A 69563-nucleotide genomic window follows, 5' to 3' on the forward strand; every position below is an offset into this window, starting at 1 on the left:
AAAGAAAAAAAAAAAAGCCTAACACTTTGGCTTCTCGCCCAGGGGCTAGAGCGGGGTGGCTGTTTCCTACACTTTGGCCCTCACAGTTTTTCAACAAGAAGCCCCAGCACACATACACACAAACACACACACTAAGAGAGACACACAGGAATACACACTCACAAAGAGACTAATTCATGTCCATATGCAAACCACAGACATACACAGACATACACAGTGTGTGTCTACTGCATGTCCCCAATATACAGACTCATCCACACAGTGACATCCACTCCCCCACCACCACCAAACCACAGCACACACTCCGCTGCACACACAAACACCAGCACAGCCAGACAGGAGGAAGGGGCTGCGCTTTTTTTCTTGTTGGAAGAGAAGTTAGAAATTTCCCACTTTGAGTGAGATCTAGTTTCTCACCCTTGCCCCGCTTAAAAAAGAAAGAAAGAAAAAAAAAAGGGAAAAAAAACCCTTTCTGGCCTCATCTTTTCTTGGGTCCTACCCAGATAGTGCTGTGACTTTAAGGAAGTTGGAACTTTAGAGAGGAGAGAGAGAGAGAGAGAGAGAGAAACACATGAACAACCCCAAATTTGGCCTCTTTCCCTGTCCAGTTTCTAGTGTCAGCCGTGAAGCAGAGTCCCTGTTGCTGAAACTCAGTTTTGTTTTGTTGAAAGGAGTCTAGCAGCACAGAGCCTTCCCTGCAGCCCTGCTCAGTACTGTCCCAACACTCTGTTCAGCAGGGTCTGTAAACCGGCCAGACCCCTCCTCCAACATCCTGATCCTGCCCCACTAGTCCTGATCCTGTGGACGAAGCAATACAGTCCTTAGGTGCTTTGGTTCCATCTTAAAAGCTGTTCAGCTTGACTTCAGAAGAACAGTTTGGAGGTAAGTCAGGAAAGAGCCCCCCCCACCCCCCAACCCCCCCCCCTGTGGCTGGGGGTGAGGAAGTTAGGGGTGTGTTCTTAGCACATCCCTGTGGGCTTGAGGGACTTGGAACAGACTCCTGCTCAGAGCCGCTCTGAGAGCATCTGCTTGGACAATCTCAACCCCAGAACTCCCAGCTGCATTTGGGCTGAGCCTCTGTATCCCCCCTCCTCCCGCCCGGGCCTTAGCTGAGAGGTCCTAGCTAGTTTATTTAGGCAGCTGCCTGGGGTAGTTTGAACAGAACAGGCCACAGAGTGGGAGGGGTAGAGGGTGTGTGTGTGTGTGTGTGTGTGTGTGTGTGTGTGTGTGCATTGCACAAGGGGCCTTGTCTGGACCAGGGCAGCAAAACATACCTATGGGGGGCTCTAGTGGGAGGGGCTGTAGTCAGGATGTGGGAGGGCAGAAGGGAGGTTCTGTGAAGTGCTGGAGGAGGGGGGTGGCTAGAAAACAGATTTCAAGTCATAAAGTCAGCTAGGAACAGGCCGAGGCAGAAAGAGCTGTGTGTGAAGGAGAAGCTGGGGACCCCTTCCATCCTGTCTTCGCCCTGCCTGCCTGCAAGACCTTGGCAAGTCCCAGCCCTCCTCTGGGCCTCGGTTTCTTCTCCTGTGGGGGCGAGGGTGGTGGGTTAGGCGGTATTGGATTCCGGCTGGGTTATGTGGAACAGGGCCTTCTAATGGGGAGAGTCTGGGCAGGGATCTGAGGAGGGATGAGCCCTTTCTATGAATCCTTAGGCTCACCTGGGTGGCATGGCCTTCCCCATAGGACGTACCATGCGGGCACTGTGCCTGCTTTGCTGGGCTGTCCTCCTGAACCTGGTGCGAGCTTGTCCGGAGCCCTGTGACTGTGGGGAGAAGTATGGCTTCCAGATAGCAGACTGTGCCTATCGTGACCTAGAGGGTGTGCCACCGGGCTTCCCAGCCAATGTGACCACACTGAGCCTGTCGGCCAACAAGCTGCCAGGCCTGCCGGAGGGAGCCTTCAGGGAAGTGCCCCTATTGCAGTCGCTGTGGCTGGCACACAATGAGATTCGCTCAGTGGCTGTTGGCGCTCTGGCTGCGCTGGGCCATCTCAAGAGTCTGGACCTCAGCCACAACCTCATCTCTGAGTTTGCCTGGAGCGACTTGCACAACCTCAGCGCTCTGCAGCTGCTCAAGATGGACAGCAACGAGTTAGCCTTCATCCCCCGGGATGCCTTCCGCAGCCTCCGCGCCCTGCGTTCTCTGCAGCTCAATCACAACCGCCTGCACACGTTGGCCGAGGGCACCTTTGCGCCGCTCACCGCGCTGTCCCACTTGCAGATCAATGACAACCCTTTTGACTGCACCTGTGGCATCGTGTGGTTCAAGACGTGGGCCTTGGCCACAGCGGTGTCCATTCCAGAACAGGACAACATTGCCTGTACTTCACCCCACGTGCTGAAGGGTACCCCGCTCAGCCGCCTGCCACCCCTGCCCTGCTCAGCCCCCTCGGTGCAACTAAGCTACCAGCCCAGCCAAGATGGAGCAGAGCTAAGGCCTGGCTTCGTGCTGGCACTCCACTGCGATGTGGATGGACAGCCAGTCCCCCAGCGTCACTGGCATATTCATACCCCAGGTGGTACAGTGGAGATCACCAGTCCTAATGTAGGTACTGACGGACGTGCCCTGCCTGGTGTCCTTGCAGCCAGTGGGCAGCCACGCTTCCAGGCCTTTGCCAATGGTAGCCTGCTTATCCCTGACTTCGGGAAGCAGGAGGAGGGCACCTACAGCTGCTTGGCCACCAACGAGCTAGGCAGTGCTGAAAGCTCTGTAAATGTGGCCTTGGCCACCCCAGGGGAGGGGGGAGAGGATGCAGTGGGGCGCAAGTTCCACGGCAAAGCAGTGGAGGGCAAGGGCTGCTATACGGTTGACAATGAGGTACAGCCATCCGGACCGGAAGACAACGTGGTTATCATTTATCTTAGCCGTGCTGGGCCCCCAGAGGCAGCAATAGCAGCAGAAGGGAGGCCTGCACAGCAGCTCCCAGGCCTACTCCTGCTAGGGCCAAGCCTGCTTGTTCTCGTCCTTGCCTGCTTCTAACTACACCCTGCCCTGGTTGGCTAGAGCAGCCCCAGAACCTTCCTAACCCCCCTTCCCCACCACGTTCCTGCCAATGTTTCTTCTTAGCACCACAAGGTGAGGTCTGGACTTGGTGAGGCCTGAGGTTAGCCTGGGGACTTCACATGTTCCTACCACCTTTTCTAAGCGCTTCCAGGCCACTCATTACTCCAACTTCCAGATCTGTTCAGAACTAGCAACTAGGATAGAACTATATTCCCAAACGTATCGTCTCTAGTGCTAATTGCTGCTAATGGCCATCGCCTATGCTCCTTGCAGGGGCAGCGTGCTAACAGGACAACAATGATGCCCTAACCTGACCCACTTTCAGAGTTCTAGATCATGGAGATAAGGAGCGGGTGGGCACTGGGGCTGGGCTGGAAGGGGCTCTGGAGTGGCCAGTACAGGATCTGGAAAGGAGGTGCCACAGGCCATGGCTGGGGAGGCTGAAAGCTCTCCCTGTCCTCCTGGTGCTCTCTGATGAGATGTGGAAATCATCCCTCACTGGGCCTTTCTCTCATCTCACCCCAAGTCCCACAGCATGTGCCTGCCTCTTGAGACACTTGCTCCTCCGGTCTTCCCAAGTATGCCCCAGTAGCCTGACCCTCCGAAGAGGCTAGCTGGTCTGGATAGCGGGGGGGGGGGAAAATAAACAGCATTCCTGATGCCCCGCTTTTGTCTGCTTGGAATTCTGTTAGGATCAAAGAGTCTTTATGAGAGGATGGAATGGCCATAGGTAAGAGTCGGGCCAACCCAAAACAAGGACCTGAAGACCTATGTGGAGTATTTCAGGTGGCATGGGAGGGGAGCCCAGACTCATTACTAAGCCTTAACATGAGCCAAGCTGAAGATTTTGTCTTCAAATTAAGCCCATGGGACGGGGAGATGGAAACCTGAGCACTGCTTTCTGCATTCTGGAAAGGTTTTGTAAGGTGACAGGAAGGCCTGGGCTGTAGCCCTAAGAAGAATGTCAGGAATAGAGGAGGTTATGGTGGGGACAGATCGGGCAAGAGGAAGGAAGGAGACTGAAGGAAGGGCGGGAAGTAGGGTAGGGAACTCAAGGAAGAAACTGAAGATAGGAGGAAGGAGGCAGAGAACAACACAGTGCACCTGGGCTCTCTCTTCAGACAGATGCTCCAACAGAGCCCACCCTTCCCCAATATAACCTTTTCTTCATGTAGAATCAGTTTTCTATATTCTCCTCCAGGAAGTTTTCTTGGATCTTTTCCCACCTTCAGAGTGATCCAGGCCATTTCTCTGACACACACTTTCCTAGGGGCCCTAGACAGATTATATTCTAGTTGAAGTCTCTGACCTGAGGTAGGACTGGGAGTTGGGGGTTAGCCATAGTTAGATAGTTTGACCAGCAGAGGTGCTGCGGACTCCAGGCCTGTGCAGGGTCAGAGGTGCCTCCCTACTCCCCACCTTTAAGACTGGATGTGTGCTCACAGGGGTGATGACCTTCAGGGGAAGGCCTGGCCTCTTTCCAGAGCTCTAGGACTGCTGAGCTCAGCAGAATGAAGGCGGGAGCAGCTGCGAGTTTGGCAGCTGGCCAGCCCCTCCCCCATACCGGGGCCCACATGTGGGGCCTCCTTCCTCCCTCATCCTCCTCCGACTTCTAGCTCATGATCGAGTCCTCGTGAGCATCAACCAGCCAGGGCCAAGAATGTCTTCACATCTGAGAGAGAGCACCAGGATGGAGCCAGATTCCACATGCTGTGTTTCTGGGGTAAGTCACTGCCCATCTCTGGGTTTCAGGTGTATCAGAACTCAAATGGCAAAGGGCCAGCCAGGACCGTAACTGTGTTGGCAGAGGACTAGCCTGGCATGCACGAGGCCCTGAAGTAGTGAGTGGTGCATGCCTCAGGGGGTGGGCACTCAAGACACAGTCAGGAAGATGGGATTCTTTCCACACAGCAAATTTGAGGCCAGCCCGGGTTACGTGAGAGCCTATTCCCCCCAAAGCACAAAGATGAGGTACTGTTTAAAGGTCTAATTGAGTGACTATTTAGACTTGACAGTTCTGACTTGGAGTCCAGTATCCATACCCACTCCTCTCACCACTGAGCAGGCTGGAGATCCCATCTAGCATTCAATTCTAGCACCTGGCATCTACCACTTGCGGCAGAGCAGCATGGGGACTGTTGTGTCCCAAGTGAACTAGCTACTCCTTTGCTTGTCTTTTGGGGCTCCCACTGTCCGTGGAGTGTATAGTGTGAAGTTCCCATCCAGCGATGAATCCTCTGACCAGCTCCCTCCCGTGGCCCACTCCTACCTGTGCCTTCTTGCATAGCCTGTGAAGCCGCATCATCTTCGTCCTTACCTACCCTATGCCCACCCTTCTCCCAATATAACCTTTTCTTCATGTAGAATCAGTTTTCTACATACTTCTCCAAGAAGTTCTCTTGGATCTTTTCCCACCCTCAGAGTGACCCAGGCCCTTTTCTCTGACACACACTTTCCTAGGGGCCCTAGACAGATTATATTCTCTTGTAACTGTCTTCTTGTTAAGGGCAGAGGCAGAATCAGAGTGGTCCTCCTGTGACTATGTGAATTACTGATATCCTACATAGAGGGAATTTTGCAGCAACATAAGGGAGACTTAGAACATGCTTTCTCTGGCCCCTGGGCAGCTGAGTTCGTGGCTAGAAGGCACCTCTGGTGACCCGTGCATGTGTTTGACCTATGGTTGGGAATAAACAGGCATGATTTTGAGGCTCCCTGATCCTAACAGGGTGAACCCCATCAACTGCATCCCTCTGATTCATGCACCTTCTGTCTCTCCAAGACCCCAATGTGTCTGTATCCCTGCTGCCCCCGAATGCTTGTTCCACTGACATTAGCCTCCTCTGCCCCGAGCCTCCCCGCCAAGCCTTTCTTTATTCCAGTCTCTGCCATCCCCACAGACTCTTCTCCCCAGATCCTGCCTGTTCTTTAAAACCTGAGTCCAACATCTACACTCTCCAGGAATGGCATTGTGGGGTCCCTAGTCATATCACCCCAAGCCAGGGATTCTCTCTACACTTACCCAGTGTTCAGCCCAGTACTTTGTTGGAATACCCCAAGTGCCCCGAACTATCCTAAATGGAGCTCAGATTAGTTTCACAGTGTAGGTGGTTCCCCTGAGAGCCCTCCTCCAGTGAGGAGGAATGCTCCTCAGAGGCACATTTATTACAGTGAGCACACTAACTTCTTTCAGGACAACTAACGGTATTAAAACTACAAAAAAAAATGTCTGGTTTTTGGAGTGGGCAGCTCAGTGGGGCCTCTTGGAGTCTGATTTGGCTGCACAAGAAGAAGCAGGAGTGGTAGGAAGGAGAGAGCTGGGGCAGAGAGGAAGCCACACAGGCTCCACCTTCACGGTGGGAGGGCTGGGGCTGAGGTGGGGCCAGCTGGGATGGGAGATATTCGGGCCTTTCATCACCAACAGGGAGCAAGAGGGGCCTCGCTGAGGCCCAGCAGGCTGATGGCAGAGCCAGTGTGAGGAGAAGAGGCCTAAACATGCCCACTGTCGCCCTGCCCGGTCCAAGACCGAGAGCCCGCTAGCTGTTTTCTCTAGAGTCCTAGCTGGTAGCCTGGTGGACAGGCGCAGACCCAAGTCCTCTGGAAGCTGGTGGTGTAGACACAGTGACTCCAGTTCCCTGATCCCGCAGGGATCGGCTGGCTGGCAGAGCTGCTGCTGGGGGAGGGGGTTGCAGACATGAATGGGAGGGAGGATGGCAGACAGGAATGTGCCTCAGCACATAAAAGCAGGGTGGTGTGGTTTTCTTCACCCTCAGGGCTGGGTGCCATTGGCCTTGGCACTAGTAAGGGCTGCCTTCCGGAAGGCCTGCAGACTTGGGTTGTGGAGCAATGTGTAGGCCAGACCCCAGCGGGCCCTGCTCTGGCTGCCTTTGGGTCCTGCTCCTTTGGCCATCAGGTCTTTGGTCTGTAGCAACTGCATCCCTGAGGGAGAGAGAAGGGGAGGGAGAGCTTCTATGAGCCCCAATGAAACTTCCACAGGTCACAGACCTGAGAGGGATCTAAAACCTCCAGGCACAGCCAAGGTTCTAGCCACCAGCTGGGGCAGAAAGCTGGGCTGCAGAGGCTTGTCACCCTGCAGTAGAAGAGCAGAGAGGGGATGAGGGCAAGGAGCTAGAGGCTGTCAGGCAGAAGGTGGGAACCAGCCTAGTATCCCCTACATAGACCTGGGCAGAAGGAGGTGGTACCTCACTCCTGGAGGAAGCCAGGGAGGAGTATCAAGATAGCCATTCCATTCTCTGTGCACACATAAGATAGTGTGTGTGTGCAAGTCCACGGTAAAGGCAAAAGTACCCTGAGACCTGATCAGGAGGTTGTCAACAGGAAGCTGAAGGACAGCAGACAGAGATGTTTCCTGGCTCACTATTTTGGAAGGGGCCCCCTGTGACTCTTTCCTGAGAAACTGGGAATCTATTCATATGCGCAGCCGGGGTAAAGCAGTACCTTCTTCTTCTTCTTCTGGCGGTCTGAGGCTGTCCTGGGGGCCCAGTGGGGGCCGGGGCTGTGGACTGGGCGCACGAAGGAGCAGGGCACAGAAGGCTATGACTCCTGGATGTGACTGGCTGGCCTCAATCCTCAGGAAGTTTCGGTATGTGTGATAGCCTAGGATGGTTTGGGGACAGAAGGCTGAAGCATAAGGGACCCTCGGCAGACTAGAGGTACACAGAAACAGAAAGAGGCATTCAGGGGTGTGTGTATACTCACCGACCTCAAACAAAGCATGGAACACATAGGCACTGGCACCCTTTTTAGAACACACCACAGCCACCCTGCCGCACAAGTTCGTCCTGCACCAAGAAGCTCTGGCACAGCTCAGTGCACACATACCACACACACACACACACACACACACACACCTCTGTGCGTGTACGCACACATTGCACACATATGCTTTGCACCACAGAGCCTTGACAATGCTCACACACCTGCTGCACACGAACACAGAAGCCTGCTCACACAGATCGGCTCGGAGGTCCGGGTGCAGCAGCTACTTGGACAGCTCAGTCCCCTAGTCCCTGCCTAGTGACCTTACCTGGATCCAGGGAGGCGGCTCTCTGCGGCAGCAGGCTGAGGTCCATCTGGCCCAGGTGAACAGTGTTGTAGAGAGAAGAGAGCAGCACCCGCCAGACAGCCATTACAGCTCCCACCAGCATGTTGATGGGGAAGAGGAGAAACGCGGCTACACAGAGCATGTGCCTGGGGGTAGGGAGGAGAAAGACTGAGGTGGGCCTCCCGGACAGGCCTGTGCCAGGCCAGGGTCACAGCTCCATGCCCTCAGGCTCTGTTGTTATCCACTGACACTTACCGGGCTTGCTTTTGTACAGCCCAGGGAGACCACAGTTTAGTTTCAAGAGTCCGCCTCTATTACTTGGTTTTTGAGACAGGATCTCTCACTCAACCTGGAGCTCACTGATTCAGCAAGACCAAGCTGGCCAGCAAGCCCCAGGGACCCCCAGGCATGTGCCACCATGCCCAATGTTTTATGTGGGGGCTGAGGAGCAACTGAACTCAGGTTCTCATACTTGGGTGGCAAACACTTTACCAACTGAGTCATCCTCTCAATCCCCCACCTGTATCTGTGTGACCCCAACATTCCCACCTTCCTCCTCTGGGTCCCCTGTCTCCACAAACTCCAAACTCTTTTTGGAAGCCAAGATCTTCCCCACACTCTTGCTCCACAGTGAGACATCTGATGGAGTAGGATGTCAGTGATCCTCAAAGCATGAATGACTCTTGGCAGAGCCGGGTTAACAGCTCAGGAGTAGTGTATGTGTCTACCATACACTAAGCCCTGGGTTCTCAGCATCCCAAAACCTCCTGAACAAAGACTAGCTCTGTGACAGGTAAGAAGGAGGCGTTTTTAGAAGGCAACACCTACAGAGAGAAGAGTCTGGGGTCTGAGAGAACCACAGACTCAGGGACCATCTTACCGGTTGGTCAGCTCTGGGTATCCATGGTGAGTCTTCAGGAAGATCCAGTTGGCTGCTATGTTCTGCAGGATTGCAGCCAAGACCAAAGTCAGCCAGAAGGGCCTGTATGTGGGTGGGATGTGGAGAGGGCTACTGTTAGTGGGCTCTTCAGAAAGTACCAAAGCCCCTGTCCTTTGCCTCACTCACCATGTGGACTCCAGGGATCGGAGGAGCAGGAGGTTCCTGCCATGGAATAAAGGCACAAACACCAGGAAGGCCAGGGCTGTGGTCCCCAAGAAGAAGATGACCTGCTGCACCAGGAGCCCTGCAGGGGGCAGAAGGGACAAGGGGACAGACAAAAGATTCTGTAAGAGCCAGTTAACTCAAGGAAGCCAAGGGCTTCTGTGCTACGTCCAGTCCATGTCACTGCCTGAGCCTTGGTTGCTCCATCTATAAAATAAGGAGTAGTCCCCACCTCGGAGGACTCTTAAAAGATTCAGAATCCATGCTATCATCCCCAGGTTGATCCTGAGTTCTTGGGCATAATTACTGTTTAAATAAGCATGTGTATGACTGCGAATCAGAGCTTAGCACCTATAGGTGCTGAGTGTGACAATGGAAGCCATTGGGCTACTCAGTCACCTGAGATGGTGTACACAGAAGGGCTTGGGAGGTCTAAGGTTGACCAAGAGGAGGAATAAACCCTTTAGTTTTACTATTTCCTCCAACCCCCACCACACCTTTCCTCCTCCCTTGGGTGAGAATGGGAGATCTGAGGACCAGGTATGGCCTTTGGACTTCTAGGAGGAGCAAGGCCACTTCACAGTTCAAGTATGTCGTATACCATGGTGTCTAAGGGGAGAACTTAAGGCATACTCTAGAAGAGTCCTTGAGGGTCATCTGAACAGATTGTCTTAGGGCAACCTTATGCAACCCTCACATGTCCATAGAACCTTGCTGGCATCTCCCAGGAACAAGGAACCCTTCACCTTGAGGCAGCCCACTAGGGCCGGCCAGCCTTCTCCCACAGAAGCATCCACATGCTACCTTAAATGTGCTTACAGTCAGACTCATGTCTATCCTGTCCACCCAGATGTACCTTCCTCTGAAGGATCCCCCTTTCTGGGGGCTCCTAACCACCATCCAGAGCAAGCTTACTGAGAGCAAAGAGGATGGGTGGGCTCCTCCTACTGCCAAGTCCAGGAAAATCTTGGTCAAGTACCCATACCTCCCACCAGGGCCCAGCTCTGGGAACACAGCAGGTGGGCTCACCAAGGCAGCTGAAGGCCGTCTGGTAGGCGCTGAAGCTCATCCAGCCAACTATGGCTTGGCGAGAGGGCTGAATCCTCTGAAGAGGGGGGCCCAGGTCCAGGGCAGCCCCTCGGTGTAGTGCTTGAAGATTGGCCCTGGATTGAGAACAAATAGTGACCTTGGGGAACAACAGCACAGTACCCCTAAAAGGTAACCTAGGTGAGCATCTAGCCATCAGCAGGGAAACTCAGGGCTTCAGGAACCAGTGGTTAACTCAATCTGGGGGTGGTCTTCCTGAGGTAGCAAGGTTAGTGGAATCTTGGAAGACCCCAGAGGGCACAACCTGAACTACCACTGGGAGCGGAACTGGCACCCAGCTGGGTCACCAGAGAGTAAGGCAAGCCAGAGAGCCTCAAATGTCAAGGCAAGTACGACCAGCTCTGTGCTCTAAAGTCCTTGAGTAGGAACACTGAGGGCTGGCAAATGCCCAGGTAGACCAGTTCTCTGCACCAATCATTTCTCAGAACAACTTCTCGAATGGCTCTCTGCCCTCCATGGTACCTGCTCAGCCTCCATCTTCCACGAACTGTTTATCTACTTCTCTGACCTAATTCACACAGTCACACCTGTCTTTTACCCTCCATTCCTCAGTCCCAGCCTCTTCAACCACGGGAACTGGATTCTTCTTTACCAGCCCTCCCAGGACCCCTTCTCACAGGCAGACTCTCCAGCAATGTATTGTTCCCTGTACCACTCACAGAACTTGAGGACAACCAGATGTGTCCCCACCTTCTCCTCCCAACGTACACAGCCAACTTGGGGGCAGCCATGCACTCTGTGGCAGCCTGGCCTACAGTGGCTTCTCCCTCCCTCCTGGATTGGGGTCCCTCAAGTCCTCAGGACTTAGATCCTTGCCCTATCTCAGTACCTGAGTGTCAGGGTCTGCAACTGACCTGTGTGTCCTCAGGGAGCGGATCAGGAGCAGGAAGGTTAATGAGCAGGACAAGACCAGAGCTGAGATGTAACATGCTGGATGGGAGAGAGCAGGGAGGGCAGGGGCTAGAGCACCTTCCAGAGCCTCAGACCCCTGTACCTTATTCTAAGAGGGGTCCAGCTCCAGTTCTTAGGCCCAACACTGACCTGACATCATCTATGGCTCCATCCTGCCAGTAACATATGATAGCCAAGAAAGGGAAAGGATAGCTTTGAGTCACAGATGTGTCCTTCACCTTGGTTTTGTTGCTTACATTTGCTATGACTGCTGTAATGAGAGATCTGCCAGCAGCTCCTCTCTTCCTGCCCATGTAGCTGACTTCAAGGGGGCCTTGTGACAAGCACAGGCTTCACTCTGATAGCCATGCTACTGTGGCCCACTTCCCAGAATGACTCTGGCCATAAACCCATCTGCACTTGTATCAGTGGCCTTGGTTGGGCCACTTGGGTATGGTAGGTTGTGTCTCACTACCTACCATAATGAAGGAGGTGTTCACTGCTACCTATCTCCTCTGGGTGGGGCCCTTCTTCTCAGCTCTCTCCCTCACAACCCTGACCATATACAGAGACAGACAGTCAGGCCACAGTCCCTGTAACGGTGAATAGAGAGCTCTGAATATATGTATAAGAATGTTGTGGGTGCAGCTGACATGCTCCAAACCCCATGCTAGCCAGCCTCACTCTAGACCCTCACAGCAAGCCTACAGGGTCTCTCACAGGAACTGTTCCGGGAGGGCTTGACAGCTCATGCCTCTGTACACCCCCTCCCCTACTCTGCCTCATACTGCCAGTATGCCTGGCCTGCGGATGAAGGATGGTATCAGGAAAACTATTTAAACCTGTCACACCTCCATCTGCAATGTCAGCAGCCGAAGCTGCAACCATCGCATGCTAGTCCCCAGAATGTCCATTTCAGCAAGGGAACCTAAATGGGCCAATGGAACATGTCCTCATGAGTCATGACTCTCAGTCTTTGTGGAAGAAATCCCTAACTTGGACTTCAGGGTCTATATTCTATCTACCGTGCCCTGTTGTACAACCTGTGGTCAGCCCCGCCCCATGTGTCCCCCACAAGCTTCTGAGAGAGGCTAGAGAGCTGGATAGGATGGTAGCTATAAGGCACATCAGACCCTGAAGGGGCAGAATGTGGTGTTTACAGGCTTGAGGCCCATTTCATCGGAAGCAGGACGGAGGAGATGATTCAGACAGACAAGGATTGGGAAGAGAAAACAGGTGTCCTACCAGGCTGCAGCCTGTGCCAAGAGGGACTTATTACCCATAAATCCCAGTCCCCATCCCACCTACTAGTCTTCTTCTCCTCCTTCTCCACCCTGAGATCACACAGCCATGGGCTTCTCTGTCACTACAGCTAGAGAGTTAGTCAAATATACTAGGACTGGAAGAGAGGAAGATGTCACAAAGGTTAATTAAGACCATAGGCTGCACAGACATGGAAGCTCCGACTGTCTCCATTTTGAGATGAGGAGTGGAGACCCAGAACAGGAGTGGACATCCCTGTGTTCAGGGCAGGCTAAAACCACGTCTAGTAGCCTGTCTCCCACCCCCCCACCCCCGCTGTGGCTTTTAAGGGACGCCGAGCAATCTCACCTTCCACAGCCCATAGGTGGTGTTTCACCAGCTCTACCACCTCCTGCCTGTCTTCAGAGAGCACGATCCCAAAGCCAGCCAGCAGGTAGGAGACATCCGTGTTGATCCCTGCCCTCACCTTCTGCATAGTGGGCACCACACTCACCAGCAGCAGCAGGGCCACCTGAAAAAGCCCCACTGTGAGGACGGAGGGGACCAGGTGCGTGTACCACCCTGGAAAAGTATTTCCTAGTCTGCTAGGAGAGACTCTAACCAGCTGCAGCCACATGTCCCTAAACTGCCCTGAGAGCAGGTCCTTCTGCCTTCAAACAGAATGTGACATGAATGTATGACTTCAGCCTAACAGGTCAAAGATAGGCTATACCTATTTATTCACCTCTACTTGTCTATATAAGCTTCAGAATATAAGCACTTCCAACTTTGGGCTGGGCTGATAGTTCAGTCAGTAAAGTGCTTGGTGAACCTGAATTCGGTTTCCCAGAATAAAAAGCTGGGCATGGTGGCTCCTGCTTATAATCCTAGCACTGGGGAAGCAGAGACAGGCAGATCCCTGGTGCTCACCAACCGGGCAGCCTAGCCTGCCTAGCAAGATCCAGGCCATTAAATATTCTCTTATAATACAAGGTGTATGGCAACTAAGGAATGATCCTGGGAGTTATTCTTAGGCGTGCGCGCACGTGCGCACACACACACACAGACACACAGACACACACACGGGGGGGGGGGGAGTGTGTGTGTGAGAGCCCAACTTTTCTATGGTAAAGAAAGCAAATGAGTATTAAAGCTAGAGATTCTTGGGTTCAAATTTGGGCTACTATAAGACATTAGCTACAGGAACTTGGCTGTGTCAGGTTCTCTATGCCTCAGTTTCCCTGATTGTAAAGTAAAGATAAACCAGACCTACATCACCCCAGGAGTTTGGGTTGTTGTTGTTGCTTTGTTTCTTACTTGTTTGTTTGTTTGTTTGTTTTTCTCTTCAGACAAGGTCCTCTAGCCCAGGCCAGCTTCAAACTCACTTTGTCACTAGGGACAATTTTGAACTTCTGAGCCTCCTGTCTCTACCTCCTAAGTGCTGGGATTACAGGCTTATGTTTAAGTGAGGATGGGGATTAACCCAGGGTTCCACATATCCTAGGCAGACACTCTACCAACTAAGCTGCAGCCCCTATGCTAAAGGTGGTGGTGATTTATCAAACATGGCAACTCACAAAATCCTCCCCTGGCTGTCCTGGAACTCACTCTGTAGACCAGGCTGGCCTCAAACTCAGAAATCCACCTGCCTCTGCCTCCCAAGTGCTGGGATTAAAGGAGTGTGCCACCACTGCCTGGCGATTTTCTTTCTTTTATTTTACAGATGAGTTAATAGGCTCACAAAGGTGGAAAAATCTGTCCAAGGTCATCCAGGAAGTACACAATGGAAGTACAATGTAAATGTCACATGTTTATATGACTTTGAACCTTATGAATCATTATATAAACCTGCTAAGGACTGGCATCCCTCCTACTGGGTAAGCTAGTGTTTCCAAGATGCAGAAAAGCTGACTGGATAAGGGGGTACACCTGGGGATCTGATTGGGGCCTGAGATGTCCCATATTTGGAGGGCTGAGGACAGGGGTTCAGGGACAACGGGTACTGCAAACTGCAGGACACACCTGGTAAGTGGCTGTTCCCGTGAGGGTGGCCGAGATCACCAGCTTCAAGGGCAGGCGGAATCCTATAGTCACCAGAAGAAGGCATGTGGAGAAAAATGTGACCCAGCCTCTGGCCCCATCCCTTCCAAGCCAGGCCAGGGTGTCCGCTGCCCAAGACTAGCAGCTGTCCTTATGAGGGTTCTGAGGAATAAGCTGATTCTTCCCACCAGCTTCTCTGGGCAAAGGCTCTTCCTAACCCTGGACCTCCACTGCAACACATACCTGGCTGTGGTGTGTAGACGCACTGCTGGGAGAAGGCCCAGGCCCGAGATAGGAGGCTACGCTTGGAGGCAGGTTGGGAGCTGTGGACAGATCCAGGTAGGCTGAGCCTCAGGAGAGAGGCCTCTGCTCAAGGCCACATTCAAGTTGGGCGCCAGCACCATGGCACTAACAGGACCCTCCTCCCCAGCACGCATCCAGCCCTATCCTCCCACACGTTGCTTCCTAAGCCCCATCTCCCTACCTGCTGAGGCAGGCCCAGACCTTACCAGCTGTCCAGCTTCTTTGGGCAGAGGAGGGTTCTCAGATACTTCTCAGAGTAGCTGGTCTGCGGCCCCTGTATGGACAAGTGTTGCAGTCTGAGGTCTGCCACCAGCAGTTCTTGGGGCCCTGGCCAAGGACACTGAATGGATGATCAAGTGAACGAATGAGTGAATGGACACCAAGTAGTTTCTGAAATGCCTCCTGATTAGGACAGTAGTAGTGGAGTGTGGGGAGGCTGACCTATGTGGGGGACAAGGGTCACACCCTGGAAAGCTACATCCTCCACAAATAAAGAGAGTCAAACTCCTATCACAGACCCTGAAATGCTGGGAAGTTCTTCCTAAGATCTCCTCTTAGTCAGATCTCTCTGTCCTCTTCTAGCTAAGACTGGGGCCAAGGGAAAGCCTGGGCCCCGTGGCTCGCTGCTGCTCAGGACACAAGATGGTGCCAGTCTAGGGTATATCCCTTAGGCTCCCCCTCCTGCTATGGCTTACTCTAGGAAGATCACAGGGTAATGGCATTTACCCAAGCCACATTCCAGGCCTTAAGCTGCCCGCAGTGTCAGAGGCCCATGAGAAGGTGGGATGAACTTCTGTTTGGATCAGTGGGAGACTATAGGCCAGGGTCACATGTTGCCAGGGCAACCTGGGGACCCAGGGTAGGAGTGGGTCACCTCAAAGCTTAACTGAGTCCCTTGTGGCTTAACTCTTTCTGACTAATATCCATAAGGATTTAATTCTCTTAGAAGTGTGAAGGACAGGAGGTGGGGCAGAAGGAACCCTGGGAGGTGAAGGAAGTCTCTGGGGAGCTGCACTTGGCCTACTGTGTCCTCTGGGGGTGGGCCCTAGGCTTTGCAGAGAGAATGTAAATCTCAGGAGAGCAAGTGATGAGCATTTAGGACCCTGCTACATGGAGATAGCAGCTCTGGAGCCAAAGCCTGAGGCAGGGCTCTCCTGGGACCGACAAGCCTCCCGAGTCCACAGGCTCTCCCTCTCCAGGCCCTTCATCTCTCCTTAGCTCCTGCTCAGAGCCCACCCAGGCCCTGCCTATCTGTGACCCGAGTAGCATGCACCCCAGACAACAACACCTTGGGTGGCCCTGCTCCTCAGCTCCCTGCCCTAGGTCATCTGGGGGAGGGGAGCTGTGCTGTTCAAGTCCATGCTTGTGCCCAGAGACATTCAGCCAGGCCGGGTTTGCACTGGTAACTCACTTATCTCTCTGCCCTTGCTTCCCCGCTCCGGCCCGGGTCTTACTCGCCCCACCTGGGCCCTCTCCTAGGCCTCCCCCTCCCTAGGAGGCCTCATGACCTCTGCACCTACAATCCTATACCTATAGCCTCGATGGGTCACTAGGTCTCTGGGGGTGCCCATCTCCAGGCCAGTACAAGGCATTACCCGCAGGAGGTCCAAGTCAGTGGGTTCTGAAGTCCCAGCATCCAGCCAGCACCTGACATGTGGGAAGCTTTGAAACCTTCTTGATAAGTTCTTAGTATTTTTTAAGAATGCTCTCTTGTCATGAGGCATCCATTTATAGCATCCATGCCTCCAAACAATTCACAATACTTTCTTTTTAAAAAGCCATTATCTTTTATATCCTACACTGGCCTTGAAATTCTGGTTCTCCTGCCTCTGCCTCCCATGTTCTGGAAGTCACAATGCCCAATTTATACTCGGTGCGTAGGACCAAAATCCCAGGGTCTTATGCATGCTAGGCAAGTGCTCTTCCAACAGATAAAACCTCTGCCTTGTAGAGCATCTCTTATGAGCTTCATTCTGCCCGGGGCACAAGTATGGGAATAAAGAGCACAGCCTGCCCTGGGATCAGCTCTTTCCTTCACCTGCTCTTCTCCCACTCCCGCCGCTCTCTGTCCTTCCGACTCACTGAGTTCTGCCTCCAGGAAGCCCCTTCCACCAGTCAACACGCCCTTGCATCTGACATCATTTCAGACCAGTTCAGAATGAGCTTCCTGGACCAGCCCGACATCTGCAGAACCCTGCAGATTCACAGGACTCTCGGATAGCTTATTGCTGTGACCCTCAGGGGTTTCAAAGAATGAATCCCTGAATTTTAGTTCTGCTTTGCTGAGTCTCCACTCTGTATACAGCCTGGTACCCTGGAGACCTTCAAGAACCCGGCTCAGCTCTGTCTGCCTAGGGAGGACAATTCAAAGCAGTTACTCTGATTTTTTTCCTGAGGCTTTCGGTGAGTAAAAGTTCTTGCCAAGCCTGACAACCTGAGTTTGATCCCCAGGACCCAGATGGTGGAAGAAGAGAGCTCACTGAAGCTGTCCTATGACCCAGGGCTCGCTCTCTCTCTCTCTCTCTCTCTCTCTCTCTCTCTCTCTCTCTCACACACACACACACACACACACACACACATACACACACACACACACACACACACAGAGAGAGAGAGAGAGAGAGAGAGAGAAAATTTTAAACCACAGGAGGCATAGCCTTGAGAGAACAGGCCCTGCCCACGCCTTTACCTGGGAGCCTGCTCCTGCTCCTGCTCCTGTCTGGTAACGGATACTCTGCACCAGTTGTACTGGATACCAAAGGCTCAGGAATCCAAGACTCAGAATCAGAGGCAGGGAGGCCAGCAATGAGTAGTGCTTGTAGATCTGGACAGACAGACAGACACTCAATCAGCCCTGCCTTCTGCCTTCTTTCCAGGATCCAGTCCCATCCCACAGGGCACTGGGGATGACCCAGGAACCATGGTAAGCCTCTGATTCTAGGGCCTCCAGACTAGGTCGCCTCCCTATCTTATGCCGCAGTGGCCTAAGCAGACCCCAAAGAATGTGTCACAAGCTCTTCCATGGGCTTCAGTGAACCTGTGACCTGCCACGCACTTTCTCAGCTTCTGTGCTCCCACCATGTTAGGGCACATACTATTAAAAACTAGACAAAAGGAGTGTGTGTGTGTGAAGAGATAGCTCGGTGGTTAAGACTGTGGCTGTTCTTCCAGGGGTCTTGGGTTTGATGTCTGCCACTACAGTTACAAGGACCTGGTGCCCACTTCTAGCCTCCACAGTGCTACATGCATGTGATGTACATGTATGTATATGTGTATGTATATATGCATACATACAGACACCCACACACATTTTAAAAAAATAAAAGTTAAATCTAAAAATAAACTAGACAAAAGCCTAATTTTGTGTAGTACAGTTTATCTAGTACGTGCTCCAGCGTCCATGTGAGACCTCCCTGCGTCAGCTCCTTCCATATTCATTCATTCAATTTTCAGTTCAGTATGGGTTTTTGTTTTTTTGTATTTGTTTTAGAGAGAGAGAGAGAGAGAGATTTGTGTATACCAAATTCTAAGTGATAAACTATCCAAGTCCCTTGGCAAAAAAAAAAAAAAAAAAAAAAAAACAACTTTATAGCTTTTTGTGTTGGGGGTGTGGTCTTTGTTTTCTATTTTGAGGCAAGGTCTATCTATGTAGCTCAAATTGGCCTCAAATTAGTGATCCTCCTGTTTCAGCGTCCCAAGAACTGGGATTACAGGTGGGATCCATGATGCTTGGCTTTAAAAACAATTCCTAATCTTCATCTTCCGGGAGAGATTCTTGTTACCAACTCCATTGACAGGTGGGGAAACTGAGTCTCAAACAAGTGCCACTTCTCTCAGAGCACTTAGCTCTAGGTAGTGCCACCTTGCTGGGTGTCGTGCCTCTACTGGAAGGTCAGCTCCTAGAAAGCCAGGGACTTACTTAATTTTGTCCACAGGTGTATTTCAAGACCTGGAAATGTTTGTTGACTGAATGAATGAAGTGGCAAAGCTATGAAATTAGATTGTCTGGCTAGAAAACTGAGACGCCATTGTAGATCTGGACAGACAGACAGACAGTCAATCAGCCCTGCCTTCTGGACTGGGGGGGCTTCATAGTTCCTTGTCAGTGCCAGTGAAACTAGTTCTGTGGTTCTAGAACTCTCCTTTTCCCCACTCAGCACTGTCTCTCTCTATCCTTCCTGCCCCTCTCCAGAAGACTCAGACATCAGGGGAGGGGTGCTGTAGGCATCTTCTTCCCCCACTCTGCCCTCTGAGGCTGAAAGCTGCTGGGGACAGAGCCCAGATCCCCGCCCCGGGTCTCAGCCTCAGAGCGGCCAAGTTTGGTGCAGACATGGGTTGGTGGGCCTGAGATCCCGACAATGACTGAGGAAAGCGAGGGAGCCCGGAGTGTGGACAGAGGTAAGAGTGGCAGGGGCACCCTTCTGCTCTAGGCCACAGGGAGTAAGGGTTACCTTGGGGTCCTGAGGACACTCTGCTCTCTGCCAGACCTGAACGCCAAAGTGGGCCCAAGATAACACAGTACCCAACAAGTGCGCAGCTCGGTGCCCTGCCGTAGCACAAGCAGCCAGAGGGTAGTAGAGGGCCGGATAGTAGAGCAGACCCAGTAGCTTCCAGGGCCCTAGAAAGAGAAACAAATGGGAGACACTAAGAGAGAGACAGAGTCAGGGCCTAGACCACACACCCATGAGAACCACTTTTCTGTCTCCATCTTCCAAACCCCTCAGTGTTCCTGTGCGAGAGAGCTCACTTTGCTTGGGTTTGAGTAAAGGCTCTGTGATCCTAGCCAAGTTACCTCTTGATGTCTCCGTCTCCCCATCTGTAAAAAGGCAAAGGCAAACCAAGAAGAGCTTAGTGGGGTGCCTGAGTAAGTACTCAATAAACTAAGTACGGCTTTATCGCAGCTTTCTTCTCTGACCCTTAGTTCTCTCTATTGTAAACTAGAGCTATTGATATATCCCGCCCTTTGTGGAGACTGTTGATCTAAAGAGGTCATTCTGCGGCCAGCGGTAACCCCTACTGACAGCTGTTCCTGTTGCTGTCACCTCCCCCAGCCAACCTTAATAAACCAGGGACCCCACCCTGCCCCGTCCCATCAGCCAGCCCCAGGATCTCCTGCTGGATACCTGGACGGGATGCTGTGGTGATGTTCAGGAAAGGCAGTGGGTTCTCATCAGGGAGCAACAGGCACAGATTGCTGAAGAGGGCCACAAAGATAGCAGCGGGCACTGTCCAGGATAGGTTCCCAGCCAAGAAATCCACAGGGCTGAGGTAGACAGGGACAGGATAGCAGGAAGGCAGTCAGTCCCTGAGCCTTCACTCCCCAACAGTGTGCTCCCCAAGCTGTCAAGTCTATAGTCCAGAGGGGAGAAGGGAGATGTCTTCACCATCCGTCGTTCATTCACTGCCAGCAGCTTGCGGAGAGCCTAGAACCCATCCTGAGCTGGGCCCTAAGGCACAAGGCTCTGAGAACAAGTTCTAGATGCTCCGCCCACCAGGGGAGCTCCAGGAAACAGCCACCTCCTCCTGAACAGATCTGTCAGTCTGGGGCTGGCAGATCTTCAGAGAACACAGAAAGTCATAACATCCTGGTGTAAAGACAGCCTCCCCGGGCTGGGTGTGGACCACAGCAGAGGGCAGATAGCGGGCACCGCAGTCCCAGGCTTGGCTTCTCTGCTTCTCTCTGGCTCGTCCTGGTGCTCTGAGAGCCCCATCCTGCTTCATCTGCTCCCCCAGCAAAGCAGACATCTCCCTGCACCAGGCAGAATCTCTGGCTGCTTCCACAACAGCCCCCAATTCCCACAGGACTTGTGGCTGGCACCTTTTCCAGTGTTTGCTGTCTCCCTCTCCAGCCAGCCCAGTCCTGTGCCCTCAGGATGACACCTAGCTCATTCCCTGGCGTTGCAAAGCCATAGGAAAAAAGGAAAGGAAAGTCGCAGTCATGGAGACTGCAGGGAGGTTGCTCACTACCCACAATCCCAAGATGTTCTCGGGAGGAACAGCCGAGACAGCATTAGGGGGTAGCTCTGAGAGCTACATACCAGAACCTACATTTCTCTAGAATCCTTTCCTCCACATCCTGAACTCTCAATCAGGTAGATGGAGTAGCCTCGTCACCTCCTTCTGTTATACCTGCCTGCCTAAGCCAAGAAAGCTGGGTAGGGAGGGCTCCACACTGAGAAAGACAAGGCTGCTCCTAAGTCTTTAAAGCATCTAAGAAGTCGCTCAACTTTCTAAAGGGTCTCAAATGGGGCTTTCCAGAGATTAGCACAAACCTGGGCAGTCCAGGTCTGCGATGACCACAGCGTGGCCAAAGCCTGCGACGTCTCACCAGCAAGGCCAGCAACACCAGAGCCAGGAGCTGGAGGAAGAGAGAAGCCCAGGGCTTGGATGTCAGGCTTCCCAGAGATCTGAGTCCCAAGATTTGACCCTGTTAGTCTCAGAAAACACTCCCCATCCAGCCAATTGCATACTCGGGTGATATCTTAGAGGCTGGCTAAAAGATGACAGAGTTGTTCGGCACTTCTGGCTTGGGAACGCTGTAGGGAGAACTCCTAAATAGCCTTCTCTGGGAGCACTAGGTCTCTAGTACCACCCCAAATGGGAACACAGATCCGTCTGTCTGGACTAGTAACAGGTAGTAAGGCAGGCTGGACTTACCGACAGTGAAGCCAGGCAGGCGTGGAGCAGGGCAGGGGGAGCAGTGGGCTGGCAAGGGGGAATCACCCTGTGGAACAAATGATCCACAGGTTTAGCTAGGGTTTAAGGCATTGCACACAGAGGAGGCCTCACCAGCATTCCCTCAGCTACCACCCCAGCCTTTTCAGTTCTGTTTTTCAGGGTGAGTCTGGACTACCCCCCTGCCACACACTCACACCTTGTGTTGTGCTGGCCCTGTGTCATGCTATAGGGCTAGAGAAAGGAGACTCTTGGTAGACACAGAGTATGCAAGCTTGGTCTAAATATCTTTTCTTGCTCACCCAAATAATTCCTATCCTCCAAGGATCCCCCTCCTCGTCCATTCGCCTTCAGGGCACCCCCAGCTGCTCTTAGCCTCAGACTCCTTCACAGGGCAGAGACTGAGCACACTACCGGAATCAAGCAATCTAGCATTTAGTCTTGTCTTACTTGTTTCTGGTGCCTGATTGATCCAGGACTGGAAGGATCCTCTCTCTTCTCCCATTCCATCTCAATAAAAGTGTTAATGTACAGCAAAAACCATTTGCACACTGTACAAGGATGCTTAGCCAAGGAAATAAATATGGTTAGAAATCCAGGCCATACAGTTCTCCATGTCCTGTGCCTGCTGAGCTGAACACACTAAATGAAGTATTCTTGCTCCTGATCACCACAGAGGCTCCCTGGGGGCTGGCAGATGCCCTGCTCTGAAGGTAGCTTAAGCACAGAAGAAGGAAGGAAAGAAAGAGCTCAAGGAGGACCACAAAAGCAACGTCCATGACTGGGTCACAGGGCAGAGAAAGCTTGGGACTACAGATGGATAAGTGAGGAGGCTGGGTACCAGGGCTGATAGTTTTCTAGCCTGCAAGGCTTGGGTCTGAGAGCCAGGGGGAGGTTTCCAATATGAATGAGGCCTGGGAAGATGGACTGTGGCATGTGGGATGGGGAGGAGGGAGAGGAGGGAGGAGTTGGGAGGAGGGAGGAGAGAAAGGCTGAAGCTGAAAGGAGTCTATGCTGTGGCTTGGTTTGCCTTGTCAAGAGGCTAGGCCGCCCCATCTTAGGCACCTGCCTGCTATATAGCAAAGAGATAATAATATTTATAGAAATAAAGATGTGTGCTGAGTCCTGAGACCACCTGCGCTGCCAGCTTTCTCCATCCGTCTATCTTGCGGGACTTCCTGAGCTCATCACTGAGATGGAGGAGGTTGAAGGGGTCTTCCCCATACCAATTCTAGCCCCAGCAAAGCTGCTCCCACGGGCAAGGTGCCAGCCAAGCAGGAGTGTGGGGGATGGATATCTTGTCTGAGCTTAGGTCTTGTACCCACCCACACCTAAGTGCAGTGTGTTGGAGGGGGAATGGGTGGAGCTCTGACCAGCCCCAGGGCCTCAGGAGCATAACTCAAGTCCCTAAACCCTTCCCAGTGTCTAGTTCCTGCTCAGCCCAGTGTTTCTAGCCTTGCCAGGACAGAGTCGCAGACCACTGACCCTTAAGTCGCTTGGCCACTTTCTCACAAACCCACATCAAACTAGAAGCCACTCCAAGCCTGGAAACCTTATTTAGGGCCCTGTCCTCAGAACCTCTGGTCCTTACTGAACATAAGGTTTCTAGCTGACACCTCGTTTAGTGTGTTCTCTGTTGATGGGTGGGGACTCAGCCTTTGTATGATTGGCCAGAGGATAATATAGATATTACTAGGAGGAGCACAGAGAATTCCCTCTCGGGATACAAACAGGTACTAAAGAACTCAGGAGAGAGAGTTCTATGTTGCTTCTGAGAAGTAGTTGAGAGGGTCAGTCTTCACTGTCAGCTTGACCGCATTAAGCAATGCCCAGGAATCAGTGAGGCAGCTCTTGCTATGTCTTCGAGGATGTTCCAGAGGAAAAGAATGGAGAGGAAGAGACCCTTCCTGAACGTGGACAGTACCACCGCTTGGGCAGAGTGCTAGCGTTCGTCTGGCTGTTTCCTTGCTGCCCAGATGCTCGCAAGTGCCTTTTGCCATGCCAGTGCCACCACGATGCACTGGGCCCTCGGACCACAAGCCACACAGCCCCTTCCTCCCTGAAGTGGCTTCTTGTTGAGTTTTTGATCACAGCAATGCAAACGTAAACTTTAAGGTGCTTTTGGGTTTCAGTTGGACAGAAGGTCTGCATCTCCATAGGAAAAGAAGGGAGGAGGAGGTCCAGGCTGTATGGAGTGGCTGCCCAGAGGAAGGCCAGGGCAAGGTTAAAGCTGGCATGGGAGGCACTAACATACTGTGGAGCCTGCCTGTGCACGAAGTCTTTGGCTTGGTCTATCCTGGCCCGGGGGCCACCCTAGCTCCATCCTACGGCAAGCACACTAAGGTACAGAAAGTCTGTATCCTGGAAGTCTTCAAAGCTTTGATGTAGCACACCCCTGGGGTGTCTGACTCACACAGGGGAGGTGAACTCAAGTTCATCTCCTAGGGAATCCCCTGTACTCCCTCCTGGCCTCCCATTCTCATCTCTAGGGGAGGAGGGAAAGAAGTGGGATGGTGTCTAGACTTGTTGTTTTATTTTTTTCCTAAAAAGGTAAATTCCAATAATCCCCTTCACTCTATAGACCCTCCTCTCCAAAGGCCCAGTCCCCACTGTACACTTACTTTTTTCCTGAGACTATACACAGAGATCGCAGCAACAGTGGGTGACAGGCACCTGGCTTCCAGCCCGTGCCCAGCCTGGTCCCTAATACTCACAAGGACACAGTTTCTGATTGGGTCCTTATCCCAAGTTAAGAGCTTGGTTTCCTTGGAGAGCCTAGGCCCCTCCTCTAGCCCAGCACTGCATAGCTGAGCTGGGGAGCCTGGGAGAGGGGGTGTCGCAGCCTAGCTGACCACAGGCTTCTTCTGCAGGTGGCCAGAACCCTAAGTCCTCCAAACAACATCTCTTTCCCTCCCTTGGGCCTGGGTGGGGCCTCAGTCCCTGCTGGGTGACCCCAACCAAGCCAGGCTGTAGTCCTAGCCTCTGGGGAAACACTTGAACATTTTTCCTTCTCCAGTTTCAAATTTTAATGGTGAGCAGATGTGCACACATCTGGCTTAGTACCACCCCTCCATCCCATCTCACCCCACCCCCACCTCTCTGCCTCACCTTTCAGGGGAGAGCCAAACTCAGGGTGCCCCAGAGGCAGGCAGTCTTAGGGGAAGGCAGTACTATGCCACAGAAAACCCCAACTCCTCTGCCAAGTGCCCAGACTGAACACAGATAGGAAGGGTCTAGGCCAGGAGTTCTCGGGACAGCCATGGGGGGAGGGTAAGCTGACCTACCTGCACATCCTCCTGCGACTACCCTGGACACTTGCTTCAAGAACAAGGCCTCCTCTCCCTCCATACCTTCCAAAACTCCCTCCCTCTATTCAGAGTGGTCCAGAGATAATGGCATGCTAACATTTTCCTCAGCGGCTTCCCAGGCTTTTCTCCTATGGTTCCTGACTCTCCCCTGCCTGTAAAGCCCCAGGGACAAACCCTACACCAATCACCACAGAGGACTGTGACACCCCCACACACCCCCACACACATACTGCTCCCCATCCTGGCTGGCTATGGGCCACATGGCCTCAAGCCCTTCTTAATAATAGTTCAAGAACTGTTGCCCCCAGGTTTTATAGACAGTCTGAGGTCCAGAGAGGCTGTGAGTTGCTGAGAGGTCACACAGCAGATAAATGGGAAAGCCAATCTTAGACACTTGCCCAGGGTCTCTCTCCGCCTCCATCTTGGCAACCTCTCTACTATAACCGGCTTTGATGGCTGCCCCCAGCCAATTGCCACACTTACCCCTCTGGCTGCGCCTCCTCAGCTCCTAGAGGTTCCTCGATGTACCAGCTGCTGTAGTCATCTGTCACCCCGGAGGAGGTCTGGCTTCCATTCTCAGATGCCTGGGACTCCATGCTCCAGCTCTTCTTCCTTGACCCCAGACAAGAGGGGGGGAGGGGAATACAAATGTGAAAAGAGGCTTAAAAGAAAAAAAGAAAGAAACAAAGAAACAAAGAAACATTTCTTTTTAATCCTAAAGGTTACTTTCTTGCTTTTAGCTCTCTGGGAAAAGTCGTCTGAGACTGCAGGTCAGGAGAGAGCAGGAGGAGGGATGGCGGGACTGCGTGGGGGCACCCAGGAGCCTCCTCTTGAACTTTCAGAGTATTCTGCACCCCTGGAGGTCCAGGCTCTTGCTGGGAGCGCCTAGTGGACCAAATGACCTGTTACCACTGGTTTACTTTCAAAGATTTCTCTTGTGCAAACTGCCCGCAGAGACCCCTTCCTTCCCCGCCCCAAGCCCACCCAGATGGACCCACAGACAGAGTAGAAAGGGGGACCAAGGAGGAAGGAGCCGCAGAGATGAAAGGGTGGGCGGGCTGCGGCCGGCTCCATTTGGTCTGTCCTGCAGCTGGCCTCTCCACCCCTCCTGCTCTGGGGTCCAGCCCAAGCCCTCCCCTCTTCACCAAGGCTCCCTTGAGACCATCCCCCAGTCTCATTTGCCTCCTGCCAGCCCCTTTACCTTTTCAGCCTCAGTGCTGGGAACACACCATAATTCTTGATGAGACCCCGAAGATGGATGGCTGAGCAGGCGCATGTCTACCTCTAGCACCTGCCCCAAGCTCTCCTGCCTAGGCATAGCCCCTCTTCAGAACCCAGCGTCGTGGCATCTTAGGGCAACACCCTACTAGGGCTCGCCACAGAGACAGGGAGGGAACCTATCCACATGGTCTCCTGAGTGTATATGAGGGAGAACACACGTGTTACACTAGTAAAACCTTTTTGTTCTTACGACTTGATTTCACAAGAAGATAACTCACCCCCACAGGCGGAAATGAGTCCTTCAAACTCAAACCAGACCTGCAAGAAGATGAACTTCGCCTGCCTGCTGCCGTTCTTGGTCCAGCCCTGGTGAAGGGGTGAGGGTTTTCCTATCCTCCCGGAGGAGCTGGACCCCTGGCTGCCCCCTCCCTTCCCTGGCCCAGCCTGTGGGGAGGAGCAAGACGCAGACAAAGCAGAGAGCTGTTCTCGGCTCGACCTGACATTCTGAGGCTCTCAATCCTTCAGTACTCCGCAGGGGATTTGGGCCATGGCCTTGTCCAGATAAGCTTTAAAAGCATTTTTATTGCATTTATTTATTTTGTGGGTGTGTAGTTGGGGGGAGCAGTACATGCCACGGCAGAAGACAGCTTGTAGAAACTGACCCCCTCTCTCCATCATGTAGGTCCCGGGGAGGACAGAACACAGGTCCCTGGTCCCTGGTGGGGAACACCTTTACCCATGGATCCATCTGACACGACATTCCCCACCTCCTTATAAGAAGACATTCATTCATTTATTCTTTCAACAGAAACTTACGGACCACCTGCTATGTGCCAGGACTGCTTTAGATGCTGGGACCAGAGAGAACACGGTTCAGAGGATTTACCAACATACATTATATAACTTCCAGAGTCTGGGTTTTGCAGTGGGGAGGTCATCCCGACCAGTCCCATGGGAACTGTGCTTGCAAAAGAGCATCAGAAGGAAGGAGGATTCCTGAGGAAAACCACCTTTGGGTGGAGATCTCAAGGACACCAGCTGGTCCCAGGCCCAGATAGCAGAGAGGACCATGCTTGTCCACTGTAGAAGGAAGCTCCAGGGTGAGCGTTCAGAGTGGACAAAGCCTGGGTCTCACAGGCCTCTGCACTGCCAGCCAGACCCATGGGGCCGGGTGGGGCCTGAGCCCTGTGAACCTTCTCTGCCTCCTTCCCAAACATCCCATCTTCCAGGAAGAAAGCTCTGCTTTCCTCCCCATCCCACAGAGGAATTGTGAAGGTGGATCTTTCTCAGACACAACTCAGAAGCTGACACTGAGCCATCGGATATCAGGGGTCAGGCAAACCCTGCCCCTCAGGCTCTGTGGGGACAGGGCCCTACCTTTCCCTGCTCTCTTTCTTTCTTCTCTCTCTTAGGACTGTGCCTGGCTCTGAGACCACAGTGACTTTAGATCCAATCTGGCAAAACACTCCTTGTTTTAATGGTCCTTCACTCATGGTCCTTTGTCATAAGGCTGCTACGTGCCAGGCTTTTGGAGCCCTCTGCTCCAGTGCCAGAGCCCAGTGTGCCCTTCACCTCTCAAGGGTCACAGGCACTCAGCATAGAGAGCCATCAACCCAGATCTCAGCTCTGGCTCTCGCGATACCTTTATCAAAAAGCCCAGTCCTAGACTATGGTCATTGCCTGAATAAGACAATGCTTGGATACCTCTACCTGTCAACTTTGTCCCGCCTTAGAGGGGTTCCCTGCCACGTCCCAAGCCTTGTTAATTCATTCATTCATTCCAAATATCTTATGTGATAGTTCTGTTTCACCTACTGATGTCCTAAGTCGCTCTGTGAGGTTTAACATGTAGAGAGGTAGAGACGGTTCACCGTGAACCATCAGAGCTGAAGAGAAAATACAGTAGGGGAAGGAAAGGAGAGATGGGCAATGCAGAGCCAGCTATATGCAACCTAACCCTGAAAGGAAGGAGGAAGGGACCCTGTCCGGCTACCCAAAGGAGCCTCTGTCCACTCAAGGTTGAACCCATAAAGACAGCCCCTTGCCAAAGCCAGGTATGGTCAGCACCTTACCTCCCTGAACCAAATCTTCTCCGCCAGAGGACTTCCTATAAAGCCCGAGATCCCCCAAATCCCTAGGGAGATGCAGCAGCCACCTTGGTGGAGACCCCTACCTCCTTGGCAGGGAGAAGGTGAACTTTGTCTTTCTCTGTTCCCATGGACCCAGAAGCAGCACTGGGGCCAGCGCCTGGGGCAGAGCAAGAGAAGCAGGGCAGGTTCCCACATGGCAGAGGGCAGGAAAATGTAGGGAGAGGCAGACTACCTGTGGTGGAGGGTTGGTTCTGTCCCTGCAGCCTTGAGTGACTCCTTACTCAGGTTGGGTCTTAGCCCCACCTCTGTGGCAACCAGCCTACAGATTCTTCTCTTGTGGCGTCTCCCCCAAGACTGTCTTCAGTGACTTCACAGCTCGAGAATGTGGAGGCACCACACCAGACATTGTTGTAGCAAGCATATCAAAGCATATCAAAGCCACAGAAGCCAGGCTGTGGCTGTTCAGCAACCTGCCCCTCCCCTCCCCTCCCCTCCCCTCCCCCTCCCCCTCCCCCTCCCCTGTGCCTTCTGTCTACCCTCTGGTTCTTCCATCCACTCTGGTGGGAGCAGGGGGAAGATCCACAGGTAATGAGTAACCGTGCGCCTCCATTTGAAGACAACCCCACTTCCTAAGCCCGAGGTTCTTCACCCTGAAATAAGAACAGTAGGGTCTTCCCGGCTGCAAACCAGGGGACTCGCTTAGAGGATGAGAATTGATTGCCTAGCCACACGGGCAAGTTGGTAAGGAGGTGCAGGGATGCTGAGATACGCTTTTGAAGGATTTCTGCAAAGTTCTGGGCAAGAGGACCCAGCCTGCCCCTGGGAGCTGGCTCTGCAGTAGCCCGTGTGAGTTCTGCTCTCTGGGTGGCGTGCTGGAGAAAAGAGGCGATAGGAAGAAAGAACCACTGAGACCAGAGGAAAGTGGAAGGCAAAGGACAGCAAATGATCTTGGGCCATCCTGGCAGAGGCAGGAGGGAACCCGGCCCTGAGGTCAGAGAGATCAAACTAGGCATGGTCACAAGAGCGGAGTGACTTAGGAAGCTCGGAGATGGAGGCAGAAAAGACAGAGCCAGGGATGGCAGAGCTGCCCTCCCACTCCAGCCTGTGTGAGCCCTGGTGACAAAGTGCCAAGGCCTCATCCAGCTAAGGCCTTTGGCCATCTGGGCTTGGTAGAGAGAAGCCTTGGAATGGAGCTGGTCCTTAGACGCTTTGGGGTAAGGCTTCCTTCCTCTTGCTGTTTTTGTTCAAGTTGATTAAACCTGAGGAATGTTTGTGTCCAGGAACAGAGGCCCACGTGGGTGCCTGTGGTTATCAAAATCTTCAAAGGGCAAGACGCTAAGCTCAGAAGGAGCCAATAGCAACCTGCAAGGAATGTGGGGACAGCACCCCAGGACCCCCAAAAGCACCCCCCAGAACTCTAAGGCACAGACAGAATCCAGAAGTATCTCCTACATGACAGCAATTCCACGAGAACCCCCAGAACAGCAGTGACTCCCATGGTCCTCTCAGAACTTCACAAGCGCACAAACTCATTTTAAAACCCCAGAACAGAACTTCAGCCTGGGGATGGGAAGAAGGAAGGTTCAAACCCCAGTGAGCAGCAGCCACCGCACAGACCCCCATGACTCTCTACCACCCTATCCCAGCCTGTACTCTAAAGCCAGCAACATACCCTGAGTCCTATAGCACCCCAAACAGCTACATCCCAATCCTATAGAAAGATACAGAACCCAGTGAATGCTTCAGTCTACCCTGGAGCTGGGTGATGCCCCCCTCCTGCCCCCAGAGATCATGCAGGTAGGCAGAAAGGCTTCTGTAACCCCAAGAAGGCAGAGGATTGGGAGTCTGCCCACCTGTACATCACACACACACACACACACACAGTCATCAACACTAGTACACCCAGCACATACAGGAGCCAAACTATCTTGGCCCCAACAGTGGTCTGGGAAGCAACCTGTTGGCTGCCAAGCTTGAGAGAAAGTACTTGTGGGTGTTCTTTATCTTTTTTCCTTTGCCAAACAGGAGGGTCAGAGCATCATGGGATGCCTCCCTGGAATTCATGCTTCCGGGCCTGTAGCACCATGTGCTGGGTCAAAGGAAGGTGAGGCAGAGCAAGGTAGCTGGCTGTTCCAGGGGAGGGGCGTGTTCTTCCTCTCCCAGACCATGGGAGAGGCGAGGACCATGGAGGGCTCCCTCAACTTCTGCTCAGGGCAAAGGCAACATTCTTACTCTCAGCGAGTAACGGGTATCCCTTCCGGTGAGACACTGCTGGTGGCATCTACATGCTGCAGACTTCAGATGTGGAGTGCCATAAATCCCACGAAGGCTGCGGGGCTTTAAGGGTCTCGGGGTCTCTTATGTCCTCCGTGGGTGGTACCACCGCGTGGGGCCTTGAGCAGCAGGTTTGAGCTTTGTGCGGACAGCTCAAAGATCTCCTGCCTACCCCAGGGCAGGGCTTTCTATCTATCTCTTGTCACAGAACGTGGGTCCTGCTCTGATGTGACTTTTATAACATTCCCGCATGCTTTTTGCAAGCTCCCACTCACTTCCCAGTCCCCTGCCACGCCCATGGCTGCAATCTGGTCCCTCCGAATAGCCCCTCCCCCTGCTCCCACCCCTTCAGGCCTCCACCGTTTGGCTCTGGGTCACAGTCCTACCTAGCTTTCCTGGTTGGTTGGCTCCAGCCCACTTCACCTTAAAAGCTTCCTTGGTTTCCCCTTCTGGACCTCTTCCACTTCCTTGACCGATCTGGGGCGCCGCAGCCGAGTGCTCCTGACCAACTAGAGCCTTCTTTTCTGGGTCTCAGCCTTGTCAGAGCTGGGATCCCAAAGCCTGGCTGGTTGTGAGGCCACAGTTGATGTTCTGAGCAGGGTCCCACACCTGTTTTAAGAGCCTCTGCTTGATCTCCTGGAAATCAGCCTCCTCCCAGCCCTGAACCTCTGGGATCAGGGGGCCTACCCTCTTCTGTCTGTTCAGCTCTGTGCGCCCGCCTGCCCCTGCTGCTGGGGCCCCTGCACAACAACCTCACAACAACTGGATAGGAGACTCTCCTGCCGTGGAGTCTCTCCGCCCCTAAACCTTTTGCCCGAAACTTGATCCCCCTGGCCCTCAGAATCACCCCCATTGGAGAAGCCAGGGCTTTGATGGCTGAGTTTCCCCAGCTGTGGCCATGGGTATCTCAGGACCGCCCCCCCCCCACACCTACCCTCATTTGTCACTATCCATCACTCCCAGGGGGCCAACGCCTGATGAATTGTACTGAGCCCAGCCACCAGCTCGGCTTTTAATAACTGATCAGCATCCTGCTGTTGCCCAGCTGCGCTGAGGGCCCTGACCAAGGTAGGGAGGAGGGGGACCATACTGGATGAAGCTGGAATTCCTGGTATGAGCCATTTTAGGAGGAAGCCAAAGAGCCCCTCAGAGACCCTCCTCCCCCCACACCTCACAAAGACACTGCAGCTCTGGGTCACACTCACCCACCATCCTAGCACACTTTTGTACACTCCCAAGGCAATGGTGACAACAGTCAAATGCCCAGCACTTATGCAATGCTCACTACCCTCCCCAGTCCTCCTCCTTAAAAGGATGCCCTGCAGGGAAGCAGCTGCACTGGGAGGCTAAAGCATTTGTTGAGGCAGCTTGAGAGAGCGGATGCTGGCTAGGACAAGAAAGGAGCCCTAGTTCTCAGGAGCTAGGCCTAGACAGGGCAGTCTCTTTTTCATGAAAAAGAAAGTTGCTGCAGTCAGTTAGTGTGGGCGGCCTGGAACCATAACCATCGGCTCTCAGTGGCCCCAGGAGAAGAGAGCACACTATACCTAGGTGTGAGGCATTCAGCTGCCCTGCAGGAGGGAGGTGGAGAGGGGACACAAACAGCCCAAGGCTGCTGCTGACTGGGAAGCTGTCAGGCAGCTGGGCACTAATGGCACTTTCTGGGGAAGAACTGTTTTTAGGTAGATGGGACTAAGCCATAAGCCAAAAGTCCCTCTCATAGATAGGTAGATGGGAAGCCCGAGGCTGTTTACAATAGGAAAACACACACACACACACACACACACACAGAGGAAGTAATAAGCCCCACACACATCAAGATGCTTTGATAGTCTACAGTGATGAACCCTGTCGCTGCAATAAAGAAGGTACCTCCCAATATAGCAGATTCCAAGACACACTCACTGCCCAGTCAGTGACAGAAACCACTAGCCTGTTGTATGTTTCAGATAAGAAGATGTGAGTATGTGGCGAGAGTGTAAGAGGTGAGCCTGGCAGGCATACAGCAAACTGTTCAGAGTGGTCTCCCTGTTGCCTGTGAGTGAGCTTTTGCAGGTCCTGGGTCTCCTGGATGAAGGGATTTAAAAAAAGACACAGAAGGGAACTTGAGGACTATTTGTTGGAGTCAGAGGAAGAGGGTTCCCTGAAAGGCCAAGCTTAGCAGTTGCCAGGGTGTGGGGACTGGAGGGAAGAGGGAATAGAGATGTCGGGCTTTGTGTGAATTTAGAGATCAGCCTTGAGTCTGAACTTCTGCATGGAGGGATGGGACTTTGAGGTATGAAGGACAGGTCTCCCTAAGGGACAGTTATGCCCTCATTTTCTTCTCTGTTACCTTTTGTCTTACACAAGTCTCCTTTGGGTTGCATATAGGATTTTACTCTTTAACACAGGAGAAGCAAACAGTCCCAACCAGATAGGCACCGGCTGTCTTCTACTGACCACCAACTAAGGCATTTGTAAAGAGAGCTAGCAGCCATCAGACATGCTAGTTCAAGTGCTAAAGGATGTCCATGTGTCGATGTTGGTGTTAGGTATCTTAAATGGTGCCCAAGAAGCAGACGGCTACAGGGAGGTGTGGGGGAGGGGCCTTTCTTGTTCCCTTTTCTTCCTGCCTGCTTCACCCTCAACACATGGGGGTAAGGGGTGAACCCAGCAGAAGAGGTTTTTCTTCTTATAAATGAATGCTTCAAACTTTCATCACACGTATAATCCTTTAGTAGGTAACAGGAAACTAAGGATGTGCTGAAGCTTGATATAGAGAAGGAGCTGGAAGGCAGCACGGAGCTGCACAGAGCGGACTCTCAGCCAGCATTGCTCATCCCCAGACTCCCTTGCAGCTAGATACACGCAACCCTGAGACTAAGCATTAGTCAGTGAAATAAAAAGAGTACTCTTAGGACATGTTCTTAAAAGAGAGGTGCTTTCTTTACCTCTTCCTGTTTCCAGAAGACTAAAATGGAGTTTTGAAGGCCAGAACTCAAGACCTCTTCTGGGAGTATAAGGCAATTGTCAAGTTAAGCCGTGCAGTAAGTTGGCTGCAAAGATGGAGCCTGAGCTGAGGACAGACCATAAGGAGAATAGTCTGTCATATGGTTCCATGGTCTCTCACAGCCAAAAGGGAGCTAACCACAGAGACTGGACGATGCAGCAGGATCAGTAGCTAAGGGAAAAGTTAGGTCAGAGATTCCTACCCAATATCTCCCCATCCCTATTCCCCTCAAGCAACACTGCTCTGCCCCAGAAACCTCTCTTCCTATAGTTCAGGCTTGCTCCATTTTGGAGTTAGGAGATCCACTCTGGGATAAGGTAAAGACCCCTTCAGTTCACTAATCCAAGTAGCAGGCCTGGTCCATAGCACTCAGTAGTTTGTCTCCCCACTGTCCGTGTGTAGCTGTCTGTCCATCTCCGTTTTCCATCTCACTGTCCTGCCTGGCTGGCTGTCCCTGTCCATGAGTACCTCCATCCTGAACATGAGCATACTTTGTCTCCATCTTTCTGTCTCCCTTCCTTTACACCTTTCTTCCCTCTGTAATAAATATGAGCCTTTTTATCAAATACTACAAAATGTGCATTTATGACAAACAATTCAAATCCTTTTATTTTCCTCCCCTTATAAGACTTCTGAATGTCTTAATCCCCCATAAACACAATTCAGTAAAACCTTTGTTTACACAAAGGCCAGCTGCTGTATTCCAAGAATTTGATGGCCTGGAGCAAGTGACTTCTTTCCCCTTCGATCATTTTCAGTGTGCCAATTCCTTTCAGACTAGCCAATTGAATTACGACTGTGAGGTCAGACCCCAGCCGAAGGGGAAAGACGCAGTCATCACTGATTAGGATAAAACCCAATGCACTTCCTGTCTCAGGGTGCTTGATCTTCTGAGTTCACCCTCTTGATCAAAAATAAAGTTTGCTTTGTCCAGAAACTTCAGTTGGAGTGGTGGTCTCCTTCTTTGTTCTCAGACTTATTTCTAACTGTCCCTTCCTTACTTTACTTATAAATCCAGTTAGTTGCTTAGGCTAGCCTTGAACTTGTATCAATCCTCCCGACTCTTCCTTCTTAGTGCTAGGATTACATGTATAAGCAATTATGCCCAGTTTAGACTATGTTTTTGTTTTTCCTTTTTTTTATATGCATGTGCTTATGTGCACATCTTCCTCTCTCTCTCTGTATGTGTACATCTCTGTATGTGTCTGTGTGCTCTGTGTATGTACATCTCTCTGTGCAAACCTTTATGTGTATGTGTGTGCCTCTGTGTGTGTGCACATGTGTGTCTGTGTGCCTCTCTACATGTATATGCCTCTGTGTGTGGGTGCACACAGTGCTGCCTCCCTCTTTTGAGATAGTGGCTATCATTGGCCTGAAGCTCAACAATTAAACTACGTTTGCAGGGATTCTGCCACCTCTATCTCCCTGGTGCTGAGATTACTGTGGGAATGCTACCACGCCCACCATTTTTATGTGGATTCAAATTCCAGTCCTCTCGATTGCAAGGCAAGCACTTTACAATGCTCCAGTCCACCATGCCTCTCTCCTAACTTGCTATACCTCATTCTGTCTCTAACTCTCTTACACACACACACACACACACACACACACACACACACTGTTCCTCCTTCCCAACCTATGAAAGCTGCTTCCTCCTCCCAAAGGTTTCAGGCAGGACCTTTCTTAGCCCCCACCTTCCTTCATTAATCCCTGACCAGGTCTACTCCTCCTGCTACCAATCCCTGTTCCTGCTCCATTTTACAACTTACCCCCTCCGTCTATTGGGAGTTGGATGCCTGGAGTCTACAGAATCCCACTCTACAGGCATGAGCCAGCTAGCCACGCCTGGGTACCAGGAGCCTGCTGGGTAACCCAGCAGCCAGCAATCAGACTCCCAGAGGCCAGTGCTGCTGATGCTGCCAGTGAGCCTGCTCCCCCCTCCTGCCGCCCCTGGAACTTTAGTCTTCAAAGGCAAAGCTGATGAAGGGACTTGCAGGGGGCGATCCCCAGGATTCCTGTGAGCCCCAGCTTGTTCCCACAGCTTCTACCCTGCTAAAGCCAGGGTCAGAGGATTTCAGTAATGGCCCTGTCATTCTTGGCTTGGTCGATGTTGAGCTTGGGGCTTCTGTCTGAGGAAGACAGGCTCACAAGTACTGCAGAGAAGACAATTTCCAGGGAGCCAAGCCTTCCATGTTGGGAAGGGAGCTTGCTTCTATAATGACTGTGCCTTTGCCACCCACCTATAAGCTGAGTGGTTGTAAGTTCCAACCTGGGCTTAGTTTCTGAGTCAGATGTGGAGGCAGACTGGTCACCATGCTTTACTTTGTAATCCTGTCACCCTGTGAGCTGGTGACACTCGGACCTGAAGGGAACAGGAGGAGCTAAAAGGAGGGAGGCTTTGGAAGGAGATGGGTGGGGTGGGGGCAGGATGCAGGCCTATGGGGAGATGGGGTGATCTAGGGATCCCATAGTCTGGACATCACGAGACCTATGTCCCTCTCTCCACCCACCTGTTTTCTCTGACCTGTTTCCTCTCCTGTGGAAGGGAATGAGCGCCTCAGCAGCAGATCTCAGCAACATCCGGAGGGCTCTCCAGAGGGCTCTGGGTTATCCCTGCTTTTGGTGAGAACTCAGCTCTCTGCAGAGGCTGGGAGTGGGTGGGTGGAGAGGGAGTAGGAGGTAGGTGCCTGGAGATGGGGGCCTAAGAGCCCTCAGGAGCCCAGGGGTGCTGGCAGGCAGGCTGAAAAGAGCTATTGTGGAAAACAGGAAGAGGCCCTCTGGGGTGGCTAATTACAGACCCAGGCTCTTCCAGACCCCAGCAGACTCTGAGTGGCCATTCTTCTGCAGAAGAAAGGAGAGTCCAGGGCCCCATTAAGGCTTTCATGCTAGGACAGACTGAAGAAGGTGTTTTGGAAGCCAGCCTTCTGTGACCAGTGATTCCCTAGGCCTGCCTCCACACTGAAGGGGTGCATAGGTTCTGCAACCCAGGATAGCCTCACCTGAAGTTTGAGCCTTTGAAAGCTGTTAAGAGGGGCAGGAGAGATGGTGCAGCGATTAAGAGCACTGACTGCTCTTCCTGGGGTCCTGCGTTCAATTCCCAGCAACCACATGGTGGCTCACAACCATTCATAATGAAATCTGACACCCTCTTCTGGGGAGTCTGAAGACAGCTACAGTGTACTTACATATAATAATAAATAAATCTTAAAAAGAAAGGAAGGAAGGAAGGAAGGAAGGAAGGAAGGAAGGAAGGAAGGAAGAAAGAAAGAAAGAAAGAAAGAAAGAAAGAAAGAAAGAAAGAAAGAAAGAAACAAAGAAACAAAGAAACAAAGAAACAAAGAAACAAAGAAACAAAGAAACAAAGAAACAAAGAAAGAAAGCTGTTAAGAATGAGAGTCCAGATCTCTCTTTCTATGCTCAGTTGGACTCAGTTTCTCCGAGTGTATAACATGGATCCAGTCCTGGCATGCTAAGATGTTATGACCATCTCTGCAGAACTGAGACCAAGACTCTTCTGGGAAGTTTAAGCAACAGGGGGTCCTGCCTCTGTCCTGCTTCAGAGTCTGTCATGGCCTCCCTCCCTTGTGGGTACACCAAGATTCCTCAAGCCCAGTTCAAAAGCCCCAAATGGTCTTAACTTCTCACAGATTGGACTCCAGAGGAAAGAGTCACAAATAGAAGATGAGTTCTGTTTAATTTCTTCTTATTCAATGTACATGGGTGCATTGCCTGCACGTATGTCTGTGTATCAAGTGTATGCAGAGCCCACAAAGGCCAGAAAGGATGTTGGATTCTCTGGGGTTGGAGTTATAGAGGATTTCCAGCCACCATATGCATGCTGGGAGTTAAATCTGGGTCCTCTGGAAGTGCAGCCAGTGCTCTTCACAGCTGAGCCTTCTCTCCAGCTCTGGCTGAATTGTCTTTATCAATAAATCATTCATTCACTCCATAATGCTTTAGTTACCTCCCGGATCCCTGTTACCTGTCCTCATCTAGGCACACAAACCACCACATGCTCCCTAAAGAAACTTTAACAAGGAGTAGGTAGGTCATCACTTACAACAGGACAGGACAAGGTATCCGAGGAGAGCATCCCTGGAGGGGCTGCAGGAGGAGCAGTCTTGCTCCAGAAAGAACTGGGTAGTGTGGGCAGGGGAACCACACCAGCAAAGGCAGGCAGCGTGAAGGTGCAGGACAGACCTGGCCTGGTGCAATATGAGCCTTCCCCGCCATGCTATCCTGTGGGCAGTGAGCCAGTCTGAAAGGATAGTGCTGAGAGGCTCCATTCATAGGAACACCAACCAGGAGAGGCCTGTCCAATGAGCTTGCAGACACAGGAAGCAAACGGTAAGGTTGCCAGGGAATGAGCACTGGGGGAAGGGAGCTGTTATTTAATTGGGGGGGGGCAGTTTCTGTTTTACAAGATAAAGAGTTCTAGAGTTTGATAATAGCAAAGAGCGCATGCTCCCAAACTGTACTTAAAAAAACATGATCTATCTGCTTATATCTGTATCTGTAATTTTAAAAATAATTCATATTTTGGTGTTACTTCTTTTCTTCTTATAGCCCAGGCTGGCCTCAAACTTGATATGTTGTCAAGGATGACCTTGAACTTCTGATCTTCCTGCCCCACCTCCTGTATTACACTCATATTTATGTGGTTCTGAAATCAAACGAAAGGCTTGGTGTATGTTAGGCAAGAATCCTAGCAACTGAGTTACCTCCCCAGACCCAGGGCTTTTTGTTTTGTTTTGTTTTTTGTTTTCTTTAAAATTTTTTACATCCATCTATCCATCTGTCTTTTGTCATCTATCTATCTATCTATCTATCTATCTATCTATCTATCTATCTATCTATCGTGTATGTGAGTGAACTTTTGCTCCAGGGAGCCCCTGTGGAGCTCAGAGGACAATTTTTGGGGAGTTGGTTCTCTTCTACCATGTAGGTCCCAGGAATTGAACTCAGGCTGCCAGGCTTGGTAGCAGGAAGTGCTTTTACCCACTAAGTCATCCCATCAACCTAGTTTTTTGTTTTTGCATGGGGTTTTTGTTTGTTTTATAAGTACATGTAAAACACACACAGTGAGACAGAGACAGACAGACATACAGACAGACAGATAGGCAGACTATCCTAGAAAGTACTTGGAAAGGATTGGATGTCAGATAGTGGAGGGTCCTAAATGATACTGAAGCTAAAAAGCCACCTCAAAAGATTTGTGACAAGATTGAGAGGTCATCAAGGAGAACAACGGTTCTGAAGGGACTGTAAGAACCAGCTGAGGAGACCCTCAGTTCTCCTACCCACAGGCCTCGCCTTCTAGAGCAGTGGGGGGATGGGGCAGTGCAGTGTACAGAGGTCACTGGGTCTTGGAGCAAGTCAGATGGATTCTCATCTATGACATCTCTGGAAGTGGCTTCAGACACACGAAGGAAGAGAGCTGGTGAACCAAGCCACCTTCTTTCAGGACAGACAGGCAGAGACAAATCACAGCCTCCAGTCTATGGCTGGCCACATGCAGGCTTTCAGATAGCCTTTGCCATCCATCATCCCCCAAAGACAGCCATTCTGTGGCCTTTTCTCTGTGTGACTTACAGGGTTCCAAACCACTAGGACTACAGGATGGCTTCTCCATCCCACTGTTGCCCATCATACTGAAGGGGCACCAAAAGCCACGGAGAAGAGACCTACTGAATGTCAATTATATGTTGGGTCACTAGAACTCTTCCTCAGTGTCTCCTTGAGGACCCAAGGAAACTGAATTTGATAGTTGTAAAAGAAGCCTGCCACATATACTGGGACCCTTAGCTGGGCTTGCCAGCAGCCACCTTCAGATCAGTGCCTCTTCCTTTATGAAAATGATTTCAACTGACACAGCTAACTGCAAGAGAACTGTTCTGAATGCAAGCTATACTGTTCACAAGCATCCTCTACAGAATGGTCCGTCTACAGCTTCAGGCTAAGAGTTTCTCCAGTAGAAGGTATCACGTCTTTGGGTTGATCCTAGGACATGTTTTGTAGGGGAATATGTAGCTTGACTGCACTCCTTAGGTTCAGAGCTCAGTTCTCATTGGCCATTTGATCTGGGAAGAGTGCCTAAACATTCTTTCAGCCTTACGTTGTCGATCTAGAAAGCAGGAAATAGGTATGTCTACCTTATAGAACCACAAGAATGTCTGGTGCCCAGAAACAGCTCACAGGAAAGTCATCACCAATGGTAATGATATTAGCATTATCAGACAATGAGGATGGCGGTGGTGATGTAGGGGTGACAATGGTGGTGGTCATAGTGCTAACTGTTCAGGTCTAGATGGTCTGAAGTTCCTTCCTAAGGCACAAACCCTGACCCAGATGTTTGGCCCCATGACTGTGAAAAACAGCAGGCAGAAAATAAAGCCAGTGCAAATGGCCCCCAGTGGGAGAAAAATTAGGTCACAAATTCAAGGAAGTACAAAAGAAAGAAAGAACTCAGATAAGAGGGTCAAAGAGACTGTGCTTGGGGCTGGAGAGATAGCTCAGTGGTTAAGAACACTGGCTGTACTTCCAAAGGACCTGGGTTCAATTCCCAGAATCCACACGGCAGCTCCCAATTGTCTGTAATTCCAGTTCCAGGGGCTCTGACACCCTCAATCAGATATTCATGCAGGAGAATACCAGTGTATATAAAATAGAAATAAATAAATTATATGTATATTAAAAAACTGTGCTCAAGGTCAGTTTGCAATGCCATCTCTAGTAGCTAGATAATATATAAACAGCAGTGGGAAAATAAAATTTGTTCATTCTTAAAGGGAACCCAGAGTCTTGGGTCTCTTTCTACCATTATTCTCCTTTCCAGGTCCCTGAAATGCCCAAGACTGTTCTAGACACAGTAGGTAGTGATGGTGATGGCAGCGGTGGTGGCAGCGGTGGTGGCAGCAGTGGCAGTGGTGGTAGTTGTGAGAGCAGTGGTGGCAGCAGACTTAGCGTTTTTTGAAGAGTGTCTAGGATCCTCTAATTTCCATCGAAAACCCAGGACAAAGAAGCACAGACTCTAGATTGGCAACCTTGCTTTGAGAGGCCATGTTCTCCGTAAAGCTGTCTTGTATAAGGTAAGCTGACTGCCGAAGCAGACATGGATCCCATACCCTAGAGACCTCTCCCATATCCGCACTAAGGACTCCTGAGTAGAGACAGGCTCCCCAGAAATGGAGAGTTCTGAATACCATATACCCATGTGTCCCTATTTTTCTATAGAATGTATGAAGTATATCATCTCTTAGCACATTTGATAATTTGGCTGTGTGCATGTGTGTGTGTGTATATACATTCTGTGTGTATGGTTTAAGAATGTATATATGTTATGAGTACAAATGTGTGTACAGGTTCACATGTGTGTATTTATGTTTGTGTATGCTTGTGTGCACAGGTATACATGTGTGTGATTATATGTGTGCTTGTGTATTCATATGTAGAGGTATGTGTGTATGCTCGCGCGCGCACGCTGACATTCCCAGCTTCCGTGGGTCCTGGGAACCAAACTCAGGTTCTCATGCTTGTGCAGCAAGTATATGACTGGCCGATCATTTATTTTCCATATTTCTTGTTTATCTTTGTCTTCTCTGCCCACTACCTTCACTAGAAAACTAGAAGACTTCAGGAATGTGTTTGGTTCACTGCTATATTCAAAATGCCCAAGACAGCGCCTCGTATACAGTAGGTTCTCAATAAATATTTACTGAGAGATCAAATGCTAAATGGGAAGAATTAATCGATGCTTTTGTTCTCCAGTTCAGGCTCAGTTTCCTGGCTTGTTGCCTGGATCCTTCTCAAACAAACAGAGAAGGGTGAGGTGTGGCCCCAAGTACCTAATCTGTCTGCTCTCAGACTGGACCCAGGATGGGACCGTGAGCAGGAGAGGGCAGGGCTCAGCCTGGAGTTCTGACCCTGGCTGACGGCATGGCCTTCAGGGGTCCTGATCCCTACCTCCCTGCATCCCTGCTGAGCCAGAGACTGAAGGCAGAAGAGAAGACGCTGGACCTGGAGTTTGAGATCTTGAGTGTGGGATTTAATGAGGAGGGCCGGTACGCTCTGAGGCTGTCAGCTGAAAACCCACTGCAGGCAGGCTCCAGCACTGGGATGCAATTGCGAGTCAATGATGGGGACCCCCTTCCAGCCTGCTCAGCTGTCACGGAGGTCATTGAGCAGCAGGATCCTGGCCAGAGCCTCACCTTCACCAGGAACAAATTTATCTTTACTTTGCCCAAAGGTACAAAGTGGAGTCAAGGGTTGGGGGAAGGAGGATCCTTGGGACTTCTGTCCTAGACCTGATCAGGGCCCTGGGGGACTGCAAGGGACCTGGGCAGCCAGAGGCAGAGAGCCAGCCTCCATTCCAAGCTCTGCCTGTGTGACTCTGTGGCCTTGGACAAACACTGCTCCTGTAAAGCTCCTGCTTCCTTCAGCGTGATATGGATGCTGAAACTGTCCTCGTGGAGGGCAAAAATGAAGAGGGCAAAGGCAAAAAGGAACTAAAGTGGGGTATGAATTTGATAGAGACAATCCCAAAGCGTTCAGACCTAGTCAGTGGACGTTACATGGATGGAATGATGCTAGAAGCCCCCTGAGCTCCTGCTGATGGTAGGAATGGAGACTAGACAGACATGGATGGATAGAAAGAAGATCCTGCTCTTATTTTCTGGGGCTGGGTACAAAGAGGCAGGAATTTTAAGTCAAAACTAGCTAAGTGATCTAGAAGATGCAGGCTTTGAAGGAGGACTTACCAGGCAACAGTCCTAGTGTAAATCCCAGGGTAAGGCTGGCCAAACTCTTCCCTGGCCCAGAACAATGCCACAGGCTATAAGCCTCCTCACTCTGGTGTGGTCACATGAGGCATAGGTAAACAGAGGGAATCTTGAGTGAGGGCCGAGAGGAGTCACCCACAAGGGAATTCTTAGCCAAGCCCACTTGGGTTCAGTTCACGTTGCCCCAGGTCCCTGGCTGTCTTTCTCACCCTTTGGAGGAGGGAAGGAGATGCTAGAGACCATATTTAAAGCCATGTTTTCCACCTAGGGTTCTGTAAGAATGATGGGCAGAGCGATGCGCATCTGCGTGTGGAGGCTCTGAGGCTGGATGGATCCTCAGGACAGGAGGCTCAGAGGGTAGGTGAGGCCATCTTCCCCATCTACCCACGACCAGATGAACCCCGAATGAACCTCACAGCACAGGATCATGAAGACCTGTACCGCTATTGTGGCAACCTGGCTCTTCTCCGAGCCAGTGAGGACTCTACAGCCCGCCATTGTGGGGGCCTGGCTTACAGTGTGGCCTTCCATGTGCACAGGGCCCCTAGGTCCTCTGTCTCAGACTGCCCTCGGGAACCCAGCCAACCAGAGCTACAGGTGGGTGCTCCTGGGTCCCAGCTCAGAACACTGCCTCTGGTGAAACTGGCTGTCTACAGCCCCACAGTCCCCAACCTCAATCTCCCACCTTCTCAACAGACTTCGAGGGAGGTCCTGAGTGACAAGGCAGAAGTCTCTTTTGTGAGCCCATCCATCACCAACAGTGACCAGGAGGGGCTCAGCCGGGAACCCGGACCCTGGCAGCATCGGGCTCAGGTGAGGGGTGCCAGCCCTTCTGTGGAAGGACTCCCTACTCTGGCCACGTTCTCTTCCATCTAGGCATCATGTCCAATTGAGAATTCACAGAGCAAGCAGTAGTCCATCTCACAGGTGGTTCTGGATTCCACTAAATCTCAACAATTATTGGAAACCTCAGAACACAGTAGCGTGTGGAACCCAGTGCTAGGACAGGCACTAAGCAGGGAGTGTCAGAAGAGCCAATGCAGCTGGATAGAATATGGGTATTACACATGCTCCTCAACGCTGTCAAGAAGGCTCTGAAGGGCATGTGAGTCCAGGGAAGGCTTTCCCAGAGGATGCATCATTCTGAAAGGCTCTTTGCTTCCTTCCCCTCTCATCTCTGGGCTCCTCCATCCTGTAGTTGGCTGTCAGACCCACACTAGGTGAGTGAGGCTTAGAGGTAGCCATTTAGAGAAGGTTCCAGAGGGAAGGTCTAGTGTAAGCTAGCAATAGAGGAGAGGGTGGTTCAGCAGGCAGCAAAGGGACAAGCTGAGATGGAGCTCTCTCTCTCTCTCTCTCCCCCTCTCTCCCTGCCCCTCCCTCTTTCCTGGCACTAAGTAGAGGCAGGGAGGGAAACTGAGTTCGGTCATGGAGAGGTTCAATGGGGGAAGAAGTGGGAGGAATCAAAGCTCTCCTGGCAAAGAGCAGAAGGAGGTATGCAATTCTGGGGGCAAAAAGCGAGGTGTGGGAGGGGGACCTGCAAGGACAGGATTTTAGGGAAAGTAATCAGGCAGCGTGTGGCAGGGACCCAGAAGCGCTGCTCTCATCCAGGCCTCCTGCCTACTAACGTGGCCTGCTCTGACCTTTGTCCGTTCATTTCTGAATCAATGAACACACCTTTCTGACCCGTTCCTGTGCTCATCCCCATTCTGTTCTGGAGGCTGTTTATGGATGAGATGGACAGCCTAGGTGAGGCTGAAAGCTCCCTGTGTTCTGGGCCTGGGCCGGGCCCCTCTGTCTAATGGTATCATCTAGACACACGACACTCCAGGAGAAGGCCAAGAACTCCCTGCTCGTTGGGTCTCAGCCTGGCCTGGCCTGGCCAGCCTGAGCCACATGGATGGTGTGCTCAGGCTACAGTGTAAAATGTGGGTGAGGGAGATTGGGAGTGCTGGGGGGAGGGGGGCTGGCGAGGTGGCTGCAGTCGACCTCGGCAGCTCTAATTTCTGTTATTTAAAGCTATCATCTCTGCGCCATACTCCCTCTTAAAGTGTCAGATGTCTGCTTCTACCGAGACAAGAAAATAGCTTTCAAGGGAGAGGAAAATCGCACCCTTTAGGGGGGATGGGGGGTCAGCAATCACAGCCCTGATGACAGTGCCAGAGCCACAGACAATGGAGGGTTCCCTGTGAACAAGGGACGTGGCTTGTAGTTAGACAGACTCAGCCCAGCAGCTCAGCCTAAGGAAAGCAAGCTCCTGTCCCTATAGAGACCTGGAGGCTGTGGCAGGCAGGGAACGGAGCCCTGAGGCTCTATTGGTCTTTGGACCTGTATCCTGGGACTGTAGGGACCCTAGCAGTCATACTGTCTCCCTGTCTCATGGAAAGGGACAGGAAGGCCAGGTGGGAGTATTTCATAAGAAAGGGGACTTTCCCCAGGAGAGGAGGGCTTCCTCTGGCTTTCTGATTGACAGCTAAATAACAGAGGAAGGCCAGGAACAGGAGGAATAAAGGGGACAAGAGAGACCTTCATTTTGGGGTTCCAGCACAGCCTCAGGAACATTCAGTTCAAGTGTAAAAAGAGATTTCTGGGCTCCAAAAGCAAAGGCTTCAACTGGAAGGTATTTCCTGAGGAAGCCTTCCCAGCGCAGGGTTCACTCACTCCAACCTGCTCCTTGCACTGCTGGCTCTAGGCTTCTCAACAACTGGCTCAGGGTAGAACTTTGCTTCCAAGAGTGCTTTGGTGTGTGCCATTTTCTCCAAGCATAACAGATGAGGGTCACGGGGCAGGGCAATAGAACAATGGGGTGAAGGGCGGGTAGGCATCCAACTGGGCTGCAGGGAAAGGGGCTCAGTATCCATGCCTGCTGACTGAGTCTGAATCCCTTTGCTTCCTGGCCATGGCACACTTGGTTCTAAATAGCCATATCAAATGCTGCTCTGAGTTAATACTTTCCAGGGGGTGGGGGCGGTTAGCAGGAACTGTTCCCAAGAATATTTCCAACATGAGCAGCCAGAGACTGAGGGTGGAGGTCCCTAGGGGGAGATGCCCTGACTCACAAAAGAAGGACCGTAGGAGCACACTGGCAGGAGCTACCTCAAGTTCCCTACAGCCAATGACTGTCAGTTTCCCCGGGGCACAGGGGCTTCCTTAGATTCCTTAAGGGACACTCCCTGTAGTCACTTCCTGCTAGCTTTGAGACCCCACTACTAATCATCTGTCTTTGCCTAAAACATGGTTCAGTGATCAGAGAGGAAGCAGGTGGTCTGTACAATGCTGGGCAGAGGGACCCTGGGGGAGAAGGGTAGAAAGTGTAGGCAAGTCTGAGCTATGACCAGCTACCCCCCCCCAAAAAACCCCCACTCTGCCTCCTGGTGGGGTTGAGGATGGAGAAGAGGACTGGTATCTTCGGTCCCTGAGCCACAGTACCCTCAAAGATCACTAGTTCAGGGCCATCATCCCACAGGCAGAGCTGTTGAAGAGGGAAACTTTGAACTGGAAATCCCCAGGTATGGAGTTTCTGGAAACATGAGTTGAATTCCTTGCTCATAGTTCCGGGGGCCACCTTGGGGATTCCTACAATTTTGAACCTTAATTTCTTCCCGAAAGACCCTGCGGTCCAGGTTCCTGAGGAAGAGGGGGGGTGGGGGGCTGGGATGAGATCGTCCCGAAGTACCTCTTCCAAACAATCGTGGTTTTGTTTCATGGAAATGATTCTGTTTCCCTGGAGTCTTTTAAAAGACGCTTTTAATTTTTTTTTTAATTTCTTCCATTTAAAACACCTTTTCATTTATTTATTTATTTATTTATTTTTGCCCCAGAGGAGCAGGGAAAGAAAGAAAGAAGAAAGCTAATAAAGCAATCACCAAATGAGAAGCACCTGGCTGGAAGCCTGTGGCTTCTAACTGTAACTCTGGCACTCACAAGCCGGGAGCCTTTATTAAGAGGAGAACCAAGCGGCCGCGGAGAGGGCTGAGTGGCTAGCCTCACCTCTACCCTCTGTCCTACGGCTCGGTGGTAACCTCGTTCCTTTCCCTTTGTTCCCTCCCTCTCCCCACCCCCATCCAGCCTGTTTGTTCCGGGTCGCGATTCTGGGTAGAGCGGCAGGTCTGCACTTTCGCTGCCCCAGGAACCCTCCAGCTTCGGGCCAGAGCGTTGGCAGCCTTCGCTCCCCCTCTCCTGGCTGCTTTTAAATTCATTATGCCTTTTATTGCTTGCTATTGCGTGCTCTATTCCCATTGCCCTGGAGACTAGAGTGGTTCAAGCGGGAGAGGCGCACGATGCGGATTTCATTAACTCCACTCTTTACTGCCCATTCTCTCCCAGGGGGCTGGCCTGGAGGGCTGGGGAGGGAGACCTGGGCACCTCTTTGTTGTCCGGGTCCCTCAGTGCCGACCTGCTTCCCTGGTCTTTCAAAACCTCCACCAGCTATGGTCCTGGTAGAGAGGAATGCTGTGGCCCATTTCACAGGTTGGGAGATAGGTTTGGGACTACAAAAAGGAAGTGGATGGAGGTGCAGAACGAACGAGAGCAGAGCGCAGGTGAGAACTGAGCTGCCAGCCCCCTCCCGGGCTGATACGGCTGACTCTCGGAGAATCCACTCTGTACCCGGATCCCAAAGCTGTCCCTTCTCTCCCGTCTTGCCTCCATCAAATCTGTGGCCTGCAGCAGGGGCAGCTCTTCCTTGCAAATGAGGCAGTTTTATGGGCTTTAGAAAAACACTCCAATTGTTCCCTCAATTACCCCGGAGCAGATTGAATATATTAATCTCTCTCTTAACTCGAGTTAGAGACTCAGCTGCCACCCCTCCCCCCAGCCACCAGCCCCTTTCTGCAGGCACGTGCCAGGGATTGACTCCCAGCCCCCACCTTTCTGGGCCTGGAGCCTCAAGCTGGTCAGTTTAGGTCCTGGCAAATGCCCCTCCCCCATCTCCCCCCTCTACACACACACACACACACACACACACACACACACGAGGGCGGGGAGAGAGAGCCTGTTTTACATTTCCCTATCAATTTTCATTGATTTTTTTCCCTCTCCTTTGCCATTATTTGAAAGAGCTTTTTTCTTGAGTAAACGTGATCATGGGGCCATCCACCCTCCCACCCTTCTTACCACATAGGGACTGGGCGGGGTCTGAGGCCCCCCCTCAAGCTCCATCCAGTGACTAGTGCCTCCAGCTTAAACACACTCTGCCCCAGGCAGCTGAGCCCTGCTAAAAGCTACCTGAGGTTTCCTTTTGTACCTCGATTTTCTTTTATTTCTGAGGAACAAAGGCACTGTCAAGGCGTTCTCAGAGAGTGCTGTCACCCACACAGGGAGGGGTGTAGCCTGTCTCTATGGTGGTGAGGCTGCGGCTGGCAGAGCAGTGGAGTAGCCAGTTCTGGCCCTGGGGAGGATAGGGCAGAGAGTATTTCCAAGCCCTCCCCCAACACACACACACACACACACACACACACAGGGAGGAGCCAGGGGCTGACTGGCCCCATAACTGGCCTGTTGGCCACCTGCAGTGAAGTACTTCCCATCCAAGGAATCCTCAAGGGGGCATCCAGGGGCCCCACTCAGGGTGGCTCTCCTAGATGAGCATCAGTTGTAGAGGTCCCACAAGCCTGTGTCTGCGCCTGCGCCTCTGCCTCCACACTGCCTCATCTTTACGCTGTCTCTCTCTATAGGCCCTTGAAATCCTGTCATGGAGACCCCTGCTTTATCGGCTAGGTGGACAGAGCAGCCAGCTTTAGGTAACAAGCAGGCACATGGATCAGAATGACCTGGATGCAGGTTTACCTCGACCTTGTATAAGTTACAGGACTTTCTCAGCCTCTGCTTCCCCACCTGTGAAATGGGTGAGAACAACTCCCATGTCCATTGTTGCTGGGAAGATCTGAGTAAGAAGTGAAGTGGTATACAGTACAGCATGCCCCGCCCGCAGCACCCTTTAACAGAAGCTTGCTGTTCTAGCAATGCAACAGGAGACTGTGTCGAACAAGGTATAGTTCAGGCCTCTGTTTCTGCACCAAGAAAACAAGATTGCTCCTTCTTGCCTGACTGGTCTCCCCAAAGAGGAATGCTGTGGACTTGTGAGTCCCGCCATCCCTGAGTCAGATCCACACTGCAGGATAGAGAGGGCCAGGCTGGGTGCTAGTCTGGGAAGTGGCTCCATTAGCAGATTGCTGTAAGGGAACAGAGCAGATGGCCCTGCTGGCCCGCCTCCTCTCTGCCTCTCCCCTCTCCCACCAGCAAGCACTGGTGCTGATTCACACCTCCTGGGTGCTTGTGTGTGTGTGTGTGTGTGTGTGTGTGAGAGAGAGAGAGAGAGAGAGAGAGAGAGAGAGAGAGAGAGAGAGGAGGGCAAACCTGTGTGTGTGTGTGTGTGTGTGAGAGAGAGAGAGAGAGAGAGAGAGAGAGAGAGAGAGAGAGAGAAGAGGGCAAGCCTGCGTGTGTGTGTGTGTGTGTGTGTGTGTGTGTGAGAGAGAGAGAGAGAGAGAGAGAGAGAGAGAGGAGGGCAAGCCTGCGTGTGTGTGTGTGTGTGTGTGTGTGTGTGTGAGAGAGAGAGAGAGAGGGGGGGGGAGGGCAAGCCTGCGTGTGTGTGTGTGTGTGTGTGTGTGTGTGTGTGTGAAAGAGAGAGAGAGAGAGAGAGAGAGAGAGAGAAGAGGGCAAGCCTGTGTGTGTGTGTGTGAAAGAGAGAGAGAGAGAGAGAGAGAGAAGAGGGCAAGCCTGTGTGTGTGTGTGTGTGTGAGAGAGAGAGAGAGAGAGAGAGCCTGCATGTAAGTGTGTATGAGTGTGTGAGAGGGGAGGTTACCTGCATGTGTGTGTGAGAGATACAAAGAGAGACAGAGAGAGAGACAGACAGAAAGACAAAAATAGAGAGATAGAACATAGAGAGAGAGACAGAGACAGAGACAGAGACAGACAGACAGACAGACAGACAGACAGACAGACAGAGACAGAGAAAATCCAGTTGAGGGAAATGGAGAGGAAGGGGGTGCTTGCTTCTGAAGTCCTCTTAGCCAGCCAAACCCCAGCTCCAGGGAACCGAGGACCCATCTACTTGTCGTCCCCAGCAAACACAGTCACAGGTGTTTAGGCTCACAGGAGCACACATGTGCATAGTGATTATGTGTGTGCAAAAACACACCGTGTCCTCCCCCAAAGACAAGTTCCTAAGAAGCACACATACACGGGAAGCACGCATGCCCCACAGCTAGACCCGTGCCTCCTGGCTCGTCTCTATACAGACCCCAGAGCGCAATCTCTACCAACTGAGTAAGAGGCTTGGGAACATGGCATGTGTGATGTATGAGGTGAGATTAAAGCGCTGTGTGAAACTGGTATTTAATTCAACTCTGGCAGCAGATGGGGGCAGGCAGCAGGGAAAGCTGGCAGTCTGCATGCTTTGGTCTCCATGACGGTTGGCCTACCGGGGTCAGCACAGCCACCCTCAGCCAAGGCTGGGTCTACAAAGTCTCAGGGTCAGCAGACACCAAGGTCAGCACAAAGTAGGCCCTTTCCTGCGATACGCTAAATATTCCCCCAACCTGACTCCCACAGCCTCCCCTACGGTACTGTGGTCCCAGCTCACTTGACATAAGGTGGCATCCATTCATTCATCCATCTACCCACACACGCCCTCATTCCATTCAATTTCCCAAGCAGCAGACTGAGTGTCTGTGTGTCCAGCCCTTGGAGAAATGCCCAGATAGCCACAGGGAGGGGATAGAAGGTACACATAGTGACTTTCCTCTCTATCTATGAATGAACTCCAAGGCCTCACATCACTGCAGAACAGTGGCTCTGGGAGGATTTAGAAGACTGTAGCCTTGAAACTCAGTTCCCAGCTCCATCTGAACAGTTACAACTCGGTTGGAGTCCCCGACCTCCTTGGGCCTCATAGTCCCCAGCCAAACAATGGGCACAGTGATGTCTCGTGAGGGAGCTATGGGGCGTGGGTGAGGAGAAGGGTGGGAACTCATATAGTGTAAAGCCCTCCTCACAGACATCAGGGTGGTGGTTGAGCCACGCCTCCAGGATTGATGGGGCAGAAGAGGGCAGGGTTCTAATGGAACTCTCAGAAAGAGCACTGTGTAGAGGCAGGATATGGAGCCAGGAAAGAAACCGGCTGTTAAGGAAAATTGGGAAGTAAAGAACTGTAGAGATACCAAGGGGATGGAGAGGAGGGGGCACCGCCACAGGCTCTGGGATTTCAGTCATGAAAGCTGCTCTGAGCCAGACTGACAAAGGCAGAGCTCATACCACACTGGGCACTCAGGAAGCCCCATTAGAGCATCACACTGGTCTCAGGAGGAGGGCGGGGTAGCCTGACAGTATTCAGTTTTTGTGGCAGAAACTAAATCTTAGAGAAGGCAAGGTCCTGCAGAGTCAGTAGCAAAGCCAAGATGGAATCCTGTTCTCCACAGCACGTTCTAGACTTTCTGCTCTAGCAGGCAGGACCAGGGTAGGGGTGAGAAAGACTAACTGAATCCCTGGCCAGGCAGACTTTTCACAATTTGCACAATTTCCTCAGTCCCTTGGAAGGGGACCCTAATGCTTCACTTCTTGACCCCTTGGACAGGAACAGAAAGATGTTGTTGGCTTCCTGGTGGCATTTTATGATATGATATGATATGATATATGATATGATACCAAGACCAGCTAAGACAGGTTACCCAGTGTTCAGCTGACCGTCACAGCAATGGGCTCATGGACTGGGTGGTTTGGGATCAAAGCTTCACTTGGAGTGAAGCTGGGGATATGCAGAGTTCAGGACAAACTCCATGGCTCCCTAGAACTGGCTGTTGAGACATAGAGAGGAAATATTACATAAAACCCCAGCACATGAGTAAAGCCTCCAATGTGCTGTCTGAAGAACGGCTGGTTTACCCCAGCAAGCGCCACAGTCAGACTTTATACTTATGCCTGAGCTCCAGTTCACTGCCTCCTACTGCCCCCCCCCCAGAGTCATGTTACTTCTCTGACTCTGTTTCCTCCTCTGTAGAGGGAGCATAATGCCTCCCCCACCCGATGACTGTGAAAATGAGGAGAAATGCTGGCTTTCCTGCAGTCCAGGCTTCTTGGAGGAGACAGGATCCCCCAAACTCCCTTAAACACAGACGGCTTGGAAGGTGCCCTGGACTCAGCCATGGGGGCAGGAGCAGCTGCACGTCCTCACGTGGCACGTGCAGGAAGTCTTAGTTCCCCCATGCAGTGTTTGTGGGTCCCTGATTCTGAGCCAGGTCTGGCTTCTCAGAACCCCCCAGAGAGACAAGCACAACAGAGTGAGATTGGGAAGTCATTGGGTAAAGGATGGAACACAAACTGGCTCACTCTGGGAAGGCTAAAGAAATGGAGGAGAAGATGGTACCCTTGCCCTTGGTATCCCCAGAACTGACTCTAAGGACTTCTCAGAGGCCCAGGCTATAGGTACCCAAGTTTAAATGAAAATGACATGGTTTTTGCATAGAACCTATACACATCTTTCTGATTATTATTATTATTATTACTACTACTACTAGTAAGAGATAGGGTCTAACTAGACATCCCAGGCTGTCCCTAAGCTTGTGATCTTCCTGTCTCAGCTCCTAAATGTTTGGCTTACAAGAAGAGTATGCAGCCGCACCTGGCTCTTGCTATACACTTTAATTGTCTCTAGATTCCCCAGAATGCTGGAACATTATAGCGAGTTGTTGTGCTGTATTGTCTGGAGACTCATAGCAAGGAAAAGTCTGTACATTCAGTTCAGATGCAATTTTATTTTATTATTCTTGAGATGCCAGAGATCAAACCCAGGCCTTGAGCATGCCGAGTATGCCAACCCTAGAAACTATTGTTTTCAAATATTTTTAATCTAAGGTTGATTGACTCCATGGCCACAGAATGAACACACACACACACACACACACACACACACCACACCACACATGTATATGTATTGAGTCAGGAGAGTAAAGTAGGGAGGTAGATACTGGAATGTTCTTCATGACCTTCATGGAATGACCTTCAGCTGTGGGACTCCATTCCTGGGTCATAAGGACTGGGGAAGCTGTCCCGACAGAGCTGAGGATCAATGTGAATTGCATAAAAGCACATAGCAAGAGCTCCGGAAGCTGGGATCCTCAGAGGCTGTATTCTAAGCAGAGGACAGCTGGGACAAAGACACGGGGCCTGGGACATGTTGGTTTCTTTGGGGGGACTTGGAGACTACTAGGGAGGTAGTGATCTAGGAGCAGGTGAGGGGCCTGCTCATGACTTCCCCTCTCCCCTCCCCCAGAAGAAAGCTTGCCCCAAGCCATTACAGGCTGGATGGCGCTGAGGCCCTTGTGTTAGCATGGCGAGTGTAGACATTATTTTAATCTTCCTCTTAGAGCATAATTGCTTTCTGTCTCCTGGTGTTCCTGAAGAGACTTCCCTCCCGGCGAGATGGCTTTCTAGGCTCCTCTCTCTGCCAGGAGACAAGACAGCTGGGCCAGCTCCATGCTGCATTAACACACTGCAAATGTGATTTCATGGCCTCAAATGCGATTAGGGCCAAAGGCTCTGCTCTCTGGTGGAGGCAGCAGGCAGTGTGGGCAGGAGTAGCCAGTGCCGAACTGAAGGTCTGGGAGAGACCTGGAGCACCAGGTCCAGGCAGCTTGAATGAGTGGCTTCCTATAACTGGAGCCCCTCAGACCTCTGGCTCATCCTGGCTGCAGAGCCAGCTTTGAGACTTGTCCTGGGATGGGTGCTCTGGTTTCTATTGTCCCACGATTCCCAGGTTACCTATAGGCACTTCAGTAAGGGAGGATGCTGGAATAAATACAAATTCTTCAGTGCAGCTTCTGTATCCTTCCTTTTCTCCTTCTCCTCCTCCTCTTCCTCCTCCTCTTCCTCCTCTTCTTCTTCCCTTTCTTCCTCTTCTCCACCTCCTTTTCTTAACATGTAACCCAGCCTTGGGTTACACATGCTATATAGCCAAGGATGACCTTGCACTCATTACTCTCCTTGGCCCTTCCTCCTAAGTGCTAGGATTACAGGCCTACGCCACCATGCCCAGTCTTATGCAGTACTGGATAGAGCATTGTATAGGCTAGGCAAGCACTCTACCACTGAGCTACATTGCTAGACATACTTTCCTTGTCTTTAAAATGAGAACTACAGGATCTGGCATGGTGGTACACATTTATAATCCCAGAACTTGGGAGGCAGAGGCGGTAGAAGCACCATACATTCAAGGCCAGCCTGGACTATGTAGGGAGTTGTAGACCAGCCAATGCTACATAGCAAGGACTTGTCTCAAAACAACAATAATCATTAATAAATAGGAACTATAGAGAAGATTAACATACATTATTCTGTGACATACTAGGTACCCACTAAATGAAACTCACTCTTCTGAGATTTGCAGATGCTATCCACCCTTGTAGGGAGAGAGGCACCAAGAAGTATCACACTTAGAGAAACAGATATCACGTTTCCAGGCTAAAGCAGAAGAGCGGAGGGAGGCGTTCCATCCTGATGCTCCTCACTTGCCAAGCACAAAAGTCCCGAAACAAACTTTGCTGTGCTGTGCTGGTCCCTGGGACACAGCTTTGTCAGGCCTGGTCCCTGCCCTCAAGGAAGACAGACCCTGTCCTGGAGAAGTAAATGGTGGTTCCTCGTGAGGTCTCGAGGGGGATGCCTATGAGTTGTGGGTCTGATGCCTTTATGTGGGAAAAGGAGTGGGCAGATTTCAGGGAAGATTTGGTGGTGGTCAGCGATCTATGACTTCAGCTGTGGAAGGACCATCAGGCAGATAGAGCAGCATATAGAAAGTCCCCAAGGTTGAAGAGACCATGGGCTACTCAGAAGGGCCTGGAGCTCGGGTATAAAGTAGAGATGGAGTAAAGGAAAACAGAAATTCTTGGGACATGCAGGCCAGACTGTTAGAGGAGTTGGGGCTGAGAAGGCACGGGCATATGCTGAAGACTGGTTGCTGGACAACAGCCTGGTGCTTAGTAACCAGACACCCTCCACCTTGGCAGGGTACCTACCACCTCTGCCCCTTCCTAATGGAAGGGAATAGCAGGCAGCTTCCTTGCTTACCCTTTATTCAATCGCTTGTTAACGAGTTATCGATTCCTTCAGAAGAAAAATGTTCAAAAGTCGTGCTGCATCTTTAGCAAAGTGATTTATGAGTTGACAGTGGGGCCTGAGCTGCCTCCGATGAGAGCTCTGGTTACTTAACACTGAGAAGGGTCTTCCAACAGAGCAATCAATCAGGGTGCGTGCTAAGCAGCTGGGAGCAGAGCTAACCAACATGTCACCCCCGTGTCTGGTGGAGACAAAGCCAGGGCGTGGGTGCTCTCTATCACATAAGCTCGTAGAAAGGTGAGGGGAACCATCTCTGGGCTATCTAGTTCCTCCTGGCCCTCCACAGGAGTCAGCCAGCCCAGCTGCTCAGTAGATAAGGCCACTGAGGTTTCTAAGGTCAAAGGGACTACAGCAGACCAGGGCTAAAGGCGAGTCCTACGCATTCCAAGGCATCATTTACTTCGTAGCTGAACTTTCTTCTGCTTACTTGCTACTGTTTGCTGGAACTGTTCTGTGGACTAGAGGCTGCAAGAACAGGCAGCCATGAGACACAGTCGCAGAGATTGTCATAGACACACCCAGACAGCCCACTCTCCATTTCCTGGGGTTCCCGAAGGTTTCCTTTGCATACTACGGCATTGAGGAAAAGCAGAAGCAGCCTCCTGGACTACTACTGTTAACTGTGGCCAATGTGGCCAGTGGGTCCTGTCACTGTAGCCTGTAACCGCAGGGCTTGGCCAAAACTGGACCAAGGTCGCATTAATACTACCTGCCACAGCTCAGATGTCCTGACGCTACCAGCTAAGGACAGGGGCAAATGATCTGTTAGTGGTGGGTAGCAGTGGCCTCCTCCAGATGCCATCATTCTGCTCAGACGAGACTCCAAGACACACCGCTTGCACCATCATCTAGCTTCAAGGTCACAGAGCCATCTGCCTGCTCTCATTCAAAAGGCTAGCTATGGCTGAGGGGTGGTTCAGTAGTAGAGCGTCTGCCTCTGTGCTCTCTGATCAATCCCCACCAGCACAACACAGTAACAACAGAAACAACCCACAGGTGATTGTGTCTGGTCTTAACCCCACCCATGTTACCCTGGTTTTGGAAGAGAGATAGGAATGTGACTCCTTCTCCTAAAAGAAAGGAGGAGGCAACAGGCCTTGCCACGCATGCTCAGAGTCCCAGCCATCAGGCCTAGACTCAAACCCCAGCTCTGTCCTCAGAGATGGTGATCTTGACCAGGTCTAGAGCACCTGTCTCTCATGGCAAAGAGAGTGAGAAGGATTATAACACGAGGCTTAACTGAGACAGTGTTCCCAGAGCTGCTGGCCGGAGCCCCCACTCATACCATATGTTCATTAAGTGCCAGGATGTACAGAGGTGCCAGGGGAGGGAGGTGGTGATGATGTAGGATTTCAGGCAAGAGCACAAGCCTACAGGAAGGGCTCCCAGAGCAGCGGCCTCCAGTTTCAGAGGAACAAGGTAGGATTGTCATATCAGTCATCCTTGTGACCCCAGCCCTAAAAGGCAAGTGTTTGGAACATGAGCTTAACCCAAAGGGCAGCTTTCTGGAACAGCAACCTGGGTAGCCTTGGGTGGAAGGATTCAACCCACCACAGGGATGGAGTTTTTCCAGATCCCTGCAGGCACCTTAAGAAAGCCCAACCTAAGTAGAACCCAGTGTGGGCATAGCTGAGAATCACCTACTGGGGTACAGAGCAGGGTGGAAAAGAGGAAGAAAGGATGCGGGGTTCAGATGAGAGGCACCCACATCCTAAGTGACAATAGCAAAGACTCAAACTGCCTTGCACGATGGTAGCCTGCCCTCTTACCAGAGCTGTTGAGGAGGAAGTGGTCCAACCATTGTCTTCAGGTTCTTGGGTGAGAAGAACCAGGATATCCTACAAAGAGACCCAACAGTCCATCCTCCCCAAAGACAGAGGGTGGGGAGAAGACAGGCCAGAACCACAGACCACCCTAGCAGGATGTCCCTGGCACAGAGTGACTGCAGGGACTAAAACATAGACTCAGGCAACATTGTAATAGAGAATATGAACCGGCCTCACATGATCCTTTGAAGCTATAACTGAAGCAAAGGAAAGGCCAAAGATCTCCACAGAAACACAGAGCCTCAGACTCCTAGGTGATGAGGTCAGGGCAGGCCCCGGAGGCTTGGCCAGATGATTACAGAATCAACACTGGGTCAGAGCACCGGATCTTTGCACTGTCTTACTTCTTTCAGCCTCGAAGGGGGCGCCTACTGTATACACCATCAGGGCTGGGCGGAATTAATGCTTTCAGGGAGCTGCCTTAGTTGACAGCTGTCAAAATAAAAACCTAGAGAGGAATGGTGATGTTGCTGAGGCCCCAGCCCTCTCTCCGAGAGGATTAAACACAGCGTAAGGGCTGCCCACCACTACACAAACTGAGGCAACTGTTTCCATACACAAAGGAGGCTGCTTTCCTTCTGAACCTCCTGGACAGAGGGTCCTGAGAGAGACCCCACAGATAAGGAAGGGGGTAGGGGTGCTGTGGCCACGGGAACAGGCCTGGATATGGAACTGCAGGGGCTAGGGTATCTGGGGGAGGGTGTGAGGGCCGCTGGGTTAGACGTATCCGGCTAGCATCTGCAGACACCTGTTACTTCTCTAGCCCATGCCTTTGAGGCAGGACCAAGTCCGAGCTCCAGATGAACACGCGGACACTTTATCTTTGTCTCATTCCATTCCTAGAGCCACCCTGATTCCTCATCGTGTGAGGGAAGGAACTAAAGCCCAGAGAGGTTAATATTTTACCTACAGTCACACAGCTATGAGTGGTTTTCTCCAAAAAAGAACCCCACCTGTGTTTCCTATCTCATCCAACACTGTCGCTCAGCAGACGGGGAAAGAAACAGAGATGGTATCGGAGCCGGGCACTAAGGGGAAGGAGAAGGGAGGTCTAGCTGGGGTCTCTAAGTCAGACACTGTCCTGGGATTTGTACTGGTAGATTGCCCCTGGGGCTGGGAAGATCCAAGGAGGAATAGAGCCTGACTTTGAACCACATCTGTCTTCTTGAGTCCTCTTGTTGGCCACTGCATCCAGCTGGCCGCTGCAAACCATGTACACAGGTGGCACACAGCTGTGCATGCAGACATACACATAAAAATGTTAGTGAATCTTTTTTAAAATGTGTCACCAAGGTTGTGTGTTCCAGTCCCTTCCCCATCCTCGTCCCCATCGTCCTACCACCCCTTGAGTTTTGTAATGATTACTTTGTGTGGTATACACGTATGTGAACATGTTCATGGTGAGAGTGAGGGGGAGTTGTGTGCACGTGGTGGGCATGCATGTGCACACTTGCACTCGTGGGAGGCAGAGGTTGAAGTCAGGGCTCTTTCTCAGTCTCAGGCCAGAGGTGGGTTCTCTTACTGCGCCTGGGCCTCCCCCACTGGCCTGGCTAGCGGGTGAGTTCAGGATCTGCCCACCACCATTTCCCAGTGCTGACTACAGGTGCATGCGAGCATGATCTGCTTTTTACATCTGAACTCAGGTCCTATGCTTACAAGGCAGGACTTTCCTGACTGAGCCATCTCCCCAAGCCAATGCTTATTGCTTGGCAGAAGGAAGACATCAAGTACCCAACAAGGCTAGGTGACTACTTAGGGAACTTCGCTGTAACATCTCTGAGGGTAGTGAGTGAGTCTTCTATGCTGTGATAGGAACAAGGGACTGGACACACAGTGTGGTGAGCCAGTCACAGTCACCCAGAACAGGATAGCAGGGACTGGTCACCGGGCAGTTCAGGGGAAAAAGAGGAGGGCTTCTGACTCCACCCTGCTGCACTGCATCTGGGTGACTGATTCTGTCCTGTGATGTCATACAGTGTTGCCTAGGTGATCCAGCTAAATGGAAAACTCTGTACTTTCCCAGGACTGGGCAGAATAAGGATCACCCCACTTCACCCTCCTGAGGCTGCCAGCAGTCAGTTCCCTAACTCCCTGCTTAGCTGGCCGTGGCCCAAATGCTCCAAGGCGCCTCCACCCACAGAATCTCTCACTTCTGAGAAAAATCCAGGTTGCATCCTCCCACTCAACGTCCCCTACCAGGCCAGCCCCTAGAGCAGTGTGTGGCATCGTGAGACCACGCTGATGAGTAAAGACTCAAGGCACCTGGACCTGCTGGCTGGCGAGGCCCATGACTGATCGCCTGCCCAAACCCAGGGCCGATACTAACCCCCAAGATTGCTAAGCGAACACTCTGCCCCCAAGAGGATGGGACGACAGAAGACAAAGGTGAGGCTGTGAGGCTGACTGACGGAGACAAAGCGTGGTTCTCTGGGCCTCTGTCACCACTGCGAGACGAGAGTGCTTGTGATTAGATGTTCTGTTCTGAGGCTCTCGGAGATGAAATGCAGTACCCCAAGGTGGTGGCTGACCTGGCCTGCCTTACCCGAGAGCCCACTGATAGTGCCCATCAGACTCCATGCAGTCCTCAGCTGTGGGTGTCCCTGCCCTTCCTCTCACCTCATTCTTACCCTTGTCTTGAACACAGATCTTGACCTTCTGCAAAGCAGGGGTTTGGGGGGAGTCTGTTTTGATCACTGCTGTATCTCTCCCTCTTCCACACTTAGAACAGTGCATAAGACAGAGTACGTGCTCAGTAAAGAATTGTGGAGAATGGCAAACGCCTACGGGGGCAGGCTGGGGGGCAGAACCAGGAATGCCAGCAGTTCAGCGAAAGGGCTCACATACCTCCCCTTTTCATTTGGTGGCAAAATCTAACCTGTGACTGTGTCATTTACCTACAAGGACAGGCCAGAGGCAACAGGTGCTTGCTAAGGATGCCCCTTCACAATAGCATATATTCATATTTCTCTGATGTGTGCCGTGTGTGTGCACGGAGGCCAGAGACAGACATCAAGTGGCTTTGTCACTCCCCCCTCCCCGACCCCCTGTATTTTTTTGACTCTGAGTCTCTCACCGAACCTGGAGCTCACTGATTGGCTGGTCTGGCTAGGGTGCCCTTATACACCCTCCACCCCCAATCGCAGCCCTGGGAACACAGAGTCAGGCTGCCATGTACCCAGATTTTATGTGGGTGCCAGGGACCTGAAATCTACCCCCTCCTCACCCTGCACAAGCCCAGTGCTGGGGCCCTAAAGTCAGCTCTGACCTTTTGGAGTGTCTTGGATTAGGAGGGTGGAGGCAGGGTAGAGGAAATGCCTGTGGCAAATGGGAGGGGGTGTCTGCAGCATTTGGAGACCTCCCCTCAGCTCCGCTTTCTGCCTCTGCCTGGCTCAGTGTCCCCTCCAGTGCCTCAACTGTTCTGCTTGCTGAAGTAACTTTTCTTTTCTTTAAGATTTATTTAATTTTCTGTGCGCGGGTGCCTGCATGCATGTCTGTGTGAGGGTGTCAGATTCCCTGGAACAGATAGCTTTCAGGTTTTTGCTCTTTATTTTCTTAGATTATTTTGATTATTACTGTATAATATAATATTATCCTGCTGTATAATACAATGCCCAGCATATAGTAGGTGCTCGATAAGGTTGTGCTAGCAAGAACTTCACCCGCTGAGCCATACTGCCACACTTACCCCCTCATTTTGTTTCATTGGCCATTTTGTAACGTTTTTATTGGAGTAATATTTCTAAATTCCAGTACTATTAGTGCATTAGAAACATTAATTCTGTTTTGTTTGTCATTTTTTCTTTCTTTTCTTTCTTTGCTTTCTGATACAGGGTCTCACTATGTGGCCCTAGCTGGCCTGGAACTCAGTATGTAGACCAGGCAAGCCTCAGAGTTGCGGTGACCCTCCTTCCTCTGCCTCCAGAGTGGTAGGATGACAGGCATGAGCCACCGAGCCTGGTTAGGAGTGCACTTTAAGAACCCCCCTCCCCTCCCACCCCCATACTGAAGACTGAACTCAAGGGCTTTGTGCATGCCAGGCAAGCTCTCTACCTCCAAGCTAGCTCCCCAGCCTCAATTTTTGAAAACTGTAATCAAGCCTACCAGTTATTTTCCCCCGTGGTTTCTGACCTTTTACATATGTTTCTGTGGAGCTGAGAAGCCAGCCTGGGGCCTTGCACGTAATAAGTATGTGCTCTCCCACTGAGCTGCATCTCACGCCTGTGTCATCATGAGAAAAGGCGCTAGTGCGTCAGGCACTGTAACTTCTGCCATTATCAGTAAATCCTGAGGCTACAAGCCCTGGGGTAGGCACAGTAACCCAGGAAATGAGCCCAGGCAAGGAGGCAGGGAAAGGGTGGAAAGGTCTCATATCCTGAGCCCTTTCCCTCAATACAAAGGGGCCTTACAGGCTATCCTAGTGCCCAGGCAAGGTCAGCCATCAAAGCTAGGTTGTGAAGTACTGTTTTTGTTGGTGATGGTGGAGGTGGTGTGTGTGTGTGTGTGTGTGTGTGTGTGTGTATGTGTGTATGCACACCTGTGTGTGTATATGTGTTGCTACCTGTGTGTGTGGTGGTGGGGGTATGCACGCTCATGCACACGTGCATACTGGCGGAGGTCACAGAATAACTTTTGGGAACTGGTGTTCTCCTATCTTGTTCTGAAGCAAGCTCTTTCTTCTTGTTTCTGCCCATCCCACATGCCAGGTTAGTTACCCGTGAGTTTCTAGAGAGTTCTCTTGTCTCCACCTTCCATCTTGCCTCAGTGGTGCTAAGACTATAGATTCACGTCCCCTCCCTCATCTGGATTTTTATGTAGTTTATGGGAACCATCTCAAGGTAGCAGACTTATGCAGCAAGAACTTTTACCTGCTGAGCCATTGCACTGGCCTGAGACACCATTTTTTAAGTCTAACACCTGCTAGAGTCTAATAATTTGCTCAAAAGGCATTTTGGAGTCACCAGACCCTCAGAGCCCAGCGCCCCTCTGGAAGACTCAGTGTGGCCTCTCTAGCTGGTGTGGACCCTTCTGGAAGAGAGATCTGGGCTTCCTAGCTTCCCATGGCTTCCCAGATTGCTGGGAAGAGGGGATAGGATGGGGGAGGAGTCTTGTTTCATCCGGTCTCTGGCAGAAGCCTGCCCTCTCCACCTTCCCCCCAACTGTGCCCCACCTCTCACCCCTGAGAGCCTTGTCTTGTCTGCTGCTCCTTCCCTCCTGTTCTCACACTCCCTCACACATCCAATGCTGCCCCGAGCAACGAGCATTCTGGGATTCCCAAGGACATCTGCCGGCTAGCCATGGCTTGTGGAGGACAAGTTTACCTGCATGGATGGGCACGGCATTGGGATCAGCATCTTCAAGCCTTCCCAGGGCTCAAATCCTGAGGGGCTGCTGAGGGAATTGAGCTTACCACCAGCCTGCTGTCTATAGTCTGTGAGACTGTAGTCTGCTGATTTCCGCACCTTAGTATCATTGCATGGGTGAGGGAGAGTGGGGCCTAAAGGCTGTGGTGAGCATTGAGCTCTGCTCTCATAGAAAACGATTCTCTGCCCAGGGTCAGCAGTTTCACTCTGTTTTCTCCTCACTTTGTAACCTAGTATGTAGGTATAGGTATCAGTATCAGTATTGGTATCAGTATATAGATATCCTATTCCTTTACAAATTCTTCAATGTGACCAGGGGCAGAGGCAGGCAGAGCACACTGGTTCTGGTGCAGGGACCCATGAGGAAGGACAGAGGCAAAGGTGAAGACTGGCAGCCCTAGCTCACTGCGTATCCCCTCTAAAGCCAAACCTTGAGCCCAGCCTTTCCGGCCCTAGGCCCAGCATGCCCATGGGGTACCTGCCTACAGGCTTCACCAGGAGGTGACTAACAGTCAGCACACAAGTGAAGCACAAGCAGTTCCTACCCAACTCTGCAAGCTAGGTTTCCTGGAAGTCTGTCCTGAGAGGGAGGTATGGAGACAGGGAAGGGAGACATCCAATCTGTGGACCTGGCCGAGGCCTGGTGACCTGAAGGTCTGCCAAGGAGTCAGGGAAGCCCTTAGACAAGTGTCATGTTAAGGGGCCCCCACTTCTGTATCCCCGGAGTGCCGTGGCAGGCTTGTGCACTAGCAACATCAAGGGTGTCCGTCTGGCAGTACAAGGGACATCAGTTACCTCTCCTAGCCTAACTTCAGGGAACCTTAGTCACACCAAGCCCTGGAAAAGCTGAGTCACAAATCACTCTAGACATTCCCACTTATGTGCAGGGAAACAGCTCTGAAGGGAGCGAGCATCTCAGAAAGGACAGAGGTGCTAAGACCTAGGTCTCCTGGCTTGTCAGCTGTTGTTATTCCTATTCCACAACAGAAAAACAAACCTACTGGGTGACTGCTGGTTATGGTGGGACACAGTAGGATAGTGCACTAGAAGGAAGTCCTCTGATCTAGGGGAGGCAGTGGTCTATGAGAACTCCTCTCCTCCACTAGCAGGGCTCCCCTTCTTCCCACCTACCCTTGCTAAGTGTGTGTGTGTGTGTGTGTGTGTGTGTGTGTGTGTGTGTGTGTGTGGTGGGGGAGGTAACTCTCATCAACACCTCTGCAGATGGTGACAGGCCCTCCTGGGTCCTGTTGGGGGAGGGAGAAGGTTCAATCCTCAGTCAGAGGAAGAGGAGAAGTCTCTACAGAGCTGGCATGCCTAGGGCTGGGAAGCTCTGTTCTCACCTCTTAATGAGACAACTTGTTAGGAAGGGACCACAGCCGGCAGCAAGTGAGGGATGGGGCAGGGGACACAGGGTTTGTAGTTTTGAAGAGAGCTACCCAGGTGATAGAAATACTAGGACAAAGGCTGAGGTGGGGAGGGAGTGCTAGGGATGATTAAGGGAGCTATGGCTTCTGCTGTGGTCATCCATGCAGGACCAAGATCCTGAGAATCTGAATGAAGTAGCATTTCTAGATGTACCTCAGGCTAAGCCATGCTGCCCCCTCTTCCTGTGCTAGGAGTCAGGAGGGTGGGGCACAGTGGTGCTTCCTGTCAGGTCCTAGCCCTCATTGTCCCATAGGTTCGATATGAGATGACACAGGTGGTGTGAGGTAAAGGTAGGAAAGAAGAAAGGTAGCGGTCACTAGGACCCAAGGAGCATGTGGCACGGAGGAGTTACAGACAGAGGTATATGCAGGAGCAAGGCCTGCGGATAGACAGATTGCTTGCAAACTAAGGGGGAGAGAGCTGACTTCTGCTGAGGAAGGGGCACACCGAAGGCTAAGGAAGAAATGAGAAAAATCTTGAAGGATATGCAGTGTGTGAGAAGAAAATGGCTTCTGTAGTTGGGGAAGCAGGGTGATGTTACAAAGAGGAAAAAGTATTGTTCAGTCAGGCCTATCCAGCCTGGGGCCATGGGCCACATCCAGTCTCCTGCAGGCAAGACTGTCTGTGAGCACAGCTCAACACAAAATCACAGACTTGTCTGAAATGTAAAATTTGTATTTTCCAATCATATTATTTTTATTTTATTTACTATTGTATATATCTGGGTGAGTCCAAGAGCATGCATGCCCAGCACGCGTGTGAAGATCAGAGAAAACCTTTTTTAGAAGTCAGTTTTCTCTTCCTGCCACGGTTCCTGGCATCCAACTCAGACCATTGGGCTCGCACGGCAAGGGTTGAGCCAACTCACTGACACATTCGTTGTTTTGTAACAAGGTCTCATGTAGCCCAGGCTGGCCTCAAACTGGAGGAGCCAAAGATGACCTTGAACTTTTGGTCCTTCTAATCCTTCCACCACTTGAGGCCATAGTACACACCACCATCTCTGGTTTTTAGGAAATTTCTTCATGATTTTTGTTTTGTTTTGTAAATTATACTGTCAAAAGCTTTGACCTGCCTGGTAGAAGTTACTAACAGTGAAGAGAAATGTTTCATCAGAAGACTCCACTTAGCCCTGGCTCATCCCACAGGTTCCTGAAGAACCACAGGACCGCCACCTGGATACCTCCCAGGGCCCATATCCTGACAGCAACTACCTGGCTCCCTGTGATAAGGAGACTGTCACGGTCACTCTGTATGGGGCTACCGACCTTCCTGCCTGCAAAGATGGCTCTGAACCGTGGCCCTTCGTGGTGGTGTAAGTAGTGGGGGAGCCTGGGCAGGGCTGGGGATGGGTCTGTGAACAGAAACCATCTGATGAACATTTGGAAAGTGGGTGTAAGCAAGAGACCTGTCCTGTCCCCTGCTGTGTGGCTGCCAGGGCTGAGCAGGGCCTCATCTCACAGGGGCAAGGCCCTTGCCTGTGATGTCCAGGCTGTGTTGGGAGTGTTTCCAGCAGGGATCTGAGTTCCAAGGCTTTTGAAGCAACTAGGGACACATAGTTAGAAAGAGAAACAACACCCAGAAGACCGGGTGAGAGCTAGAAAAACAAACAGAAAAACTCAGCAGGTGCTAACCACCCTTCTCCTGGTCATTTACATATCACTGACTTACCGTGAGCCTGGGTGGGGAAGGACTTCTACTGCCACTGGCTTTCTGCCTACTTCAATCTTTATGCAGCTTTCTCAAGTTCTCACTCTCCTCTTATGGAAAGACTTGGAGTCGGCCTCTCCTGGCTTTGGGGGCCCTAAGAGATCACGCTGCTGCTTGTAGCTACCCCCCTGTGGGCCCTTGCATCTTCTTAGTCATTTCTGCCCTGGTGCGCCTAGTCCTTTAGTGCAACGCATAAACCCAGCCGCTCTTTGCCCATGCTCCTTTACCCTGGTGGATAGGACCTGTCATACTGTGTCTTCTGCCCATCTCATGAGCCTCAGTTCTCCTCAAAGAGCTTATGGGACAAGATGGTAGCCAGCCAGCCCTACGTCTGGAGGCTGAACGTTAGCATTGTGCTAGAAAGCAGACTTTCCGGCATCTGCGACCTTCCACCATTCCTTCTGACACCTCCCTACATGCACCCTTGCCTGCCTGCTTCAGGTACCTCCCGCCCACTGCTCGGCCCCTTTGGAGAAATACCTGTCCCAGCCCTCACATGCACAAACCTTAAAACTTTACCTTCAGCCCGGCGGTGGTGGTGCACACCTGTAATCCCAGCACTCTGGGAGGCAGAGGCAGGCAGATTTCTGAGTTCGAGGCCAGCCTGGTCTACAGAGTGACTTCCAGGACAGCCAGAGCTACACAGAGAAACCCTGTCTCAAAAATAAATAAATAAATAAATAAATAAATAAATACAAAAAACACTTCACCTTCAAAGCACTCCTCCTCCAGGCAGCCCCCAGAGTCCATGCCCCTCACCATGGCAACACGTGTGTTTCTTGTCTGTCCCCAGAGCTGAGGCTCCTTGCAGATCCCAGGTCTCATTCTCCATTTCTCCAGCAGTGCACCCAACATGCGCACAGACCAATGGGCCACATAAACAAAAGCCTGGCTATGATGACAAGCAGTCCTCTCACATCTCCTCTCCCACAGGGAAAGCGGCCATGGAGGCTCTGCCGGAGAACAACAGGTGCCAGTCTTGCCCGGTTTCCCTAGAAAAACCCCACCAGCCCCATTCTAGCTTCTTGGCGTCCCCTCCCCCAGCTCTGTTTCTGAACCAGGGGAGGACAGGTGGCAGAAAGCTGGCTTGGCGGGAGGCTGGTTTCTACGGGGAGCATCCCTTCTTAGCTATTTCCATAAACCAATTATCACTGATCATCTCAGGAGATTGAAGCCCTGCTTGTCACCAACCCAGCCTGGGCTGTGGAGGGGAGGGTAGCTGGGTGGCTGTGTTGCTCCAAAGACCCCTGCACCATCACCCTGTTGCTATGGGAACACGCCATGGAAGGGAGCCTAGGGAACATGAGCCTGGATGGGCGTGTCAAGAGCCCAGAACGCCCTAGTCCCTCTGACCCAGTGGCTCAGCGCATCCTGTTGGTAGAAAGTGGGAGGTGTGCAATCCCTACTCTCCCTTCCAAGATGGGAGCAGGGCCTGTGCCAGGCTACAGCCTGGTCCCAGAGCTCCAGGCTGAGCTGCCAGCAGCTCCAAGTGGTGCTAATGAGATGCAAATGAAAAGAAGAAGGGAGGGCTTCTGGGAAATGAAGGCCCAGCTGCCAGGACCCAGAGATGACTTTCAGTGCAAACCCCAAGCCTCAGGTAGAAATCCCAGAGTGGGGACCAAGATTTCCCGAGACCTTAGAGCTGGTCCCTAAACCCTAGAAAGGATTTGATGCCTTCCCGGGTCTGATTACAGAACAGAATCTGCAATGAAGAGGTCCACTAAAGCATACAATAAAGAAGTCCACTAAAGCCTTTCCTCATATGAATATTTCAATATGTTTCTTTTTAATTATAAACATTCAAATGTAAAATCTGAAACTGTTAAGATCTAGGAGTAAACAGTTTTCCCTAGGATCCTTACATTGGTCTTGGCAATGATTTTTTTTTTTAATTTGACATTGAAAGTATAAGCAATGAAAGCAAAATAAACAAGTGGGTGACAAGAAGCTGAAAAGCTCCGTACAGCAGAGGAAAGCTATCACTAACATAAAGAAGAAGAATGGTCTGAAGCGTGTGCAAACCATGCTTCGAATGAGGAGTTGATGCCCCGAGCATATGGAGAGTTTACATATCCCAGGAGCAGAAAATCAACTCATGTTTAAAAGGCCCTGCTGTGGTAGCACACAACCTTAATCCCAGCTTCAGGGAGGCAGAGGCAAGCAGATCTCAGAGAGTTCGGGCCAGCCTGGTCTGCAAAGCAAGTTCCAGGCAAGCCAGGGATACACAGCAAGGCCCTGTCTAAAAAAAATAAAAAATAAATAAATAAAATACAAAGAAAGAAAATCAAAATAGGCAAAGGGGGCTAGGAATACAGCTCAGTGGTAGAGTGTTTACCTAACATATACCAAGCCCTGGGTTTGATCCCCAAGCACCAACACTATCATACCACACACACACACACACACACACAGAGTGAGAGATACATGTTACAGACACAGATCATTCACACAGGCTGGCACACACCCAAAGCCCCTGAATAGATAGATACTTTTCCAAAGAAGTCACACTAACAGACCGGTTCCGGTTTGAAGCTCAGTTCTCAGACTGCTTGCTGAGCATGCACGCACAAAGCCGGGGTTTGATTCCCAGCACCATGTAAACCCGGCATTGACGGGGCACACCTGTAAGGTCAACACTTGGCTGCTGAGGAAGATCAGAAGTTCAAGGTCATCCTTGACTACATAGTGAATTCAAGGTTAGCCCAGGCTGCATGAAACTGTCTCAATAAAAAATAAATAAATAAATAAAGTAGTAAACTAAAAGGCATACAAGTGGGAGACAGTTATGGAGATAGGAAAAGGAAGCCAACACTACTAATCCCCACAGACTTGCAAATTAGAACTTGAAGGTCATCCCTCCTGCACCTGTTGAGATAGCAATTACCAGGAAGGTAAGAGGCAGCCAGCACTAGAGCACTTGAGATGGCTCAGAAGGCAAAAATGCTGGCCCGCCAATCTGACTTCAGTCCTGGAACCCACATGTGGAAGGAGAGAACTGACTCCCACAAGTTGTCCTCTGCCCTCCACACACACCGTGGCACATGCGCCACGCAACCCTGTGAACACAGACGTGATTAATTAACTAATTAATTAATTATAATATATGCTCACATTCATACATGCACACACGTGTGCATGCCATGTGTAACTTCCTCTAACATGGAAGACACTACGCTAAGTGAGATAAGCCAGGCACATAAAGACAAATATCACATTATCTCATTTACTTTGGAATCTCGTTGAACTCACAGAACAAAGAGTTAAAGGGTAGCGCCAGGGTTTGAGGATGGAGAAAATTGGGAGATGTCAAACAGAGAGGTCTGTCAGGTCAAACATCCATCTACAAGGTGGATACATTTGGGATCTGCTATACAGTATGGCAAGTATAGTTGATTTTACACTATAGACTTGAAATGTGGTGAATCTTAAGCATCTCCACCACATACACACAAAAGGATAACCATGAAAGGGTGGGTGTGTCAACTTGATTACCTAGTATCATTCATAGTAGGTATGTCAAATCATGGTATACACTCCAAACATGCATTATTTTTATTTCTCAATTATACATCAATAAGACCAGAATACATATACACGCACGCATGCATATGTAACTCCACACTCTAAGCATTTTTACCCTGGCTCTGATGTAAGTTTAGTCACCCAGCTTGGCCTACTCTGCTCCACACGGCCATGTTGGCCCACCTCAGATGGGGATTCTGGGATCCTTGTTTCAGTCTCCTGTCCTCTTTGGCTTTGTTGCCTTCTCGGCAGGCAGGCCGGTGTTTAGCCGGGTGGTAGGTATGGCAGGAAGCTCCAAGCTACTCCTTCATCTGTCCATTAGTGGGAGCCACAGAAGATTCAGGCCATTTCGCTCTTCAGTAGCCCCAGTCAGCCCAGGCACAGCTGCCTAGCCCAGTGGTTTGTTTTGTGGTTCTGCCAGTCTCTGTCCAAGCCACCTTCCAATCCCACCCACTTCCAGGGCAACAATTCTTTCTTCAGTCCCTCGTGGGCTACATCCTGTGTAAGACAGTCTCCCGGCGGCACTGGTCCATGGTGACCACTCACTGTCTTGGAGCCCCTTCTTTTCTTGGCTTCCAGGATACCCTACTCTCACTTTCTCTCTGACCTTGCTCCTCATGTCCCCTTCACAGCATTAAATCCATCAGTCTCCTCCACGGCTACACACTCCTAATCCTCTCCATGTCTTCTCATTGCTATCCTGATATCAAGAATCACAACCTGGGCTGGAGAGATGGCTCGGTGGTTAAGAGCACAGACTGCTCTTCTGAAGGTCCCGAATTCAAATCCCAGCAACCACATGATGGCTCACAACCATCTGTAATGAGATCTGACGCCCTCTTCTGGAGTGTCTGAAGACAGCTACACACACACACACACACACACACACACACACAGACATGTATGGACACAGCTCATTCACCCAGGCTGGCACACACCCAAAGCCCCTGAATAGATAGATACTTTCCCAAAGAAGTCACACTAACAAATCGGTTCCGGTTAGAAGCTCAGTTCTCAGACTGCTTGCTTAGCATGCACGCACCTATCTTCCAACCTGGCACAAAGAGACCTGTCAGCTTATTTTATGTAAGCTACAGTGTACTTACATTAAATAAATAAATAAATAAATAAATAAATAAATAAATAGCAAAAACAAAAAACCAAAAAAGAATCACATCCTGCCATATCCGATCTGTGTCTAAGAGCCAAAGCTCCTCACTCATCTGGTGAATTTGACCACAGGTCTCCACCTCGTGGCAGGCCACTGTATTGTTTACCCCCCTACTCTTGGTACATCCAGTCTTCTACCTTTGCCAACCTCCTCCTAAGTCAGGTGTCCCTTTCTACTATGGCACCAAAGTGCCAAAGCAACCCATGTCTCCCTACTGCTCCCAGGATAGAGAGAACTCCAGGCCCATCGTGGTTGAGCCCCTCCAACTTCTCAGGAGCATGACCCCCCTTTTCTACCTTTGTTCACCATAATGGACATCCCCCAGTTCTCTCAAAACCACTGCTTCCTTCTACCCCAAGGGTTT

The 69563-nt window shown here is 51.4% G+C and overlaps 3 protein-coding genes across 7 annotated transcripts in view; 2 read left to right on the top strand and 1 right to left on the bottom strand.

Moving 5' to 3' along the window:
* The first annotated feature begins 605 nt into the window (after window positions 1–605).
* On the top strand, window positions 606–3637 carry Islr (immunoglobulin superfamily containing leucine rich repeat). Of its 2 annotated transcripts, none has more exons than XM_052188197.1 (2): window positions 606–882; window positions 1684–3637. In XM_052188197.1, exon 2 carries the CDS (start codon window positions 1692–1694, stop codon window positions 2976–2978), a length of 1287 nt encoding a protein of 428 aa, XP_052044157.1. In that variant the 5' UTR covers window positions 606–882; window positions 1684–1691; the 3' UTR covers window positions 2979–3637. The 2 variants fall into 2 exon arrangements, with proteins under 2 accessions (XP_052044157.1, XP_052044156.1); XM_052188196.1 differs by lacking the exon at window positions 606–882 and adding an exon at window positions 1381–1486.
* A 2473-nt stretch (window positions 3638–6110) lies between these two features.
* On the bottom strand, window positions 6111–26139 carry Stra6 (signaling receptor and transporter of retinol STRA6). 2 transcript variants are annotated; one of them, XM_052188198.1, is made up of 20 exons: window positions 25937–26139; window positions 25462–25620; window positions 25219–25347; window positions 21410–21476; window positions 21025–21110; window positions 19876–20015; window positions 19545–19568; window positions 19204–19370; window positions 17442–17576; window positions 14959–15026; window positions 14693–14772; window positions 14432–14493; window positions 12779–12941; window positions 11131–11206; window positions 10199–10332; window positions 9134–9251; window positions 8948–9049; window positions 8050–8213; window positions 7461–7619; window positions 6111–6941 (listed from the first exon to the last, which is right to left on the bottom strand). In XM_052188198.1, exons 3-20 carry the CDS (start codon window positions 25329–25331, stop codon window positions 6772–6774), a joined length of 2028 nt encoding a protein of 675 aa, XP_052044158.1. In that variant the 5' UTR covers window positions 25332–25347; window positions 25462–25620; window positions 25937–26139; the 3' UTR covers window positions 6111–6771. The 2 variants fall into 2 exon arrangements, with proteins under 2 accessions (XP_052044158.1, XP_052044159.1); XM_052188199.1 differs by lacking the exon at window positions 25462–25620.
* A 15102-nt stretch (window positions 26140–41241) lies between these two features.
* The window catches only part of Ccdc33 (coiled-coil domain containing 33), a 96121-nt gene continuing 67799 nt past the window's right edge, over window positions 41242–69563 (top strand). For 2 of the 3 annotated variants that reach the window (XM_052188202.1, XM_052188203.1), the window contains exons 1-2: window positions 58141–58396; window positions 63945–64111. In XM_052188202.1, coding sequence (XP_052044162.1) covers window positions 58376–58396; window positions 63945–64111 — 188 coding nt within the window. In that variant the 5' untranslated portion in view covers window positions 58141–58375. Of the gene's footprint in view, window positions 41552–42351; window positions 42681–42779; window positions 42897–58140; window positions 58397–63944; window positions 64112–69563 lie in introns of those variants that run through there. The other variant, XM_052188201.1, reaches the window with a different exon arrangement.

This window comes from Apodemus sylvaticus, chromosome 7, assembly GCF_947179515.1.
Source record: "Apodemus sylvaticus chromosome 7, mApoSyl1.1, whole genome shotgun sequence".
NCBI classification, from domain to species: domain Eukaryota; kingdom Metazoa; phylum Chordata; class Mammalia; order Rodentia; family Muridae; genus Apodemus; species Apodemus sylvaticus.

What these genes read in the sequence shown, in the direction of transcription:
- Stra6 (XM_052188199.1), bottom strand. Translation starts at nt 25,331, where the DNA reads ATGGAGTCCCAGGCATCTGAGAATGGAAGCCAGACCTCCTCCGGGGTG. An exon ending in GAGCAGGAGCAGGCTCCCAG is followed by an intron (nt 15,027 to 17,441) that starts GTAAAGGCGTGG and finishes TTGTCCATACAG; the next exon opens with GGGCCGCAGACCAGCTACTC. An exon ending in GCCAGAAGAAGAAGAAGAAG is followed by an intron (nt 6,942 to 7,460) that starts GTACTGCTTTAC and finishes TCTCTCCCTCAG; the next exon opens with GGATGCAGTTGCTACAGACC.
- Islr (XM_052188197.1), top strand. Translation starts at nt 1,692, where the DNA reads ATGCGGGCACTGTGCCTGCTTTGCTGGGCTGTCCTCCTGAACCTGGTG.